Genomic DNA, 72089 nt, shown 5'->3' with positions numbered 1-72089 from the left:
AATGTTACACTCCCTTCCTGAACACACTGCACTTCTAGAAGTGAATAATATCCACTATCACACCTCTGAAGAAGGACTTCAATACAATAGTCCGAAACATATCAGGTGTTTCTGCATAATTTATGGCATTTAATCGGATGGTTCACTACTGATGGCCATGTCTATGCCATATTTCTATTATGTAAAGGGTATTCTGCCCCCCTTAATGTTACACCCCCTTCCTGAACACACTGCCCCCCTTAATGTTACACCCCCTTCCTGCACACATTTCCCCCTTTAACTCTACAACCCCCTTCCTGTGCACACTGCCCCCCCCCCCCCTTTAACCCTACAGCGTACTGAGGTTAAGCTCTATTTGCAAACTTGCTTGACTTACATGAGTTGCATTCCGTTCTGACCTTCAGATCTGCACACATGTTTAAGGTCAGAGACTCAAACTATTGAAGCCTCTGGATCAGCAAGGGAACCAGGAAACTCTTATTTTTGGAATTTGGTTAAAAATGGCAGCCTGCAAATTGCCCTTCGTACCACTTTAAGATAAGATAACTGATGTATTTTCTGAGGAAATAAAGATACATTTATCAGTGACCTCTTTTCAACACCTCACTTCAATATTAATGTTAACATTTATTTAATGATACCGTTGAGTATGATTGGTCATGCTGCTTTCTCCTGTCCTGACCACAAGGGTCCATGTACACATCTGTTCTCTATTTTAGGGTTTCTGGATTCTGTATACCTATTCAAGAACGTTTCCCATCTCTTCTGTGCTTGTGCTGCTTTGAACTCTTCTTGCAGAAAAATAATTTGAATGTTTTCATGTTAACATCTTTTTGTTTTTACTACTTGGAGTAGTGAACCGAGAACACTGGGTGATGGTTATCTCCCTGTACAGATTATCTGTGGATCATGATCTTTGCTTGTTTGTGTTCTCAGAAATTCATTTATAAGACTGGAGAGAGTCAGAGAGCCGTGTGATAAACGAATGTTATGGCTCTTGTAAGCTGCCCTGATGCACAAACACACCAAGGTTAAAAAGATGTATTTATAGAAAACTATCTGCTGATAATGAAAAACATTAGGCTCCACACTGATCTATCTCTAGAATACGGGACATAACAGTGAGATCAGAAGACTGCTTATAAATAAATATTCAAACAATGTTGGCTCAACGATAGTAAAGAAAATACCTTAGGAAGATCTGGAAAAGAAGAGATGGTACAACTCCTCAGGAAACAAAAGAATTTATATTAAAAAAAAGTACACAGACATTTTTATGTAACTTTAGCTAATTCTGATCGGTGAATGATCAATCATTCTTTATTACCATAAGTACTATATTACCATAAGTATTGGGAAGCCTGCCTTTATACGCACATGAACTTTAGTGGCATCCCAGTCTTAGTCCGTAGGGTTCAATATTTAGTTGGCCCACCCTTTGCAGCTAGAACAGCTTCAACTCTTCTGGGATGGCTGTCAACAAGGTTTAGGAGTGTGTCTATGGGAATGGTTGACCATTCTTCCAAAAGCACATTTGTGAGGTCAGGCACTGATATTGGAGACAAGGCCTGGCTCGCGGTCTCCGCTCTAATTCATCCCAAACGTGTTCTATCGGGTTGAGGTCAGAACTCTGTGCAGGCCAGTCAAGTTGCTTCACCCTAAACTCACTCATCCATGTCTTTTTGGATCTTGCTTCGTGCACTGGTCCAAATGATTTGGTGGAGGGGGGATAATGGTGTGGGGTTGTTTTTCAGGGGTTGGGCTTGGCCCCTTAGTCCAAGTGAATGGAACTCTTAAGGCGTCAGCATATCAAGACATTATGGACAATTTCATGCTCCCAACTTTGCGGGAACCGTTTGGGGATGGTCCCTTCCTGTTCCAACATGACTGCGCTGTAGGTACGTATATTTAACCACTTTACCACCGGAGGATTTTGCTGTCTTACGTCCAGGCCACTTTTTGCGATTCGGCACTGTGCGATTTTAACAGAAAATTGCGCGGTCGTGCGACGCTGTACCCAAACAAAATTTTTTTCCACAAACAGAGCTTTCTTTTGGTGGTATTTGATCACCTGTGCGATTTTTACTTTTTGCACTATAAACAAAACACTATATGAAATTCCCCCCAAAAAAATGTAAAAATCTAAATTTTTTTTAATTTTTGGCCAATTTGTTTTCTGCAATCTATGTTTGGTAAAAAAAAATCACAATAAGCGTATTTTGATTGGTTTGCGCAAAAGTTATTGCGTTTACTAACTAAGGGAAAGATTTCTGTCATTTTTGGTGTTTTTTTTTAACGAGTAATGGCGGCGATCTGCGATTTTTTTGCGGGACTGCGACATTGCGGCGGACAGATCGGACCCTTGACTGACATTTTTGACACTTTTGGGGGTACCAGTGACATTACTACAGTAATCAGTACTATAAATATGCACTGTTACTGTAAAAATGACACTGGTAGGGAAGGGGTTAATTTTATTGGAGAGGAAGGGGTTAATGTATGCCTGGTGCTTACTAACGTGTGGGGGGGGAGGTGACTGAGTGACACAGTGACAGATCGCAGGTTCAGCTATGCTGAACCCTGCAATCTGTCACTGTCTGTCACTTAGGAGATCCGCCCGCTTTGTTTACACAAGCGGGCGGATCTCCAAACTCGATTCCCCGACGGTCGGGGAAGAGCCGCTCCTCCCCTGGCCCGACTTCCGCTGTGACTGAATACAGCGGGAGCAAGCCTCCGGCGGCGCGCGTGCGCCGCCCACAAGGGGAGGAGTCCAGCGACATAGGTCTACGTCGCTGGACGGGAACTAACCACTTTGCCGCAGTAGAGCTCGAGTGAGCGGTCTGCAAGTGGTTAAGATAGCCCTGTATGCAAGCTTTATATTACCATTCCCCAGCATGATGTCCTGTGGTTAGGATATGTACAGTGGTTGTCAACTTATGAGCTAAAGAGAGCCTCAGATGCAGCCCCTGACATTACCAAAGGGCCGAGCATGATGTTCAGTATAAGTAATGTCTGAGAGAACTGTCACAGACTGCAGACCTAATAGAGGAAATGATGGTCAGAGAGTGTAGACATGCTATGTTTTTGGCTGGCGATATGCTACAGAAAACAATACGAAACTGGTGACATGCTACATGGGGTTAGTAGAGATCAATGCTAATACCCTAATCACCATAGGCGGCTCTCTAATTAGGCAAATTAGGCGGCCACCTAAGGCCTCGCACCTACAGGGGCCTCGCGGCCAGTGGCGGGGCGACAACATTTAGAAGGGCGCAGTCAGGGAAATCTCCCAAGTAAAAGATTGCTTTAAATCCTCGGATATAAAAGTTGCAGCAGTGTGAGAAGGAGATGGCCCCTGGGTGGCTGGAGGAGAAGGAGATGGCCCCATGGGTGGCTGGGGGAGAAGAAGATGGCCCCTGGGTGGCTGAGGGAGAAGGAGAGGGCCTCTGGGTGGCTGAGGGAGAAGGAGAGGGCCCCTGGGTGGTTGGAGAAGGATCGAGCCCCTGGGTGGCTGGGGGAGAGGGCCCCTGGGTGGCTGGGGGAGAGGAAGAGGTCCCTGGGTGGCTGGGGGAGAAGGTGAGGCCCCCTGGGTGGCTGGGGGAGAGGGACCCTGGGTGGCTGAGGGAGAAGGAAAGGGCCTCTGGGTGGCTGAGGGAGAAGAAGAGGGTCCCTGAGTGGCTGAGGGAGAAGAAGAGGGTCCCTGGGTGGCTAGGGGAAAAGGAGAGGGTCCTTGGGTGGCTAGGGGAAAATGAGATGGCCCCTGGGTGGCTGGAGGAGAAGGATAGAGCCCCTGAGTGGCTGGGGGGAGGGCCCCTGGGTGGCTGGGGGAGAAGGTGAGGGCCCCTGGGTGGCTGGGGGAGAAGGAGAGGGCACCTAGGTGGCTGGGGGAGAAGGAAAGGGCCCATGGGTGGCTTAGGAGAAGAAAAGGGCCCCTGGGTGGCTGAGGGAGAAGGAAAGGGCCCCTGGGTGGCTTAGAGAGAAGGAAAGGGCCCCTGGGTGGCAGAGGGAGATGGATAGGGCCCCTGGGTGGCCGAGGGAGATGGATAGGGCCCCTGGGTGGCCGAGGGAGAAGGAGAGGGCCCCTGGGTGGCTGGGGGAGAAGGAGAGGGCCCCTGGGTGGCTGGAGATAAAGGAGAGGGCCCCTGGGTGGCTGGGGGAGAAGGAAAGGGTCCCTGGGTAGCTGAGGGAGAAGGAGAGGGCCCCTGGGTGACTGGGGGAGGAGAGGGCCCCTAGGTGGCTGGGGGGAAGGAGAGGGCCCCTGGGTGGCTGGAGGAGAAGGAGAGGGACCCAGGGTGGCTGGAGAAGGAGAGGGATCCTGGGTGGCTGGAGAAGGAGAGGGATCCTGGGTGGCTGGAGGAGGAGAAGGAAAGGGACCCTGGGTGGATGGAGGAGAAGAAGGAGAGGGCCCCTGGGTGTCTGGAGGAGAAGGAGAGGGCCCCTGGGTGGCTAGGGAAGAAGGAGAGGGCTCCTGGGTGGCTGGAGGAGGCGAGGGCCCCCATGACGCCAGAGTCAGTTGCCAGGGAAGAAAGTGGAGCTGAGCCAGTCCTGCATATCTGACATCAAAGCCAAACATGGTGGAGCTGGAGCCCTTTGCCCTACACAATGACAACACCCGAGGTGGAAGGTGAGGGGTAGTGGGGCTGTGACATTATATAGCAGGGGTCTCCAAACTGTGGCCCGAGGGCCAGATGTGGCCCTTTGCTAGTCTTTATCTGGCCCTTGGGGCACTATTCCTCCCACTGATATGAGGCACTATTCTTATAATTCTTTCACCGATACCAATGATTGGATACTATTCCCCCTACTAATAGGGGCACTGTTCCTTTCTCCTATTGACCACCAAACCTGAGGCCATATTTATTCTCATTGATGCTGAGCCCAGGACATTTACTGCCCCTGCGGGCCACAATCCGGTCCTCCTAAAGTCTGAAGGATAATAAACTGGCCCTTTGTTTAACATTTTGGGAGACCCCTGTTATATAGCATATTGGTAGTTTTGTTTGGAGTTGTCCTTTAGATGTTTAACTCTGTGTTGTTTTTCCCCCCAGCTGTGAGGGACTGAGGAATGACAGCCCACTATGCTGGGAGTTCCAGAATAGCAGGCTGCCATGCCTTAGTCCCCACAGAGGGAACTACAAGTCTTAGCATAGCAGGCAGTAGTTCCTCAGTCCCCTACAGAGAGCAGTACAAGTCCAAGCATAGCAGGCTTCCATGAATGGCAGTGCACTATACTGGAATTTACAGTGCCCTCTGTGGGGTCTCAGGTACGGCAGCCTTCTGCAGTGGGACTTGTCATGCCCTAGACTGTGGCGGACTGAGGAAGGTAAGTGTAAGGGGGACTCTGGAAACTCTGATGCAAGGGGGAGCTTTGATGACCACAGAGTTCCCTTTTACACCAGAGTCCCCAGCTTTCCCCCTTAAATCAGGGTTCCCAGAACTCCCCTTACTTCAGAGTCCCCAAAATTCCCCCTAAATCAGGGTTCCCAAAACTCCTCTTAGATCAGAGTCTTCAGAGTTCCCTCTTACAGTGTGAGGGGGAAACTCTGGAGACTCTGATGTAAAGGGGGCTCTGTAAAATTTTATTTAAGAGGGGGACTCTAATGTAAATAGGAATTCTGTGGACTCTGATGTAAGGAGGAGATGCTGGGGGGGGGGGGGGGGATCTGATTTAAAGGAGAACTCTTATGTAAGGGGGGACACTGAACTCTGATGTAAGAAGGGACTCATGGCCTATAGGGAAATGCTGGGGACTGTGATGTAAGAGCAGACATATATATATATATATATATATATATATATATATATATATATATATATATATATACATACCTACATACATACCCAATGTGTAATGATCTTTGATTAAAGAAGAGTTGGTTAGAGAAAATTTTAGCAACTGTGAATTCATAGTAAAAAGGTTCTTAATATATGCAATTTATACAGTTGATTTTTAAATTTTTATCGCTTGAATTATTTTTCCCATTATGGGCATGAGTGGGGCCTCATGTCCAAGTTTTGCCTTAGGCCTCACAAAGCCTAGAGCCGCCTCTGCTAATCACTATTCGCACTACAGACTGCTGAGGTCTAAAGGCATGATATCACGTCATACATGGAAAAAGAAGGTGCACACAATCCTTAATCTCAGGAAAAAGCTACAGCATACTACATGATATCTACAAAAAATAAAAATAAAAAAGTTGCGCTAATATGCCAACATATGAACAAAATCAAAATGTAAATATAAAGAAGTGTTCATTAAGGCAAAGTCCTAAGTGTAAAAAAAGTATGAAGGTGCAATCCAGATGTGATAGGTGGACAGATGGATGTGAAACTCAAATCACTGGTGTAAAAGACAATATTAGGTGTGCAGCTGACAAAATCCTCCACCAGGTGACACCCTATGAGGCTTTTAGAGCAATTTGCAATGGCGTCAAAGCAGGCTCCGCCCACATATCACATCATATACCGAAGGGCCGCAGATTGGGTACTAAGGTCCTAATGGATCCATCACAGGGATGGAGGCGCATTGCTTTACCCAGCTTGTGTCTCATTTAAAGTCCCAAACTGCCTTTAATTTACAGGGTCCGAATGGATTGCCCAATATGTCTCCATATTCCCTTCACCAGAAGTTCTATTTGGTACCAGTGTGACTTCAAAAACGTTGCAAGCTTGGTTTTGCTAACTACATAGCGAGCTAGAAACAGAAGAGCTGAAACAAAAAGCACAAATACCAAACCCACAACTGTCTACAACTAATGAGATTTATAATGTTATTATTGTGAAATCAACAGATGGAATCAACGTTCAGTTACCAACAATGTTACTCACACGTCATCGAGTTGATTTCTCAACTACGATTTCAGGTTATAATTATGTAGAGAATTTTTTTAATTATTCAGAGATGCAGTCCAAACATTCATCATTTTGTTCCTATACCCCAAAAGTGGATGGATATTCCCAATTAAGTATTGAAACCCTAAACATTGCCAGTTAAAGGCTGATAACATTAAACCCAAAGCGAAAAAGATAATACATTGCATCTTACCAATTAGATGTTTTTTTCTTAAGCTTTTTCCCCCTCTGTTTTCACCAGGTGATCTGGACAGTAACACACCTCTGTATTAAAGTGCCCCCCCCCCCATTCTGGATGAAGGAGCACAGGAGCATTTTTGAACCTGGATCTTTGCCAGTCTGGGGGAAGGGGAGTGCTAGTTTGACTGGGAGATTTTGATATACTAACAAACTGAAACCAAACTCCAGCTAACCCCTTATACTCAGTTACAGCAGTTAAATCATTTTCCTTCCATTTTTTTCTTTTGAGATAAAGGTTTTACTTAAATAAATAAATAAAGCTGATCATCGTAAGCACCTCTGTCAGTGGTAAACTGTTTGCCTCATCACTGTAACTGATACATTCCGCTGGAGAGCTTGTTCTTTAAAAAAAAAAAAAAGATTTACTGGCTGGATCACCAGGTGAAAATAGAGGAAATAGATGAATGCAGCCATCACATCTAAGAAATTTAAAGCTGCAATATAATAAATATTTTCCTTTGGGTTTAATACCACTTTAAGCCACTCAAATAGCAGCAGCACTGTCAGCCTGCAACAGGCAAAGCTGGTACTGACACGATCTCCAAATAAGGAACTTTGTAATGGATTTAAAAAAATTAATAACTTAAAGCACAAATATAATATCCTTGTAATGGGGGCCACCCGCACCATAAGTGTTAGGCTGGCCATACACTATACAATTTTCTTATTTAACCCCCTCCCATCCGCGCTACAGCCTATATACGGCTGCAGCGCGGACTCGAATTTTCGGGAGGCCGTTTTTAAACGGCCTCCAGTGACACGCCCCCCGCGCGCTCCCGCGAGCGCGCATCGGGGAGAATCTGTGTCGGCCGTGTCCCTTGGACACGGCCGATCACAGATCGTGGTGAATGGCCAATCACAGCGGCCATTCACCACGTGATCAAGCCATCCAATGAGAGATGACCTCATATGTAAACATATGAGATCATCTCTCATCGCCGGCGCTCCTTCCTCACACAGAGACTGCAGTGTGAGGAAGGAGGGGGAGCCGACAGCCGCTGGGGACACACAGGAATGTAATCAGGGCACTGATCACCAGTGCCCTGATTACTAAAGGTAAAAAAAACCACACACATTGCCCCCCCATCAGTGCCCACAGTGCCCGCCATCAGTGCCCCCATCAATGCCCACAATCAGTGCCCATAGTGCTGCCAGTCAGTGCCCATCAGTGCCTGCTCATCTAGGCACTGATGAGCACTGACTGGCAGCACTATGGGCACTGAGTGTGGGCACTGATGGTGCTGCCCATCAGTGCCGCCCATCAGTGCTCATCAGTGCCACCCGTCAGTGTCCATCAGTGCCATCCGCCAGTGCCCATCAGTGCCGCCTATCAGTGCCCATCAGTGCCACCCATCAGTGCCGCCTCTCAGTACCCAGCAGTGCCACCTCTCAGTGCCAAGCAGTGCCACCTCTCAGTGCCCAGCAGTGCCACCTCTCAGTGCCCAGCAGTGCCGCCTATCAGTGCCGCCTATCAGTGCCGCCTATCAATGCCGCCTATCAGTGCTCATCAGTGCGGCATATTAGTACCTCCTCATCAGTGCCCATAAGTGCCACCTCATCAGTGCCCATAAGTGCCACCTCATCAGTGCCCATCAGTGCAGCCTATCAGTGCCCATCAGTGCCGCCTCATCAGCGCACATCAGTGAGGGAGAAAAATTTATTTTCAAAATTTACTCGCAGAAAATAAGAAAAACTTTTTTTTTTTTCAAAATTTTCTGTCTTTTTTCTTTTTTTTTGTAAAAAATAAAAAACCCAGAGGTGATTACATACCACCAAAAGAAAGCTCTATTTGTGTGAAAAAAATGATAAAAATTTCATATGGGTGCAGTGTAGCATGACCGCGCAATTGTCATTCAAAGTGTGACAGCGCTGAAAGCTGAAAATTGGCCTGGATGGGAAGGGTGTTTAAGTGCACAGAAGGCAAGTGGTTAATTTCCTTTAGATTTACCTTCAACTGTGTAGTACAAGGGCCTGGCCTGATTTCATACATATTGAAAGTGTTTGGGTTTGACCTCATATTATATGGTTTTGGTAAATCCAAAAGAAAATTGATTAAGAAAACTGTATAGTGTATGACCAGCCTTAAATGCTCATTAAAGTGGAGTTCCACTCATTTTAGTAACTTTAGATGTAAGTAATCCCCTTTAAAACGACTTTTACCAATGGAAACTTTTTTTTTTTTTGCTAGTAAATACCGTATTTTCTTCTTTATTCATCCTCTCCTTGCTTCCGGGTCCGATCGTCGATTACGTCATTCGGCGATTCGCAGGGGGTGCTGGGATGTATTCCATGGCATGAAATCTTGCATTATTACACAGGAGCTGAGCTGTACTGTATGTATTGAATCCGTACTCTGCCCCGCCTCTGCCCCGCCTCCTCTCAGTGAGCTCAGTGAGGATATAATGCATTCAGTCCTCGCTCACTGAGAGGAGGCGGGGCAGAGCACGGCCTCAATACAATACATACAGTACAGCTCACTGAGAGGAGGCAGGGCAGAGTAAGGCCTCAATACATACAGTACAGCTCAGCTCCTGTGTAATAATGCAAGATTTCATGCCATGGAATACATCCCAGCACCCCCTGCGAATTGCCGAATGACGTAATCGCCGATCGGACCCGGAAGTGAGCAGAGGATGAATAAAGAAGAAAATACGGTATTTACTAGAAAAAGAAAAAAAAGTCGTTTTAAAGGGGATTACATACATCTATGTAATCCAAGTTATTAAAAAAGGGTGGAACTCCACTTTAAATCTAGGTGTGATACATTATCTCTCACTTCAACAGCCTCCCTCCATCTGTGCCAAATTGCCAATCCTGTTTTATTTATTCATAAACAACCTAGAGGATGGGATATCCAGCACAAGCTTGGTATTTGCGGACGATGCAAAGCTAAGCAGGCCATTATCATCTGTATAACCTTACAAGCGGACCTGAACAAAATAATGGGGTGGGAAACTACATGGCAGATGAGGTTTAATGTTGAAAAATGTAAGGTAATGCACTTGGGTGTCAGAAATACAAACGCAAGTTACTCGCTATTGGGGGAACCTCTGGGTGAATCTAAGATGGAAAAGGACCTGAGGGTCCTAGTGGACAACAAGCTTGGCAGTGGCATGCAATGCCAAGCCGCTGCAAGCAGAGACAACAGAATACTGGGATGTATAAAAAAGGGGATTCACTCCAGAGATAAAATGATTATTCTCCCACTCTACAAGACTCTGGTCTGACCACATCTTGAATATGCCATCCAGTTCTGGGCATCAGTCCTCAGAACAGATGTGCTGGAACTGGAGAGAGTCCAGAGAAGGGCAACAAAGATAATTAGGGGAATGGAGGAAATCAGCTATGAGGAAAGACTACAAGCATTGAACTTATTCTCTCTGGAGAAGAGACGATTGAGAGGGGATATGATATCAATGTACAAATACTGTACAGGTGACCATAGCAAGAGAAACAAACTTTTCAGAGAAAGGGAATACAATAAGACACGTGGCCACTCACTAAAACTAGAAGAAAAGGGGTTTAACCTTAAATTACGTAAGGGGTTCTTTACTGTCAGAGCGGTAAGGATGTGGAATTCTCTTTCACAAGCAGTGGTATCAGAAGGGAGCATCGATAGTTTCAAAAAACTATTAGATGGGCACCTTAAAGACCACAACATACAGGGATATACAATGTACGGTTAACAGTATACACACACACATTATGGGTTGAACTGGATGGACTGATGTCTTTTTTCAACCTCACCAACCATGTAACTATGTAACTATTTGCAACTGGTCCTCAAAGCCTTTTAATCTAAGATGCCCTGGATGAGGCTCACACGCTGACATCATCAAGTACAATGCATAACCAATAGCCCTACATTACAAGTGAGGACAGTGAGGGCCGACCCACAACCCTGAATGCCAGAAAGAAGAGGGGAGCACCAGAACCTGTCAAGGCTATTTATAGGGCAATTATTAGGACCTATTCTTCCACCTCCTAGACCTAAGGAGCATTTAACCAACCCCACTATTATGGCTATTACATAGCTTTTAGATTGTAATTGCAGGTGATGTTGCAATATACACTGAAGGCCAGTTATGATGGGGGCAGGGGCCACTTAGGGGAGGTTTGGGCTACCTCCAGGCCCACCTGTCCCTCATCTATCCATTAGCTTACATGTGCTCCCACCGTGGAGAAACTTATAAATTAGTGGTGTTAGGACTGCAAGTAAAACAGGGTGCAGTGAAGGGGCCTTGAAGCTTACACATGCATTTGCAAATGTATGTTAACTAAATCCCTGTTTTTAACGTACATTATTAGACAGGTCAATTCAGTTTGTAGGCAGACTGGTCGGTGAGTATATTTACTAAGGGACGGTTGTTCTCACGCACCTCATTTAAAGTCCCAAACCTTTTTCCTAATTTTTCAACCCTACTATAAGGAAAGCCTTTTTTTTTTTTTTGATACTTGGAGGCTTACAAGTGGAACAATACTCACCTCAGCTCCAGTGATGCAGTGTTCTCAAGCTCCCTGCTAGGCCGCCGAGATCTTCGGGCGGCCGGCTTCCAGGTCCAGGGGATGACATCACTCCCAAGTTCAGTCAGATTCAGCATTACCAAATTTGTAGATTGAGCTGCGCTGTAGAAGGGCGGAGAGGCAGGTAAGTAGCTTTAATGCAGCAGAGACAAAGCATGTCTCTTCTGCATTAAAAATTTTGGCTGTTCGCTAATTACGTTTAATTTAATTTAAAGTTCCACTTTAAGAAAACTGTATACAGTGAGGCATGATACCAAACAAAAAAAAAACATTTGGGATTTACATACTGTACACTTTAGGAACCCCTGGCCTCTTCCACTGACTAATATAACGCATGACATTTTATTTTACCAAATCAAATCCAGAGAAATGTGTAAGAAAGCTTTTAGGACTAAGTAGTGGGGCATTGAAAGCAAAATAAATATGCCGTTTCATAATGTAAATTGTTGAGGGGATTTAAAGATAACTCTATAAGCATAAACCGGAGTCTTTCAGGCAATAGAAAATTCTTTAGCTGCCGGAAAACAATAAATTCTACTCTTGTGAAGACAAGATTTATTTAATAGCCGTCATTGTTTTTTATCAAATCTGTCATGCTGCTTGTCGGTTGTTCCGGTTCTGGAAACACCTCTCGATCGGTTTTCGTATCGGAATGCGTGGAATATTTCCAACCATGGAATCACCTCAATGACTTCTCTGAGGACTCATCCCGTCTTGAAGTTCAAACATATGATACGACAATAGTTTCCATTACATCAATTTAAAAAATTCTTTGAAACAAAAGTAGGGTCCATCTGACCTTCTTTGTATAATCATATTTTCCATACTTACTCTGGGGGTTTGAACATATTTTTCATGCCATGTTTGACACACGTGCGAACAACCGAGACCTGAAAGATTGAACTGTTTTGTGTTAAACCTCTTTTTTTTCCGATAAATGCGATCCCAAGATGTTTGGATTTTTCCAATTTTGAGCTTCTATAATGTATTGCTTCTTAATGGTATGCTGGCATGAGGAATTCCATAAACGTGAACCTGAATAAAGTCAAGATTTTTAGTCCTATAAGGAACATCTAGATTTGTTAAAGGATATGTAATTCCTAATGATGAAGTACTCATATCTGGTCCCTTTTTGTCTGATAAACATACAAATAAAAGTGTTTTGTTATATCTCTTCAATAAGTGCAAAAAATATCTATTAACCACTTCTCGTTTTACCCCCTTAACCCCTTAAGCCCCGGAAGATTTTACCCCCTTCCTGACCAGGGGGTATTTTGCGATTCGGCACTGCGTGACTTTAACGGACAATTGCGCGGTCGTGCGACGCTGTACCTAAACGAATTTGACGTCCTTTTTTATACAAACAGAGCTTTCTTTTGGTGGTATTTGATCACCTGTGCGATTTTTTGATCACGCGCTATAAACAAAAAAAGAGCGTCAATTTTGCAAAAATAACAATATTTTTCACATTGTTTTATATGAAATTCCCCCAAAAAAAAAGTAAAAATCAAAATTTTTTAAAATTTTCGGCCAATTTGTTTTATGCTACATATGTTTGGTAAAAAAAATTGCGAAAAGCGTATTTTGATTGGTTTGCGCAAAAGTTATCGCGTTTACTAACAAAGGGAAAGATTTTTGTCATTTTTGTTGTTTTTTTTTTTTAACGCGTAATGGCGGCGATCTGCGATTTTTTTTGCGGTACTGCGACATTGGGGCGGACAAATCGGACCCTTGACTGACATTTGTGACACTTTTGGGGTTACCAGTGACATTTCTACAGTAATCAGTGCTATACATATGCACTGTTACTGTAAAAATACACTGGTTGTGAAGGGGTTAACTTTATTTGGGAGGGAGGGGCTGTGTGTATCCCTAGGGGCGTGCTTTCTACTGTGATTGGCTGGGGCTTGAGCTGTAAGGACACTGATCAATGGATCTACATACTAGATCCGTTTGATCAGTGTCTTTACAGCGAGGAGAATGACAGGTGGCTTGTTTACACAAGCTGCCTGACATTCTCCCTCTCCCCCGCCGATCGCCGAGTGACCGGCGGACATCGGGTCCGCTGGTCACACGCGCGGGGGGGTCCGTGACCACGCGGGAGCGGGAGCGTGCCTCCGGGGGCGCGCGCGCGCTCGCTCCCTAGACCCTCACAAGCTAGTGACGTAGCCCTACGTCACTTTGCCTGTGAGGGGCTGACTGCCGACGTAGATCGGCGTTAGGCAGTCGGCAAGTGGTTAATGACCAGGCCATTTTTTTGCGATTCGGCACTGCGTTACTTTGACAGAAAATTGCACGATCGTGCGACGCTGTACCCAAATAAAATTGATGTCCTTTTTTTCCCACAAATAGAGCTTTCTTTTGGGGGTATTTGATCACCTCTGCGATTTTTTTTTTTTTTGCGCTATAAACAAAAAAAGAGCGACAATTCTGAAAAAAAAAAACAATATTTCTCACATTCTGCTATATAACATTCCCAATAAAAAAAATAAAATATAAAAATCTAATTTTTTTTCATCATTTCATCATTTTAGGCCAATTTGTATTCTGCTACATATTTTTGGTAAAAAAAAATCCCAATCAGCGTATTTTGATTGGTTTGCGCAAAAGTTATCGCGTCTACAAACTAGGGAAAATATTTATGTCCTTTTTATTTTTTTACTAGTAATGGCGGCGATCTGCGATTTTTAGCGGGACTGCGACATTGCAGCGGACAGATCGGTCCCCTGACATTTTTGACACTTTTGGGGGGACCAGTGACATTACTATAGTAATCAGTGCTAAAAATATGCACTGTTACTGTAATATTGACAATGGGCAGGGAAGGGACCTGTGATCCTAACTAGCAGGATCACAAGCGCTCTGTGTTCTTCCAGAGAGAACAACGGACTGCTGTGTTTACAACAGCAAACTGTTGCTCTCTCTCCATGGGGAGTGATTGCGGGTGCCCAGCGGCATGAGTCCGCTTCCCCCAGGAGCGCTACCGCGAACCGCTCTACAGGTACGACGGTTCACACAGCTGAGTCAGCCTGCCTGCATTATATCTGCAGCACATGCCTGACGAAGGGGTCCTGCACGGCTCCAAAACGTTGCACTATATTTTTTTGATGTGATCTTCTCTGGAATAAAGTTTTTGGACTGCTTTTGCAAAATCCTTGGTGTGCTGGCGAATATGTATCTACTTATATCTGCGGTGGGCGGTCGGCAAGTAGTTAAAGCTGAGCTTAACCCAAAAGGGGAAGCTCCGCTTGTTTGCTTCCTCCCTCCCTCCACTACCATATTTGGCACCTTTTGGGTACCTGTTTTTGACAGGTACCCATCCCCAAATCCTGAATGCCACTTCTCCCGGAAGTTTGGCCCCCCTCCTCCTTCCACTGCCCCCGGTCCATTCAGAAAGCAGAGCGTGCTTCGCTTATGCGCAGTAGGGAACCGTCTTCACTGCCGGTTTCTCTTAGAAGGAATGGTGGCGGCAGCACTCAAGAGCTGATTGAACAATCGACAGGAGTGCTGACATTGCGGGATCCCTGGACAGGTAAGTGCCCTAATATTAACAGTAAGTAGGTACAGTATTTGTAGCTGCTGACTTTGAATTGTTGGATGGGGAGGGGGGGGCTGTAGCTAATGCTTCCAAACATCCAAACAGAGAATAATTTTCTATGTTCTCAGACTGTACTGCATTCTCATGTTACATTGTTCCAAGCTATCTCTGAGGACTACAGAATCCCTTCCCTCTATGTTATGGAAAAGAGGAGGTGGGGAAATGTTCTGTAGTCCTGTCCTAGGGTGACAATGCTGTTCCTTGAAAAATACAATACAGTAAGTGAGTGTTGTCACCAGTGGCGACCCGTCCATTGGGGGCGCAGGGGCACCGCGTCCGGCCCCCTAATCTACATGCAGGGCACTGGATGCATAGATTCCAATGGGGTATTTTTTTTTAAGCACATGATTAGAGCCAGAGGCTCTAATAGGCTTCAAAAAAAGGGTGGGCTCGGGGCGCAGAGCACTGCGCCCCGAGCCCATCCTGTTGTGTGACAATAGCGAATGAATAGGCGCTATTGTCTCATGGATCCTCCTCCTGGCCAATCAGGAGACCCGTTTCCCGATTGGCCAAAAGGAGAAGCCATGCCATTGGCCAAGGAGGAGGAGGGGGAGGAGACCCAGAAGACTGAGGTGGAAGCTGCCACTGCCACCGCCTGCCTGCCCGCCTGCCTGCCTGCCCTCCACATGTCCAGGGTGAGTAAGCCGGCGACCGGGGGGGTATGGAGGTATGGTGTGCAGGCTCGTGTGGTCCGGGGGGTGTTATCCATCTGCCCCCCCCCCGGCCCATTGAGCACCAGTTGTCACTAGTTGTCACCCAAGGATAGAAAGTGTGTTGCTGGCAGGATCACCAAGTGAAAAAAAAAAAAGCCTGATGAGAAAATTAACACCGCCATAACATCTAAGGACTGCTAAGCTGCACAATATATATATATTTTTTTGGGGGGGTGGGGGGTTAGATTACTTTAATTAGTACCCTGAAATATTTGCCTTTTGTCTTTAAGTGATTCTAAAGGCTAAAGTTAAAGGCATTTTATGCATAAAGGTAAAAAACCTTCAGTATGCAGCTCCCCCTAACACTCACCCAAGCCCGATCTCTGCCCCCCTGTCCTTCTCTGCCCCCACTTCAGCCCCCATAGCACTGTCCTTCACTGTCCCCTGCCTTTAGCCCCCCCCACAGCACTGTCCTTCTCTGCCCCCACTTCAGCCCCCACAGCACTGTCCGTCTCTGCCCCCACTTCAGCCCCCACAGCACTGTCCTTCTATGCCCCCACTTCAGCCCCCACAGCACTGTCCTTCTCTGCCCCCTGCCTTTAGCCCCCCACAGCACTGTCCTTCTCTGCCCCAACTTCAGCCCCCACAGCACTGTCCTTCTCTGTCCCCACTTCAGCCCCCACAACACTGTCCTTCTCTGCCCCCACTTCAGCCCCCACAGCACTGTGCTTCTCTGCTCCCTGCCTTTAGTCCCCCACAGCACTGTCCTTCTCTGCCCCTGCCTTTAGCCTCTTGCTATGGGGGCACTCAGAGAAGAGGAGCCAGGAGCACCTGTGGCGGCGGCAGTGGACCCAAGAAGAGAAGGACAGGGGCTGCTGTGTGAAAAACAAGAGCAGGTAAGTATAACATGTTTGTTATTTAACCATTTCAATATGGGCACTTTCACCCTCTTCCTGCCCAGGCCAATTTCCAGCTTTCAGAACTGTCGCACTTTGAATGACAATTGTGTGGCCATGCAACACCGTACCCATATTAAATTTTTATCATTTTTTTGAGACAGATAGAGCTTTATTTTGCTGGTATTTAATCACCACTGGGTCTTTTTTTTTTCTCAACAAATGAAAAAAAAACCTTCTTTCTTAGTTTGTGTTATAAAATTTTGCAAATAAATAATTTTTCTTCTTCACTGATGTGCGTTGATAAGGCTACACTTATGGCCACTGATGAGGCTGCACTGATGGGCACTTATAGACTGCAACTGATGGGCACTGATGAGGCGACACTGATGTGTTGGCACTGATGGGCACTGATAGGCGGCACTGATGATCAGTGCCCTGATTATCAGTGTAAACGGTGTGCTGACAGGTTTGCCGGTTAACGGCTCTCCAAACCTAGCGTGGGAGGAAAAGACTGTCAATAACTGGTAAGTGCCAGAGGTAGCGTAGCTGTGCTGCTGAATTTGTTCACTGTCCTAGTGATATACATAGAACAGGTACGTAGGTGCAGCCCATACCTGTAATGAATATTAGTCCATTATAGTGTTGCCAACCGCCTGTAAATTTTCGGGCAGCCCGTAAACTTTAGCCCATTTTCGGGCTGCACGTAAATGCACTTTTACGGGCAGCGGCGCCCGTAAAAAAGATGGCAAAATGGCCGCCGTGAAACTGCACATGCACCATTCCGAAGCCTGTTGGGCTCGGGAAAGCTCGCCTATTTCCGGCTGGGTGGGCACATGCGCAGTGACAAACTGGCGACGGTTGGCGCCATTTTTAAAAGAAAGACAGTGACGCTGGCGCCGCGGCTAGAGAAGAGGAGGACATTCATGTGAGAACTGGGGGCAGAGAAGATCAGTGCTGTGGGGGCTGAAGTGGGGGAAGAAAAGGACAGTGCTGTGGGGGCTAAAGGCAGGGGGCAGAGAAGGACAGTGCTGTGGGGGCTGAAGTGGGGGCAGAAAAGGACAGTGTTCAGTGTTGTGGGGGTTAAAGGCAGGGGGCCGAGAAGGACAGTGCTGTGGGGGCTGAAGTGGGGGCAGAAAAGGACAGTGCTGTAGGGGCAGAGAAGGACAGTGCTGTGGGGGGGCTAAAGTAAGGGGGTAGAGAAGGACAGTGCTGTGGGGGGCTAAAGGCAGGGGGCAGAGAAGGACAGTGCTGTGGGCGCTGAAGTGGGGGCAGAGAAGGACAGTGCTGTGGGGGCTTAAGTGGGGGCAAAGAAGGACAGTGCTGTGGGGGGCTAAAGGCAGGGGCAGAGAAGGACAGTGCTCTGGGGGGCTAAAGGCAGGGAGCAGAGAAGCACAGTGCTGTGGGGGCTGAAGTGGGAGCAGAGAAGGACAGTGCTGTGGGGGCTGAGGTTGGGGCAGAGAAGGACAGTGCTGTGGGGGCCTAAAGGCAAGGGGCAGAGAAGGACAATGCTGTGGGGGCTGAAGTGGGGGCAGAGAAGGACAGTGCTGTGGGGGGGCTAAAGGCAGGGGGCAGTGAAGGACAGTGCTGTGGGGGCTGAAGTGGGGGCAGAGAAGGACAGTGCTTTGGGGGCTTAAGTGGGGGCAGGGAAGGACAGTGCTGTGGGGGCTAAAGGCAGGGGGAAGAGAAGGACAGTGCTGTGGGGGCTGAAGTGGGGGCAGAAAAGGACAGTGCTGTGGGCGCAGAGAAGGACAGTGCTGTGGGGGCAGAAAAGGACAGCGCTGTGTGGGGCTAAAGGCAGGGGGCAGAGAAGGACAGTGCTGTGGGGGGCTAAAGGCAGGGGGCAGAGAAGGACAGTGCTGTAGGGCCTGAAGTGGGGGAAGAGAAGGACAGTGCTGTGGGGGCTGAAGTGGGGGCAGAGAAGGACAGTGCTGTGGGGCCTGAAGTGGGGGCAGAGAAGGACAGTGCTGTGGGGGCTAAAGGCAGGGGGCAGAGAAGGACAGTGCTGTAGGGGCTGAATTGGAGGGTTGAGAAGGACAGTGCTGTTGGGGCAGAGAAGGACAGTGCTGTGGGGGCAGAGAAGGACAGTGCTGTGGGGGCAAAAGGCAGGGGGCAGAGAAGGACAGTGCTGTGGGGGGCTAAAGGCAGGGGGCAGAGAAGAACAGTGCTTTGGGGGGCTAAAGGCATGGGGCAGAGAAGAAAAGTGCTGTGGGGGCTAAAGGCAGGGGGCAGAGAAGGACAGTGCTGTGGGGGGCTAAAGGGGGCAGAGAAGGACAGTGCTGTGGGGGCTGAAGGGGGCAGAGAAGGACTGTGCTGTGGGGGGCTAAAGGGGGCAGAGAAGGACAGTGCAGTGGTGGCTGAAGGCAGGGGCAGAGAAGGACAGTGCTGTGTGGGCTGAAGGGGGCAGAGAAGGACATTGCTGTGGGGGCTGAAGAGGGCAGAGAAGGACAGTGCTGTGGGGGCTGAAGGGGGCAGAGAAGCACAGTGCTGTGGGGGCTGAAGGCAGGGGGCAGAGAAGGACAGTGCTGTGTGGGCTGAAGGGGGCAGAGAAGGACATTGCTGTGGTGGGCTGAAGGGGCATAGAAGGACAGTGCTGTGGGGGCTGAAAGGGGCAGAGAAAGACAGTGCTGTGGGGCTGAAGGGGACAGGAAAGGACAGTGCTGTGGGGGCTAAAGGGGACAGGGAAGGACAGCCCTGTGGGGTCTGAAGGGGACAGGGAAGGACAGTGCTGTGGGGGCTGAAGGGGACAGGGAAGGACAGTGCTGTGGGGGCTAAAGGGGACAGGGAAGGACAGCCCTGTGGGGTCTGAAGGGGACAGGGAAGGACAGTGCTGTGGGGGCTGAAGGGGACAGGGAAGGACAGTGCTGGGGGGCTTAAGGGGACAGGGAAGGACAGTGCTGTGGGGGCTTAAGGGGACAGGGAATGACAGTGCTGTGGGGACTGAAGGGGCAGAGAAGGACAGCGCTGTAGAGGGTATATGAAGGTGGGCAGAGGAAGACTCTGCTGTGGGAGGGTGATGTAAAGGGTGACAGAGGTGGACACTGATGTGGAGGGTGAAGGGGGGCAGATTAGGACATTACTGCTGGGGGGGAATGGGAGTGTCTGCAGCCTCTGACCACCTCCTGTACCATGTCCGCATCCTCTGACCACCTCCTGTAGTATATCTGCAGTCTCTGGCCACCTCCTGTATCATGTCCGTAGCCTCTAACCACCTTCTGTATGATGTCTGCAGCATCTGACCGCCTCCCATATCATGTCTGCAGCCTCTAACCACCCTCAGGTAAGTGACAGCGCCGCCAGGCCAGTCTAAGGGGGGTCACTAATGTAAGGGCTGGGTGAATACAATAATGTAAGGGGGAACTGATATAAAGGTTTCCCCCTTATAGCAGGGAATCCCCCCCCCCCTTACCTTAGTGTAATTAATCTGCGAAAGGTGGACTCCCCCCCCCCCCCACATCAGAGTTCCTGATATTTCTCTCTACATCAGAGTCTGCAGGATTCTCTCCTTACAGTGCAAGGGGGAACTCTGTGGACCCTGATGTAATAGGGAACTCTGATGTAAAGGGCAATGCTGCATATCCTGATGTAAGTGGGAACTCTGATGTAAAAGGGAATGCAGTGGACTCTGATATAAGGTGGTTTCTGGTCACCGGAGCACCTGCTTTCATTAGAGTTTCCCCTTAAATCAAGATCTGCAGCATTCCTCTTTATGTCAGAGTTACACTGTAAGGGGGAATCCTGCACACTCTGATATATCACTCTGATATATGGGGGAACTCTGTGCTGGCTGGCTTATATTAATCTGACCTTCATGTAAATGGAGAAATATGGTTTTTGACTTTTGTTTAACTTAAACATATTGCTAAAAGCTACATCTTTATAGTTTAAGTATTGATATTTGCACAGTTTAGCACTGAAAACAGCCATTTTATGAACATTTTTGCAGTGCCAATAAAAAATTGGTGCCGTTTGTAAATTTTGGCGTTCTGCCAGTAAATTTTACTCCGGGGGGTTGGCAATACTAGTCCATTAGCAGTAAATTCCATGAGGATTAGGCCCCCTGCGAACAGGCCCATTGAAGAAGAATATAAATCACATCACAGCTCCTTACAGATCTACTACCCATTAGACTCTTTCTTCGGGGTCCACTGTAGATGTTTATATAATTGAACACAGGATTTGACACAGCTGTAAAGGAAGAAGTCACACACGACCCGACCCCTGCAATCATCAGCCCGAATATTTATCGACACATTGCCCTAGAATCACAATACCGGAGATGATCACAATAAAATAGCAGAAAACAATCGGCGTCAGCTTAAACACTGCTCTCCTACCAAACTGGCTGCCTCCGCATGGAGACACAGCATGGAGCAGGACATGGTAAGGCAGGAGTCTACAGGCAATACTGGTAACTAGCATGGAGCAGAACAGCATGGAGCAAGACATGGTAAGGCAGGAGTCTACAGGCAATACTGGTAACTAGTGTTTTGTCTTCTGCTTCCAGAACGAGGGATAGACCTAGGGCTTTTGGTGGGTTTTTTTTGTGTGCCTAAAGGATTAGTCAGGATCAATGGTAGAGATTTGGCGGGGCTAGCTTATATACTGGGGGCGTATTCACTAATGATTGGCCTCTGGACCCCCTAGTCACTCCAATCACATTCCTAGCATTCTCCTGCCCCCTCAATTGGCTTTTACTGATGGCTCTGGTCCAATCACGGGCTTTTAATGCCCAGTTCCTGTCCCATTGCATTTTGGTCAGTTCTGGTTGCCGAATTCCGAACTTTTTCAGCAAAAAGTTCGGAATTCGGCCGAATTTTGAACAGTCAATGTTCGGGTCGAACCGATGGTTGACCCGAACCGTTTGATCATCCCTAATTACAAATGCAAGTAAACGTACATGCAAACCTGCACACTGAACACTGGGATTGTGGTGTAAAGGTGCCCTTTGGCCTTGTTTATACTTGCAGTGGGGGGGGGGGGCAGTAAATAATACAAGTTAGTCCTGTTTTTTTTGCCCTCCCCCAAACACTCCCCCTTAACCACTTTAAGACTGGAAGGATTTGCCCCCTTAATGACCAGGCCCTATTTTGCGATTCGGCACTGCGTTACTTTAACGGACAAATGCACGGTTGTGCGTCGCTGTACCCAAATAAAATCGATGTCCTTTTTTTTCCCACAAATAGAGCTGTCTTTTGGTGGTATTTGATCACCTGTGCGATTTTTTTTTTTTTTTTTTGCGCTATAAACAAAAAAAAGAGCGATAATTTTGAGAAAAAAAAACAATATTTTTCAAATTCTGCTATATGACATTCTCAAAAAAAATTTAAAATCAAAATTTTTTAACATTTTAGGCCAATTTGTTTTCTGCTACTTATTTTTGGTAAAAAAAAATCGCAATAAACGTATTTTGATTGGTTTGCGCAAAAGTTGTCGCGTCTACTAACTACGGGAAAGATTTGTCTTTTTTTTTTTACTAGTAATGGAGGCGATCTGTGATTTTTTGAGGGACTGCGACATTGCGGGGGACAAATCGGATCCCTAACTGACATTTTTGACACTTTTGGGGGGACCAGTGACATTACTACAGTAATCAGTGCTAAAAATATGCACTGTTACTGTAATAATGACACTGGCAGGGAAGGGGTTAACCCTGTCAGTGCTCAATGGGTTAAATGTGAGCCTAGGGGAGTGATTCTAACTGTGGGGGGGGCGTGGCTTGTGCAATGACCATAGAGAAATGTCCTATATAGAAAGATCACATGAGCTCTGTGATCATTTCAGGGAGAAGAGCGGTTGGCTGTGTTTACAACAGCTGACCGTTCTTCTCTCTCAGCGGGGAGTGATCGCGGGTGTCAGATGGCAATCAGAGCTGCCTGACCTGAGCATGATGAGTGGGGGCGGTCTGCGGCCCCCTAGCTTCCTGCGCGCGGCTGACGTAGACCTATGTCGGTTTGCGCAGGAGAGCCACCCTGCCACAGTAAATAGGCGGCGGGTGGTCGGGAAGTGGTTAAGCTGCAAAGGTAGCAGACAGGTGTGTACATATGGCATGGCAAAATTGACATCCACTGTCATGCTCGGTGGGCAGTACCACCTGCTGTATGTGACCCATTCAGCTGATTGGGAGTGTGTTTAAATTAATAAAATTAGGAATATGAAGATACTTGCCTATTTAGGTTACAGTGTTGTTAGGAAAAATGTAGACAGCTGATAGGAAGGAAGTACCAAAGGAAGGAAGGAAGGAAGGAAGGAAGGAAGGAAGGAAGGAAGGAAGGAGGGAAGAAAGGAAGGAAGAAAGGAAGGAAGGAAGGAAGGAAGGAAGGAAGGAAGGAAGGAGGGAAGAAAGGAGGGAAGGAAGGAAGGAAGGAAGGAAGGAAGGAAGGAAGGAAGGAAGGAAGGAAGGAAGGAAGGAAGAAGGGAAGGAAGGAAGGAAGGAAGGAAGGAAGGAAGGAAGGAAGGAAGGAAGGAAGGAAGGAAGGAAGGAAGGAAGGAAAGAAGGAAGAAAGAAAGGAAGGAAGGAAGGAAGGAAGGAAGGAAGGAAGGAAGGAAGGAAGGAAGGAAGGAAGGAAGAAGGGAAGGAAGGAAGGAAGGAAGGAAGGAAGGAAGGAAGGAAGAAGGGAAGGAAGGAAGGAAGGAAGGAAGGAAGGAAGGAAGGAAGGAAGGAAGGAAGGAAGGAAGGAAGGAAGGAAGGAAGGAAGGAAGGAAGGAAGGAAGGAAGGAAGGAAGGAAGGAAGGAAGGAAGGAAGGAAGGGAAGGAAGGAAGGAAGGAAGGAAGGAAGGAAGGAAGGAAGGAAGGAAGGAAGGAAGGAAGGAAGGAAGGAAAGAAGGATTTTTTAAAGCGTGTTTGAAGTACAATTACTGCACTGAAGCTAGTACTGTAGAAATGAATTTTCTTCATCAGTAAAACACATAAGAGGGCTAATCAAGCTTAGAGATCAGTTTATTGACCAAAATCACCTTCACATCCTGCCTTGGCTAAGAAATTTCCCATAGGATCTATTTTCATTTATGAAGGGTAATTGTATGAACATTACAGATTATTCTGCTGAAGAATAACTTCTCAAGAATGGAAACATGATAGAGCAGCATCACACAACGTATACTGGCAGACAAAGCAAACACACAGAAAAGAATGTCATTACTTAGAAGTGACAAACGATGAAGAATAAATTACTGGTCACAAAGGAAAAAAAAAAAAAAATGAAAATATGTGAAAGTTCCCAAAAGAGAGCAATGGTGGATAGAATGGATTGCTTTACCTAAGACCCTAATCACAAAATGACCTCCAGGCGTATGACATACACACATATTTTTAGGCTGGTTTTTGGTATATGTTACATCATTGCTTGTTAAAAATCAGTAGTTATTTTTTAGACTAAAAGCCGTTTATCTTCTAAGTGGCTGCAGGCTACATATCCTAAATATTTTAATACACTAATTCATGTTTGGTTTCCTTAACTGTGATTCTCTACAGATCAGGCAAATCTACACGCAAAAAAAAAAACCTATAAAAAGGCAATTGTCCTGATTCAATAACCCCTACATTTGACCTTAAAGTGGTTCTAAAGGCTGAAGGGTTTTTTTTTACCTTCATTCATTCTATGTGTAGCACTGCCCCCGCAGGAACTGCTGAGTATTTTATTGATGGGCTTCCCTGGTTACCTGCACTCAATTACCTTTGGAATAAGTCCCACCTTGTTCCCAATGGCTCGTCACACGAATGAACAGTCTAGGGGTGTTGGTTTTTTGTTGTTTATTGGTAATTATTGCTCTGTGTTCCAGTAGGAAGATGGGAAAGATCTCCCGCTTACCAACTTTGCCATAAGATAAGAGAAGTGTTTACATACTTCTCTTTCAGTGTGCCGGCATGGAGATCTATGTGCCAAGATCATATATATATGTAGACACACACTCACGTGTGTTTGAGCTTTAGGGTGCACACCCTAATACAAAAGGCTGCGCACACCTATGCCACTGACACCCATCCACTGACTATCCTAGGAGCAGGGGTGGCCCCCCTCAGGTTAGGCCCCTTCACATGAGTTTCTGTACTTACTGAACTGCAGAGACAGATCCTCCAATGTCCCCCCTCTCAGTCAGCTTTGCTGGACCTCTGGGTTCAGCTCCTCACTGCTACTCGTTTGGCCCTCAAGACGACCCCCTGAGGCCGCATGGCACCTCTACAGAGGAAGAGGCAGCCTCCCCCTCCCTCCGGGACTCCACTATCCAGCTGAAAGACCTCAAGCACATGTGCTCCTGGCTTTTATACAGTATCCCAGCATGCACTGAGGCGACTTTCCCTCTGCCAATCATCAGGATTGTATCAAAAGTCCATGCACCCATTCATCAGGTTTCCTCCCACTGTAAAACATGCCTCCGTATTGGACCAGTGTGAAACACTCTCTAAACAGAATGAGTTGCATCCTGAGCACAATGAGCAGACCTCACTAACAGACCCTGCTCTCTGGTAGGCAGAGAACAATATAGATTTACCTGCAGCTCTTCTGGTAAGCAGACAGAGATCAAACTATACTTTCTCACTAGCACCTACCTAGGAGGGTGCTACATATGCATGAATGTAAAAACCTTCAGTGTGCAGCTCCCCCTTCAACCCCCACGAATGCCTACTTAAGCCCAATCTCGATCCAGTGATGTGCACGAGAACCAAAGCTCTTTCGGGTCTCTCACTCCTCATTGGCTGAGATGCTGCTGTCAATCACAGCCAGTGAAGAGGGAGTATAGCTTACAGACACAGAGAGCCGGCTCAGGAGCAAACACGCATGAATGCCCCCATAGCAAACGGCTTTCAATGGGGGAACTCGGCAAGGGGAAGAGACCCAGAGCACCGGCGGGGAACTCAAGAAGAGGAGGATCGAGGCTGCTCTTTGGAAAACCATTGCACAAAGCAGGTAAGTATAACATGTTTGTTATTAAAAAAAAATTCCTTTACACACTCTTTAAAGTCAAAGCCCAAATGGTTTGTTGTGCATCAACTACTTTACTTCAGTCTTGATTCCAAACATCTCTTCCTAAGTCATTCTGCAGTGTAATGGATTAAAGTTACAGTTTCCTCTATAAGCCAAACTAATTTCCTGCCTGAGGACCAGGCATTCTTGCCTGCTTGTTTTTTTTTTTGAACACCAGTCCACTCATCACCCCAGTGAGTTCTCCTGCCTCTGGAGCCTAGGAGAGAGGACCTGGCCACTGGAATACGAGGTGTCTACATCATGCAGCCAGTGATGTAGACATCCATTGAAGGACCCCAGGAAGTCCTGGGTTTTCTAATTATAACATTTTGTAAACAGGTAATTTTTCTCTTTCACTGATGTGCACTGATGAGGCATCACTGATGGGCACTGAATGGCACTGATGAGGCAGGACTGATGGGCACTGATAGGTGACACTGATGAGGCAGGACTGATGGGCACTGATAGGTGACACTGGTGGGCCCTAAAAAGGCTGCACTGATAGGCAGCACTGATGGGCTCTGATAGGTGGCACTAATAGATACTGATAGGCGGCACTGATGGGTGGAAATGAAGGGCACTGATAGGTGGCACTGATGAGCATTGATTGGTGGTACTGATAGGCACTGATAGTCAGCATTGAAAGGCACTGATAGGCATTGATAGGTGGCACTGATGGGCACTGATGGGCACTGATAGTCATCACTAATGGGCACTAATAGTCAGCACTGATAGGTGACACTGATGAGAAGGCACTGATTGGCAGCACTGATGGGCATTAATTGGCAGCACTGAGGAGAACTGATTGGCAGCACTAGTGGGCATCGATTGGCAGCACTGGTGGGCACTGTTGGGACTGCAATGATAATCAGGACACTGATCGAACGGTTCGGGTCGACCATCGGTTCGACCCGAACATTGACTGTTCGAGGTTCGGCCGAATTCCGAACTTTTTGCTGAAAAAGTTCGGAATTCGGCAACCAGAAGCGACCAAAATGCAATGGGACAGGAACTGGGCTTTAAAAGCCCGTGATTGGACCAGAACCATCAGTAAAAGCCAATTGAGGGGGCAGGAGAATGCTAGGAATGTGATTGGAGTGACTAGGGGATCCAGAGGCCAATCATTAGTGAATACACCCCCCAGTATATAAGATAGCCCCGCCAAATCTCTACCATTTTAATACAGGGCTGTGGAAGAGAGTGGAAGCAGTTCTGTTACTTCTGCTTCAAAGTGTCATTTAGCACGTATTAGTGTGAGGAAAGGGATATCTAGTGTAATTAGGGTACTATTTTCCACTATAGGTAGATTTAATAATCTAGTTTCTGTAGGGAAAGTGTTAAGTGTAAGGGGACCGTAGTGTAGTGTAGGGTTAACTGACTCCGACTGCTATGGCAGGGTGACAAAACCCTTCCATGTCAGGGTGACCGCTATAGAGAAAAGATCGTTTCTCTTAGAACAATTATAGAACCGGATAGTGGCTTCGCCCCTGTCACCCGGCTTTTTGCTGCAGGCGTTTATAGGGCTTTTTTGAGGACATGTTTGGAGTCAGGCATGACATCTGAACTTCTGTGTAGGGGTATATATACACACACACATGTATGTATATATACACATACACACATATAGGTGTGAAAGTAGCAGAAACCTATGCTTGCGCTAATGAAATAATTAACAGGCATATGTCTCCGCTCCTATAACACCTATATGTGTGTATGTGTATAAATACATATGTGTGTGTATATATACCCCTATACAGAATTTCAGATGTTTTGCCTGCCTCCAAAGACCCCCAAAAAATGCCCAAAAAAAACGCCTGCTGCAAAAACACACCTGGGCGTTTTTTTTTTTTTTTGGCGCAGGCGTTTTTTGGGCATTTTTTGGGCGTCTTTGGAGGCAGGCATAGGTTTCTGCTACTTTCACACCTATATATGTGTATGTGCATATATACATACATGTGTGTGTGTGTGTGTGTATATATACCCCTACACAGAAGTTCAGATGTCATGCCTGACTCCAAACATGTCCTCAAAAAAGCCCAATAAAACGCCTGCAACAAAAAGCCGGGTGTAAAAGTAGCGAAACTACTAACCTGTTCTGTATTAATTCTAATACAAACTTACTTTTTTTTCTGGTTCTGGGCATGCTACAGAGCTGAAACTTCACAGGTACAGTTTTTAGACCCCCCCAGACACTAAATCCAAAGAAATCTCTTTTTTTTTTTTTCAATAATTTTTTCAATAATTGGCTCTCTATCAAAAATGACAATTTTTAAGAACTTTTTTTGTGTGATTAATAGTCACTGGGGCATGACCCAGAACCCTAGGCACTTTTTAGGGGTATTTATTGGGTTTTAGGGCTTCAAAATTGTGTTTTTTGATTACCGATGTTCGGGTCCCATTGATTTCAATGGGGTTCTGAAATCCGGGCCGAACTTTCGGGAAGTTCGGGTGTTCTGGTCGAACCGAACTTTTGAAAAGTTCGATCATCCCTAGTTAGCAGCTCTCTTCTCCCCTCCTCATGCTGTCACCACGATGAAAGGAAAGCCAATACCCAGCTTGTGTTTATATCGTGATCAGCTGTCATTGGACACAGCTGATCACATAGTAAAGGGCCGCTGTGATTGGCCTTTTACCCCAATTCAGGATCAGCTGACAACCTCCTGGCAGATAAGCCTACGCTGTGGCTGTCTTTCGGCTGTAGCCCCAGCAGGAAGTAGTAATTGTTTATGGTTATGCTGCCACCTGGTGGTCATTATTTTAATTACTTTCAAATTGTTGCAATCTTTCCTTTTTTATGATATAACGTCTTTCCTTCTTCGCTGAGAGTTCCTGTATTATTCCAGCAAGATGCACACTGAGGTCTGGAAAGAAACAATTATTTTGACCACCAAACACTGCAAATACCAACATCTGGTGTATCATATTGTTTGTTTCGATTCTTCTGCACGTAATAAAGATATTCATGGATACCAAGTGTTTGGAGAGTTTAGCAATCAGATGAAGATTTTCAGCAGTGGTTTTCTCTGCTACATTCAAACAAGGCACAGAGGTCTAAGGAAGGGTAAGTCACTATTGCAACAACTGGAGTCAGAATAAATGAAGACATCCTTCTTAGCTACACACTATGGTCTGTGGAAGTCTTTGGGTCTCACACATAAAATGTACCTAAAAGATAACTGCTATAGGTGAAGTGCACTGCAGCTGTGGTCATAATGTCTGAGTTGGCGTACAATCCTTACATATTCTACATTTTAGTATTATGACATGTTTCTGCAGCATTCCATCTAAATTACAGCACCAACTAGCAATTTTCACTAATTCAATTAATCAGATCGTATTCATTACTGGCCTGAAAAACAAAATGTTCCCTGAAATGCCATGACTTTTATGCTTTACTAATGTACGATATTAGTGGAAGGGAAAAGAAAAGAAAAGTCCCTCGGAGAGATGGTTATCATATTTTTGCTGGCATAAACTGATTTAATTGTGCTTGTTTTTATACGTGTTAGCCTCAGTTGTAGAAGGGGACCAAGAAGGAACAGCAAAATATAAACAGGACCCAGAAGAATAATAAGCCCTCAGGATATTAAACTATTCACACAAAATTGTGTTTAAGCTGATACATTAGCCCCTAACAATTAACTTTGTTCTCTGCCGTGGTGAACGATCTGGAACTTTGTCTTTTGCCTTGACAATGCGTTTTGTGTCCATTGGTTTCATGTTCCCAGGTTTGATGCTTTTCCATAATCTGATGTTTTTCAGACCTTACTATTTAGAATATTTGGTGTTAGGATCTTGGTAGCTGAATGTTCCCACCATTCTTTACCCATGCAACACAATAGAGTTGAAGGTGACACTTTCCTGTTCACTTATCTCAAGTCCTGGACAATGTAATATGAAGAAGAAGAAACATTTTTTAAATATCAACTACAATTCAAATACAAGGAAATTACCAAAAATCCAAATTTGAAACAGACATTTATATTTGAGACACTTCACTGGGAAAAAATATTTTTGAGGCTTTAACCGCTTCCATACAGAGCAGTTATTTTTTTTTTTAATTTATATCTTTATTGGTGATTTTTTATATATACATACATTTCAAACAAACATTGTCATATTCTGACCAAACCCCACCCCCCTTACCTCCCCCCAATTAAACCAATGACCAAAAAAAAAAGAAAAAAAAGAAAATTTTTACACTTTTATGCACACGTTCCCAACATTTCTTCGTATGAAGATGTATTCCATACTATATTACCATACACCAGGAGGGGTATGGGGACCGTCCCCCCACAGCCTGGACCCGGCTCCGCCCAGGGTAATTCTCTCTTAAACTCCCTTTAAGAAGAATTGGCTTCCAAGTATTGCACCCAGGGTCTCCATCTCAACTTAACTTGATCCTCTGAATTTCCCAATATGGCGGACAGCTCTTCCATCTTAAAGATCTCGTTGACCTTCCCACACCACAACTCGTAAGTTGGGATCACTGTCTGTTTCCAGAAAATAGGTATGCACGCCCTTGCTGCATTCAACAGACGCAGAGTCAGGGACTTTCTGTAGCTCCGCACTGAGCTTCCCGTCAAATGCAGCAAGCACAACGCGGGGTCCTCTAGTATATCCACATTAGTTATATGTTTTATAGCCACTGCTATCTTATTCCAAAATGGCCGCACTCTTTTACATCCCCAAAAAATATGGACCATGTTTCCATCCTCCAATGCACACCGCCAGCATTTTCCTGAGACCGCCTCTTTTATTCTGTGTAATAGTGATGGGACTCTATACCATCTGGTTAGAATTTTATACCCTGTCTCTTGGATCTTACAATCTAGTGACAATTGATGAACTAATCTCAGGATCTTATTTATCTGCTCTTTTGACCACACGGTATTTAACTCCTGCTCCCATTTTTGGATAAACGGCAATTGTTGGTCTCCCTCATCTTCTGACAGTTGTGTATAGAACCTTGAACCGCCGAACTGATCTAATATAATTATACAGCTGATAAAGGCTCAAATAATCTAATGATTCTCCTGCACCTGTCCTAAGTTCTTCTAGGGAGGGCATAGGCCCATTTTGCCATATGTCACATAGGCGCCGTTTACCATCTTGAGCCCACCTACGAATTCTGGCATTTATACACCCCGGGGGAAATTCCGGGTTCCCCAAAATCGGTGTCATCGGAGATAGACCCGGAGCTACCCTCCAATGCGACTGAATTCTCTTAGTTTCTTTTATAGTCGCTCCCACTGTAGGATGTTTGAGAATAGCGTCTTTAGATTCGAACACCGACCATGGGGCTGGGGGGGTTAACTGTCCTGTTTCCTCATTCTCTAAATCCACCCATCGTTTGGTACGTTTATTGCAGTGCCAGTCTACCACCCTTACTAAATGGACTGCCCTGTAATATCTCAGGATATCTGGGAATCCAATCCCACCTCCCAAAAAATTCTTTTGGAACTGCTATTGGAATTGTCTGCATTAAATACAAGATACGGGGTAACACATTCATTTTAATAACGCTACTGTGCCCAAACCACGTCACTGCCAACAGCTGCCATATTCTGAGATCTGCTTTAATCTTTCCTACAAGCGGAAGGTAATTCTTTCTATAGAGATCCTCGGGATCTGCCGTTAACTGTATCCCTAAGTATTTGAGCGTATCTGAGGCCCATTGAAACGGAAACGCTATTCGAAGTGCTCTCTCTTCTTGGTCAGATAACGATACGTTGAGTGCCGCTGATTTAGTTACATAAATTTTATAGTTAGAGAACCCACTATATGTTTTCAGGGCGTCTAGAATATTTGGTAGTGAAAGAGAAGGGTTAGTAGCAAAAAACAGCAGGTCGTCCGCAAACGCGGCCACCTTGTGTTGTTCCCCCCCGCTTTGGATTCCCGCTATATCCAGAGAACTCCGAATTCTACACAGTAGGGGTTCCAGGCACAACACGAATATAAGCAGAGATAAAGGGCACCCCTGCCGTATGCCATTAGAGATAGGGAAGTAGCTTGACCTCCATTCATTTACCCTAACCGCCGCCGTAGGGACCGTATAAAGTGCCAGTATAAATTGCAGCATTTGCGGTCCCAGGCCTATATATGATAGGGTGGCCCGGATAAAATCCCACGCCACCCTGTCAAAGGCCTTTTCCGCATCTGCTGCGAAAAGAACCATCTTCTTCGGTGATGTACGTGCCAAATGTATTAGATCTATGGCTCGAATTGTATTATCCCGGGCCTCCCGGGTAGGAATAAAGCCCACTTGGTCAAAATGGACCAGGTCTGCCATATATGGTAAGAGCCGATTTGCTAATATTCTTGCGTATAGTTTCGTGTCTACATTTATCAGAGATATCGGGCGATAGCTACCACAACACAGGGGGTCCTTCTCTTCTTTAAGTAATAAAGTAATATGCGCCAGTAGAGAATCCAACGGGAACGCCGCTCTTCTTCCCACTTCATTGAAATGTGATAGTAGGGGGTTCTTTAAACGCTCCCCAAATTTCTTGTAGTAACTTAAAGTAAAGCCATCTGGGCCAGGTGCCTTATGTGCCTTGGTCTGTGAGATCGCAGCGGCCAGCTCTTCCCCCGATATCTCGCCTTCCAATATCAATACTTGGTCTTCTGAAAGAGTACGCATGCCCGAGTCTCGTAAATACTCCTCTATCTGCTTCCCCTTTTCTGGACTTTTCTTACTCCCCATTTCCGGTAGGTTATATAGTGACCGATAGAAAGAGCAGAACTCTTCTGCTATGTCAGCTGAAGTGTGAACCTCCCCACCTTTTGTATTTCTAAGACGTAAAATTTGAGTTCGTCTTTTTGGGCCCCTCAATGCTCGTGCCAGCATCGCCCCTGGTTTATTTGCATATTCATACAGGTGTCTTTTCAACCATAACATATTTCGTACTGTCTTTTGAAAAAGTATCTGATTCAATTCCTCTCTTACCCGCATGAGAGGGATCAAGTGGGCTTCCGCAAGCGTTCTCTTATGCTGCCTACTCAGCTGTTCAATTTTAGTTAGATATTCTTTAATTTTCGCCTCCAGCTCTCTTTTACGCTGTGCACCCAACTGTATCAGTACCCCTCTTATCACGCACTCGTGCGCTTCCCAGACCGTGGAAGGTGAGAGCGACTCCGATGTATTTTCTATAAAGTAGTTGTGTAACGCCTCATCTATCTTCCCCTCCGCTTCCGGGGATTGTAATAAGGCCTCATTTATACGCCATGATCTTGGACTACAGTTTTTCGATTCCCATTCTATACTCACATACACCGGGAAATGGTCAGAGATTGAAAAATCTACGATATCTGAGTCTGTCACTAACGGCAGGTCTGCCTGGGTAACCAGAATTCTGTCTATCCTACTATATGCCTTGTGGATTGGAGAATAGAAAGTGTAATTTCTCTCTCCCGGGTGCATCAACCTCCATGGATCGATGAGGCCCAGGAGGGAGATCTCTTTTTGCAGCCTTCGTAATTTAGCAAATGACATATATGAGCTTCTTTTGGAGGTATCTAACAGAGGTTCTGGGGCATAGTTAAAGTCACCTCCCATCACTAAGTGCCCTTCCCGGAATTCCAAGACAACCGGAATAATTTTCTGTAAAAACATTACATGCTCATAGTTGGGAAAATAGACATTTACGAGGGTTTCCTCGACCCGTCCTATCCACCCCTTTACCAACACTAACCTACCCATTGGGTCAGCCAATTCTTCTTTTAGGGTCCACTTCATAGCACTTGATATTAAGATGCTCACACCCTTTGATTTGGCAATAGGGGATGTAGCGTGGTAAACCCATGGAAAGTCTTTATTGTACAATTTTGGTACTGCATCTTTGCGGAAGTAGGTCTCCTGAATGAAAGCTATTTGTGTAGCATCTCGTTTTAGATCCCCTATAAGTCTCCTACGCTTCTGTGGGGTTGATAGTCCCCTCACTTTATAGGTTGTGATTTTACAACCTGCTGTCCCCCCCTGGGTCGCTCCACCTCCAGCCACCATTGTGGACGGTCCCCCGCCCCCAACGGCCACACAAGCTATGCAAGGCAAGAAAAAGCAGGACACAGAAAGAAAAAAAAATTTTTTTAGCAAGAAAAGAAAAGAAACCCCCCTAAACCCACACAAGTATGTATATACTATTTAATTTCCACTACCCCTACCCCCCTCTAATGGTTATCTAAACCAGCGCAACCAGGCGCTATCTACTGAGGGGGCCTTGGTTCCCAAAACCCCGCGAGCAAGCCACTGTACCTGGACACTCTCCTTCAAGAACAAGAGAAGATAAAAAAAAAGAAAAAACTAAGCTCCAAAAATTGGAGCTAAGAAAATGGGCTCTACTCCCTCTCACCCCTACCGTTGTGTAAGGATGTAGTCCCTATCCTCTCACTGACGGACAGTAAAATTATAGGTTTTAAGTGTCCAGCTAGAGGAGCTCTGCCTCGGTGGGCGATTGCCTCCTTTCACATAATGTCAATGTCCTACTCCCCCCCCCGCCCCAGAGACCCCCTCTTACACCTCCCAATCTAACGGACCCTAAGTATGATAATGAACACACTCTAGGTTTGACTTTCTCAGCCTTTCCTCCTACAAAAGGTGGCGCTGCCCTGTACGGCCAAGACTTCACCCCTCTCCCCTAGGGGAGCGGTTCTCTCGAGGCCCATATGCTCCCCTGAGTTGGAGTCAAACTACCCCGAGCCAGGTCGCAGATGAAGGGGACTTGATTGCTACATAGTCAGATCTCCTGCTTGTACCTTCTACTCCTATCCCTCTATGGGTTCCCCTCCCCCTCCCCCCAACTCCCCTCCTGAGGGCCCCGGGGCCCACTCACCCCCCCTTCTACAAAACATTTACCCTCGCCTCTACTCCATCTTAACCCTTCGGACTTGAGCTAGGTCCTGGGAAGATCTCTCTTACTCACTTCTAGTTGCTGTTAACCATAGCTATTCTCTGAGTCACTATACCCTCTGTATACACCCTAATAGTGATTTAAATTCGGTATTATTAGGTCTCACATATCTTCTTTGTGTTTTAAGCGTGTCCCGCACAAAGTGAGGGAACACTCTCAAGTTACCTCTACCTCAGTGCCCCTTTCCCTCGTGACCCTTAAGATCGTGCCCCGGCCCTCCGTGGCTGGCGGGGGCACGAACACAAGCATAAAAAGAGAAAAAAGAAAAAACCCTTGTGAAATTATACTTGATCTCTACGGATACAAATATATAATATCTAATTTTCCTGTGAAGCAAAAAATCCAAAAAACACACACCACAGTTCCCCCATAAGAAAAACACGATAAAATAAAACACATCACACAAAGAGTAACCCCCCCCCCCCCCATCCCCTACGAGGGTGACTTAGATGGTAAGGACATATAAAAAATAACACAGAAAGAAATACAGAAAAAAAAAAAAAAACGCCCATTTCTCAACACAGCAAATGTTCGGGGCGGGTGTGGGGATACCAGGGACCTCCACACATCTTAACTTTCCCCCCTCCCAAAAAAAGAGGGAGAGGAGGAGATAGGGAGAACCCCAAAAACGAAACAAGGCATGGGAAAAACCGGGAAGAAAAAAAAAACAGAAAAAGACCATGGAATAGGCCAGGAACCTGTATGCAACACTTTTAGGTTCGTTATATTATTGTCTCCTTGTCCTGAGCGTCTGTTTTGCTCCCACACCTATCTGCTCCAAATTTCACCCATGTTGTGTGGTTCAATTCATGCGGTAGTTCACGGAGTTTCCTAGGACATCCATCCAGTCACTCACATGGATTGGGGCACACCCCAAAAATGTAAAGAGTGTGGGAAGCTGGTCTGGCCATTTCAATAAGAACGTTTCTCTGTCTTTCACCACTTTCAAATGGAAGGGGTGTCCCCAAAAATAGGTTGTTCCCACTTTTCATATGACCTCTAGGAGGGGTTTAATTGCGGCTCTCATCTTTAGGGTCCCCCGTGAGAGATCTGGCAACAATTTCAACTGAGAACCTTCATACTCGATCTGCCCTTTTGCCCATGCTTGTCTCATTATGTCTTCTTTAAGTGAAAACAGGTGAATCCTAATCAAGACATCTGGGATTAGATCTGTTCCCGTCCTTCGGGGTGCTTTAACCCTGTGCACTCTGTCAATTTCCATTTTTTCCATTTGGGGTCTCTCCAACAGACCATTGAAAATACCCACTACCGTGGTTCTGAGCTCTGGGCCCTTTACGGATTCCGGCAAGCCCCGCAGCCGAATATTACTCCTCCGGCAGCGGTTCTCACCATCATCCTGCTGCAGCCGCAACCAGGTGACTTGTTTTTGCAGCTGTGCTCGTGAACTTTCTAATATAGAGATTCTGACTTCAAAATCACATTGTACTGACTCTGTATTCACCAGTCTGCCTTCAATTTGATCAACTTTTTGTTTTAAACCACATATTTCCATTTTAATGTCACTCACGATTGCTGCAGCCATATCTTGGATATCCTGTTTCGTCGGGATCAGCTTTACAAACTCACCCCACTCCGCTGTTGATGGTATTTGGGGCTGTTGCGGCATAGTCAGGGACTCTTTGGGCTCTTCGTTCCTTTGTTCCTGCGATATATCCATTACTAAAGGCTTCTTCCCACCAGAAGAGACCCCAGTAGATTGAGTGTTTGTAACTTTGGGCCCTTTCTGCTGAACTGCCATTCCTGAGTTTGTTTGGCGTTTCTGTGATGCCTTGATCCCACCAGTACTTCGTGATGCCACTGTGTGTCTCAGAAAATAAGAGGTAATGTCTGTCCTTCTCTCTAGGGCTTGCTTCGGGTCCGGGCTGGCTGCTTGAGTCATATATACGGGGGAGACCAGCGACCTCCGCATCTACTGTCCCAGCTGGCACTCAACCCCGGCTCTCCTCCTCCTCAGCCCTTCAGCTCACACCGACCCGCACGGTCCTTCACCCTATGCTGTACCTCTCTCACTCTGAGGCAGGGTCCCGCACTTTCAGCGTATGACCGCCTATTTCCTTGCCACCACCGCTGCTTTATGGCTCCCCGAGCCTGGATTTCCCCATTACCGTCCTCCGTGAGCCTCGGGCCCCGCTCTGCACCTAGCGGGGGAGGGGGGGAGAGCTGACTTACTCACTGCACGGCGCTCTCCTCCACCACGCAGAGCTCCTCACTGCTCGGCCTCTCACGGCGCCATTGACGAACCACGCCCTTTCCCATACAGAGCAGTTAGACCCCCTTCCTGCCCAGACCAATTTTCAGCTTTCAGCACTCTCACACTTTGAATGACAATTGCTCGGTCATGCTACACTGTAACCAAACAACATTTTTATCATTTTTTTCACACAAATAGAGCTTTCTTTTGGTGGTATTTGATCACAACTGGGTTTTTTTTTTTTTTCGTGATATAAGCAAAAAAAGAGCAAAAATTTTGAAAAAAAAAAACACTTTTTTTTAGTTTCTATTATAAAATTTTGCAAAAAATAAATTTTTCTTCATACATTTGGGCCAAAATTTATACTGCTACATATCTCTGGTAAAATTAACCCAAATTAGTGTATATTATTTAGTCTGTGTGAAAGTTATTGAGTCTAGAAGCTATTGTACCAATTACTGAAAATTGATCACACCAGATGTACTGACGGCCTATCTCCTTTCTTGAGGCCCTGAAATGTCAGGACAGAACAAATACCCCCCAAATTACCCCTTTTTGTAAAGTAGACAGTCCAAGGTATTTAGTAAGAAGCATGGTGAGTTTTTTGAAGTTATCATTTTTTCCCACAATTCTTGGGAAAATGAAGAAAACATTTTTTTTTCTTTTTTCCCCACAAAGTTGTAAATTTATAAGCTATTTCTAACACATAGCATGTACACAGCAAAAATGACACCCCAAAATACATTCTACTACTCCTCCTGAGTATGGTGATACCACATGTGTGAGACTTTTACACAGCCTGGCCACAAAAAGAGACTCCACATCCAAGTAGCACCTTCAGGCGTTCTAGGAGCATAAATACACATAAAACTTTCTTACTACCTATCACACTTTTGAAGGCCCTAGAGCACCAATACAATGGAAAAGTCCACAAAATGACCCCATTTTGGAAAGCAAACACTCCAACGTATATTCTATGAGGCATTATGGGTCGTTTGAACATGTCATTTTTTTCCACAAGTTTTTGGAAAATGTGGGAAAAAACTTTTACACAAAGTTGTCAATTTATAGGATATTCCTAACACATAGCATGTACACAGCAAAAATGACACCCCAAAATACATTCTGCCACTCCTCCTGAGTATGGCAATACCACATGTGTGAGACTTTTTCACAGCCTAGCCATATAGAGGGGCACAACATCCAAGGAGCACCATCATGCATCCTAGCCACTTGACCCACTTGACATTTGGTGTTTACAAGTTAAAATCAGTTGTTTTTGCTAGAAGAATAATAGCATCACAATCTCTACCTCATCCAATCAGAGAACACTTTGCATTCCTTGAGAAAATGCAAAGTGTTCTCTGAATGGTGCCCATGCCGAGCAACAACCCTCTGTGCTAACCAGAACAGCTGACAACAAAGAGAGAGCCGCTCAGGTGTCAGTTCAATGGGTGGTGCTGGTCAGATCCGCCGTCCAAGCTATGAAGAATCCAAAAAAGTAGACCGCACTCAGGAAAGTAAGATGAAAACAATCAAAACTCCTTTATTCTTCTTCGGTGTAGCAGACAGACAGTACACGTCTGTTATGTGCACGGCACGGCACGTCTGTTATGTCTGTTATGTGCATTGTACTGTCTGTCTGCTACACCGAAGAAGAATAAAGGAGTTTTGATTGTTTTCATCTTACTTTCCTGAGTGCGGCCTAACCAGAACAGCAACATGGAAACCAGCACTCATCAGTGATCTCCAGCTTCTAGAGGTATGGCATATACATGCTTACATTGGTCTAAGCTGGACCAACGGAACTATGTAAAAGTTGCCATACCTGGAATTCAGCTTTAATGACTTAAATTGCCATTATATAAGTTCACAAGTGTTACTTTTTTCTTCACTCACTTTTTTGCAGCATTCAAAACATTTTGTTTTATTCCTTCAAATTATGCCTTTGAAAGGTATCACAGCATTATGAGTCATAAAAGTTAACACATCTTTATGTAAATAATAATTTTGATTATGACTTCACTTTTCCCATTTGTGCCATGTAATGACATTGAATTGTTAAGTTATTATAATTAATGAACAATATTAGATCTTCAAAATTGTAAATTATAGTGTATTCTTTCCAACTAGACTACTCCCATGTTGTGGCTGTTTATCCGCAATGGATGGGGTTTGGGTCTTTCTTTCCTACTTTTAGTTAATTCTGGTTAGAATTTGGATCGCTAAAGAACATAGTATGGTATGTCAATAGGTTGTCGTTCAACCCAGGAAAATGAGGATAGAATTTAATGACTACAGGGGACAGCATTTTTTGAAATACATAGCACCTGGAAAGTATTCACAGCGCTTCACTTTTTCCACATTTTGTTATGTTACAGCCTTATTACAAAATGGAATAAATTCATTATTTTTCTCAGAATTCTACAAAAAAATACCCACATTGACAACGTAAAAGAAGTTTCTTTGAAATCTTTTCAAATTTATTAAAAATAAAAAATGAAAAGAAATCCTAAGTACGTAAGTACTCACAGCCTTTGCCATTACACTCAAAATTGAGCTCAGGTGCATCCTGTTTCCACTAATCATCCTTGAAATGTTTCTACAACTTGATTGGTGTCCATCTGTGGTAAATTCAGTTTATTGGACATGATTTGGAAAGGCAAACACCTGTCTTTATAAGGTCCCACAGTTAACAGTGTATGTCAGAGGACAAACCAATCCATGAAGTACAAGGAATTGTCTGTAGACCTCCAAGACAGGATGTTATCAAGGCACAGATCTGGGGAAGGGTACGGAAAAATTTCTGCAGCATTGAAGGTCCCAATGAGCACAGTGACCTCCATCCCCCGTAAATGAAAGAAGTTTGGATCCACCAGGACTCTTCCTAGAGTGGGCCGCCTGGCAAAACTGAACGATTGGGGGAGAAGGACCTTAGTCAGGGAGGTGACCGAGACCCCGATGGTAACTCTGACAGAGCTCCAGCGTTTTCCTGTGGAGAGAGGTGAACCTTCCAGAAGAACAACCTTCTGCAGCACTCCACCAATCAGGCCTTTATGGTGGATTGGCCAGACAGAAGCCACTCCTCAGTAAAAGGCACATGGCAGAACACCTGGATTTTTCCAAAAGGCACCTGAAGGACTCTCAGACTATGAGAAACAAAATTCTCTGGTTTGATGAAACAAAGATTGAACTCTTTGGCCTGAATGGCAAGCATCATGTCTGGAGGAAACAAGGCTCCGCTCATCACCTGGCCAATACCATTCCTACAGTAAAGCATGGTGGTGGCAGCATAATGCTATGGGGATGTTTTTTAGCGACAGGAACTAGGAGACTAGTCAGGATCGAGGTAAAGATAAATGCAGCAATGTACAGAGACATCCTTGATGAAAACCTGCTCCAGAGCGCCCTGGACCTCAGACAGGGCGAAGGTTCATCTTCCAACGACAACGACCCTAAGCTATGTATATCCTTATGAGTTAAGTCTATGGGACAACTCTGTGAATATCCTTGAGTTGCCCAGCCAGAGCCCAGACTTGAACCCGATTAAACATCCCTGGAGAGATCTGAAAATGGCTGTGCACCGACGCTCCCCATCCAACCTGATGGAGCTTGAGAGGTCCTGCAAAAACAATGGGAAAAAATGCACAAAAAAAGGTGTGTCAAGTTTGTAATATCATACTCAAAAAGACTTGAAGCTGTAATTGATGCCAAAGGAGTTTCAACAAAGTATTGAGCAAAGGCTGTGAATACTTACAGTATATACATGCGATTTTCTTTCCTTCTTTATTTTTAATAAATTTGCAAAAATTTCAAACAAACTTCTTTCACCTTGTCATTAATTAATTAATCCATTTTGGAATAAGGCTGTAACATAACAAAATGTGGAAAAAGTGAAGTGCTGTGAATACTTTCTGGAAGTACTGCAGCCATAACTGTTTTTCTTCTCTTTCAAATAATTTTTTGGGTTTTTAAAAAAAGGTAACAGTGAAATGCATGCCCACACAGGGACTATGGAATCAGAGAAAATTGTCTGCGGATAACAAAGCTGTAGCCAGTAAACAACCAACATGTAAACAGTAGCCAGTTCTCAGGGAGGAGCTCCTAATAAGTACCCCAGGACAGAACACGTTGAAAGAACTTTGAAAGGAACTGGCTCGGTTAAAGCCTAATAAAGCCGTGGGTACTGATGGTATTCATCCCAGAGTACTAAGAGAACTTTGAGATATAGTTTTTAGACCATTAACAGATCTTTTTAATCACTTTTTAATTGCTTCTAACATGAGAAGTTCCCCATGACTGGGGGACAGTTAATATTGTACCTAGAAGGGCTGCAAGGTAGAAGCTGGTAATTACAGGCTAGTGAGTTTTATATCTGTTGTAGTCAAGGTAATGGAATCCCTCCTGGAAAGAAGGATCATTGATCACTTAAAAATACACAACTTACTGGACCCAAAGTATCATGGCTTTACTGAGGCCAGATCATGTCAGACTAATCTGATTTTTTTCTTTCCTATATTACCAATGTTTTGGACCAGCATATCTTGATTTCAGCAAGGCATTTAATACATTTCCACATAATGATCTAATACAAAAGTTTTACAAGCTAGGACTTAACCCTTGGGTGGTGCAGTGGATATGCAGTTGGCTATAGGATAGAGTGTGGTTGTAAATGGGGTTCACTCGGAACAGAGACCAGTCACTAGTGGTGTACCACAAGGCTCTGTACTAGGTCCTGTTCTATTTAATCTACATATATGTAAGTGATATGACAAAGGTTTGCTGGCAAAGTATGTCTTTTGCTGATGATGTGTAATAGGGTTGATACCCCTGGAGGTGTCTGTAACATGGAACATGATTTGGCAATGCCAGAAGATTGGTCAAAACATTGGAAACTGCAGTTCAATGATTTTAAGCATAAAAAAATTGCACCTAGGGAAAAATAATCCCCGGAGAGAGTACAGCATTGGGGGTACAGCGTTAGCCAGCACTATAGAAAAAAAGATTTGGGGGTACCTTTTTCAGATGATAGCAAAACGAGCAAACAGCGTGATCAGGCAGTGGAAAAAGCCAATAGAATTCTAGGATGCATCTCTAGAGGGATCACCAGCAGAAGGAAGGAGGTCCTGATTCCTCTATATAGATCGTTATATCGCTAGAGGGATCCCCATCAGAAAGAAGAAGGTTCTAATTCCCCTATATAGATCTTTGGTGAGACCTCATTTAGAATACCATATCCAGTTCTGGAGACCTCACCTACAGAAAGATATTGATAAAATAGAGGGGGTTTAATACCACTTTAACATTTTTAAATGTACAGTTTTTATTAAAATAACAACTGCTGTGAAGGTGTTTGTTCAAACATTTCCTGTTATAGACTGATAATGCTCTGACCCTGTTTCCCATGTGCTGTATTGTGATATCACTCTTTCAGTGGAGACTATGATATTGATTTACCAATGGAAAAAAGGCTGTTAACTTTGCAAGAGAATTTTCGCTTAGCTTAGTGAATGAGGTTAAGCTCTGCTGACGTTCATCATCTAAAAATTTCAAAGCAAAGTACTGTTTTTTGTTTTTTTTTTTTTGCAGGTGATTGTATATTTTTTGATAAGTGAATTTCACCACATTTACTACTAAGCTAAGGGAAAAATGAACAGCCTGTTTGCCTTTAGTAAACCAATCGCTACAGTGTATGTAGCAAGAGGAATTCACACTGCACAGGCATGGTCTCCTGTTTTCAGGAAGCTGTTCCAGTGCAATGACGTGCACCAAATGCTAAACATGGCTGAAAAAAGGCTGGGTGAGCAGCATTGAGAAGCAAAAAAGGATAAAAAAAAGTGAACCATTATTTTATAAAATAAAAAATGGTAACTGGTTTTGATACCCAGTGTTTTAACAAACCAAATGGCATTGGGGTCACTTTAATTACACGTAGGTCAATTTAAACTTACAGCCCTCCAGGCAAGACAAAAAGAAGCTCTATCGCTCACCTCCGGCAGGCTCCCGGGTACTGCCCAGAGTTTCAAGGCTGTAAAACATTGTGTGGTGTGTAATTTAACCAGAGATGCTGTCCCAAAACAGAGATGCTGTCCCTGCTCGAGAATTAAGTTTAGTCTTGGACCAGACTCTGTGCAGCTGAGCTCCTGGTACCAGCCAAGTCAGCAGTCCATTTCCTGCCTGCTAGCAGCCTCTACCTTCCTGGCCTGCCTTTGCACCACAGATTGTCTCCAGTCCAGGTTGCCACCGGTCCAGCCAATGAACCTGTACTGTTACTACCCTCCAGTCTGCTGCAGTTCTACCACTTTTGTACAGTCTGCTACAGTTCACTCTTCACTGTACAGTCTGCCACTGCCCAGCCTATTATGGTCCAGTCTGCCACAATCTAGTCTACTATGATCCAACCTGCCACAGTCCAGTCTACTATGTTCCAACCTGCCATAGTCCAGTCTACTATGGTCCAACATGCCACAGTCCATCTACTATGGTCCAACCTGCCACAGTCCAGTCTACTATGGTCCAACCTGCCACAGTCCAGTCTACCATGGTCCAACCTGCCACAGTCCAGTCTACCATGGTCCAACCTGCCACAGTCCAGTCTACTATGTTCCAACCTGCCATAGTCCAGTCTACTATGATTCAACCTGCCACAGTCCAGTCTACTATAGTCCAATCTGCCACAGTCCAATCTATTATGGTCAAACCTGCCACAGTCCAGTCTACTATGGTCAAACCTGCCACAGTCCAGTCTACTATGGTTTAACCAGCCACAGTCCAGTCTACTGTGGTTTAAACTGCCACAGTCCAGTCTACTATGGTTTAACCAGCCACAGTCCAGTCTACTATGGTTTAACCAGCCACAGTCTAGTCTACTATTGTTTAACCTGCCACAGTCCAGTCTACTATGGTTCAACCTGCCATAGTCCAGTTTACGATGGTCCAACCTGCCACAATCCGGTCTGCCAAAGACCAGTCTACTATAGTCTAGTCTGCCACGCTCCAGTCTACCATGTTCTAGTCTGCCACAGTCCTGTCTACTATGGTCTAGTCTGCCATATTCCAGTCTCTACTGTCCAGTCTGCTGCAGCCCTGTTACTCTGGTTATGTCTGCTATAGTCACTATTGTCCAGTCTGCTACTGTCCAGTCTTTAGGGACCAGTTTGCTACTGTCCACTTTATTACTGTCAAGTCAGCTACACTTCAGTCCAGCTTCCAGTGCAGTGTCACTGATTGTCTCAACACTACTGGCTCGACCTGATCTCTTATACTTCACCTTCAAAGAAAGTGGTCCTGAAGAGGAGAAAGGCTCTTCTTCCATGCTTTACATCAGCTCAAGAATATGTTTACCTAAAACTCATAATACCTGATTAAAAACTTCTATTCCACCGCAAATATTATATGAATTAAATCTACTACAAATAAAATGATAAGATATGTACAGTATACTGATGTTTTTGATCTGGAAATAGTGAAAGTGCTGTACATTATTACTTCTTCTGAAAACTCATTGCACACAAAAAGACACATTTGCAAATAACACTACTTTAAAGTGGTTGACATGACATATGAACAAAACATAACCCTCTAAAGTGTGTACAGGCATACCCCGCTTTAAGTACACTCACTTTAAGTACACTCGCGAGTAAGGACACAGCTTGTTCAGCTTGGCATGACACTGCTCCCAGTTTTTACCTTGGCGTCCATAGGAAATCTTGGTCAGCTTGACATGGCACTGCTCCCAAACCATAAGTGACAGGGATACCAAACTTAAGGAGCACCGAGAGGGGACCCAGGACTACAACATATCCTGTTTGTGGCTGGCCAGCTTGCCTAGGTAATCTACTATGTCATAGTCCTGGATCCCCTTAACATGCTCCCCAAGCTTGGTGTCCTTGTCACATGGTTTGGGAGCAATGCCATGTCAAGCTGACCAATATTTCCTATGGAGCTAGTGTATTTACATGCATTGAGAAATTAAAAGGTATTGCTTCACTTTAAGTACATTTTCGTTTTACATACATGCTCTGGTCCCATTGTGTACTTAAACGTGGGGTATGCCTGTACTTGTCTCAATCCAGAGCAGTGGCGGAGCCAGAGGGCTAACTGGGGTGGCAATTGCCACCCCAGACAAAATCCTTGCCACCCCTGTTGCCACCCCGCTCGCGCTCGCTTATGGAGTCATAACATTACATGGCTGAGAGGGCGCCTGTGCAGCAAGTTCTCTGTGACTGTGACTGAGCGATGTGAGCAGCTGCGGCGCTGTGAGCCGCTGCACAGCTAACCAATCACGTGTGCCTGCACACCTGATTGGTTCGCTGTGCCGCTACTCACGGAGAGTAGCGGCACAGCGAACCAATCAGGTGTGCAGGCACGCGTGATTGGTTAGCTGTGCAGCAGCTCACGGCGCCGCTGCTGCTCACCGCGCTCAGTCACAGAGAACTAGCTGCACAGGCACCCACTCGTTCACTTCTTCTTCTTCTACCTGTAATCTTAGGTAAGTCTCTCTGGTCTCTGCACGATTGAAGGGGACACGGCATGCTGGTCACTACATTGATGGGTTGGCATGCTGGTCACTACAATAATGGGTTGGTACGCTGGTCACTACATTGATGGGTTGGTACGCTGGTCACTACATTGATGGGTTGGTACGCTGGTCACTACATTGATGGGTTGGTACGCTGTTGGTCACTACATTGATGGGTTGGTATGCTGGTCACTACATTGATGGGTTGGTACGCTGGTCACTACATTGATGGGTTGGCACGCTGGTCACTACATTGATGGGTTGGCACGCTGGTCACTACATTGATGGGTTGGTATGCTGGTTACTACATTGTCAATTGATGGGGGTGCATGCTGGTCACTACATTGATGGGGGGCAATATTGTGCAGCCCTACTCATAGGCGTGCGCACGGGGTGTGCCGGGTGTGCCTAGGCACACCCTAATCACCCTCGTACAGTGCTTCTGCCATGGCCGCCACCGCTGTGTCTGCTGCTCTCTGCACCTGGCTGCTCAGCTCCCGAACCCAATCCTGTCGGTGCGGAGACTGAGAGGGACTGTCTGGGGGAGGACCCTGGCCTGCTGTAAGGGGGGATCTATATAGGGGACCTCACCTCACCCTGGCCTGCTGTAAAGGAGGATCTATGGGGGATCTTCCCTAGCCTGCTCTAAAGGGGGATATATGGGGATCCTGCTCTAAAGGGGATCTATGCCATAGATCCCCCTTTAGAGCAGGGTCCCCATAGATCCCCTTTAGAGCAGAGCCCTGTGATCGGTGTGCGGCCTTAAAAGAATAATGTTTACTTTGATAATTGTTTATTTAATTAAAAATGTTTTAATACCGCTTAGAATGTTTGTTTACATTTATTTATAAAAGTGTGTGTATATGTATATGTATATATATATATATATATACACACACGCATGTATATTGACCCCCCAAAATAATACCTTGCCACCCCTGGTTTAAAAGTCTAGCTCCGCCACTGATCCAGAGCACTATGTGTCATATCTGTCTGCTGCCTTGTTCCTGTGCTACACTGTAACTATGAATCACTTCTGACAAATTTTACTAACACCAAAAGAAAAATGGTGACAGGGGAGGAAGCTCTAGCTAGCTGATTGACAACCTCAGCTCTGTTCCCCTCTGCTGTGTGAAGGCGGGTATGTCCCTTCGCTCCAGTTAGCTCTATCCTCGCTGATGTATCTTCAGCTCTCTACCCCCTGCTTTTCGGAGCTCAGAGATGCTGTGTAAATTCTGCACTTTGAATGGCAGTAGGGGAAAGATTGCTGTAGGTAAACAGGTACAACTTATGTAGGAACGTTTGTTTCATCTCTGTGTATGACCTGAGTCCAGTCACTTCATTGGGTATATGTGAGTGTTTACAAACACTTTAAGAATCACTTGCAATCCTCTGGTCCTTTTTGACTTTCTTAGAGTGAGATAACACCCTTCATTCACGAGGAACTAAATAAAAAGTTAGCACTAGTATCAGAGAAGCAAACCTCAATGACAGAAGACAAGACAGATCAATCTTGATCATGGATGTGTTCAATGTTCATAGAGGTGTATAGGTTCTATGGTGCAAATAAGGTGCCCCTTCATCAGGGTTAAAAATGTTTCCATATACAATAGACAAATAAAATAAACACATTCATATTCAAGATTAATCAGCTTGCCTTTTGTCATTAAGATTCTCCCTTCCAAAATGGAGTTGAACGCTCACTATATTGAAGTATTATCTAGTAATTTCTCACTTGCCCAGTAAATATACTGGTGTTCCAGTATGTAAATGGGGCTACCTGGTTTCTTTTCACTAACAGATGGACCTTTGTTATACATAAAGATATGTCTATTTTTACTTCTACTTCCAATCATGTTTTATTTTTGTTCTACTGCAATCATGTTCTACTTGAGAAAAATAAATGTGACTGGGTACACAATCCTTCCCTCTTAAATGGTATAGAAGGAAGAAGAGTATTACCGTTCATGGGTCCTGGTGTTCTGGAGACAAGAATGGGCAAATGTCTCCTTACCTACCATGTTGTTGTAATGTATTATTAAAGAAATTATGGAAATAATATTTCAAATGTGAAAATTTTATGTAACTAGCAAGGTTTTGGTTCATCAAGTGGTTGTATGTATTGCCAACACTTTGGCTCTCTTCAACTGCGGTGGGTCTGAATTTTCTATGTGGTAGGCCTTTTTCTTACTCATTGAGAAAGCAGAAGATGAAAAACAAGTTTACAAGGCAATGCACGGTAGTTTTCCATTAAAAGTGGTGCACAGAGCAAGATTAAAAATCAGCTATTAATAGCTTATTTCTGGCCACCAGTGAAAAACCAAAATGTGTGAATGAAGCCAAGGGGCATTTGTTCATTTTCAACAGAGCACAAAGCTGTCAGCACATCATTGACTCCAACAACATCAATATGTAACACAACTGAAACTCAACAGATATCACCGCCAACATATCTTTGTAAGTCCTTGAGTCCAAACCTACTTTGTCTCCAATTTACTGTAAAAAAGATAATGGGAATCTCCTTATTTTTATATGGGAGGAATGTCTTTATCATAAGGCCAGCAAACTTCCATTACAGTCTGGCTTGTATTAAGGAACTATTGAAGGAGTTTTCTACTTTCTTTTGAGAAATTGACATTTCTCTATTCAGCCTGATCTTATTTAAAACAAAATGGTGCCAGGTCTTGCAAGATATTGGTACCCATGCCATGGTCACCCTAAGTAAGGGGTCTCCAAACTTTTAAAAGAAAGGGCCAGTTTACTGCTCTTTAAACCTTAGGGGGGCCAGACTTTGGCCAATAGGAGTGGAAAATGCCCTGGCATCAGTGAGAGTAAACAATGCTGTAGGCTTGGTGGTCAGTGGGAGCAAAAAATATTGCATCATTGGTGTCAGTGGGAGGAATGGTGCCCCATCATTGGTGGCAGTGGAAGAAATAGTGCCCCGCCTTTGGTGTCAGTGGGAAGAATAGTGCCCCAAGGGCCACATAAAAGCAAGCAAAGGGCCACATTCTTGGTGCATCCAAATGGTATGTTCAACATCTAAGGAAACAAAAATGGCTCCAGTGCTACATACCGCAACAACAAAGTTCATGCTTGTGTCCATTCTGGTGTGATGTTAAATTGTGTTTACCACAGTATACATTTCTATTAAGGAAACATACAAGTTAGATAGTAACACAAAGAAAAATATTATATAATTATGTACGACAGATTAGTACATATACAGTCAAAAACTTAAACCTAGCAACAAAGGACAATACATGGTTCAAACTACAAAAGTGAGTACACCCCTCACATTTTTGTAAATATTTTGTTATATCTTTTCATGGGACAACACTGAAGAAATTACACTTTGCTACAATGTAAAGTAGTGAGTGTACAGCTTGTATAACTGTGTACATTTGCTGTCCCCTCAAAATAACTCAACACACAGCCATTAACGTCTAAACCGCTGGCAACAAAAGTGAGTTCACCCCTAAGTGACAATGTCTAAATAGGGCCCAAAGTGTCACTATGTTGTGTGGCCACCATTATTTTCCAGCACTGCCTTAACCTCCCTGGCGGTATGATTATGTCAGGAATTACATAACAAAAGCGGTACAATTGTTTTCATGGAAATTTGGCGTTATGTATTATAGGCCTACAATTCTTAGTAATTACTGACTTAAACCTGACCAAAACAAGACTCTAGTAGACATCCCAGATGTGATAAATTTGAAACACAAACACGTGAATTATAATCGAATCAATAATATTATTTTATTATTTAATATATAATATATATAATAAAATTATATTATTGATTAGATTATAATTCATGCATTATATATTATAGATATATGTGTGTATATATATATATATATATATATATATATATATATATATATATATATATATATATATATATATATATATAATATATAACGCATGAATTATAATTGAATCAATAATATAATTTTATATATATATATATATATATGTGTGTATATATATATATATAATACAAAATGTGTTTTGTGTTTTGTGCAACGTTTTTTTTTTAATTTCCCTCCCTAGTTCCGCTCCCATGCAGCATTGCTGCTGCAGGGAACGGAACTAGGAAGTGATCAGACCGACGAAGGACGGAGGAGCGGCTGGACTCTCGGCTGGCGATCTCAGCAATGAGAGATCATCGCTGGATCGCCAGGATAAGGTAAGAGAACACCGCTGCGCTCTCTGCAATCCACCCCGAGCGTGACTCGGGGTTACCGCTCCTGATATGAAAAACCAACCCCGAGTCACGCTCGGGATTACCGCCTAGGAGGTTAACCCTCTTGGGCATGGAGTTCACCAGAGCTTCACAGGTTACCACTGGAGTCCTCTTCTGGTTCTGAGTGGAATCTGCCCTGTTAAACCGCCGTATGGTCTTGGTCATCGTGCTGCAGCTCAGTTTCAAGGTCTTGGCAATCTAATCTTCTTATAGCCTAGGTCATCTTTATGAAGTGCAACAATTATTTTTTTTAGATCCTCAGAGATCTTTGCCATGAGGTGCCATGTTGAACTTCCAGTGACCAGTATAAGAGAGTGAGAGCGATAACGCTAAATTTAACACACCTGCTCCCCATTCACACTTGAGACCTTGTAACACTAACAAGTCACATGAGACCGGGGAGGGAAAATGGCTAATTTGGCCCAATTTGGACTTTTACATTTAGGGGTGTACTCACTTTTGTTGCCAGCGGTTTAGACATTAATGGCTGTGTGTTGAGTTATTTTGAGGGGACAGCAAATTTACACTGTTATGCAAGTTGAACACTAACTAATTTTCATTGTAGCAAAGTGTCATTTCTTCAGTGTTGTCACATGAAAAGATATAATAAAATATTTACAAAAATGTGAGTGGTGTACTCACTTTTATAAGATACCGTATAAGTTTTGCATGAAAATTACACTTCAGATAAAGCAATTCCAGAAGTTGAGTTTCATGGTTGAACTTTTCCAAGATCCATATTAAAGTGATACTAAACTTTAAAAAAAACAAACATGTTATACTTACCTGCTCTGTGCAGTGGTTTTGCACATAGCAGCCCAAATCCTCCTTTTTTCGGGTCCCTCACGGGTGCTCTTGGACCCTCCCTCCTGCCAAGTGCCCCCACATCAAGCAGCTTGCTATTGGGGCACCTGAGCCGAGCCGCTGCTCCGAGTGTCCATAGAGACACAGAGCCACAGCCCGGGCCCGCCCCCACTCTCTCCTCATTGGCTTACTGACTTTAGCTCCTGCTGCTGCCTCAGCCAATGGGGAGGGTGAGTCTGGGACAGCCGAGGCTGTCGTGCACATCGCTGGATCGAGATGGGATCAGTTAAGTATTAGAGGGCTAAGGGGAGCTGTTGCACACAGAAGGTTTTTTATATTAATGCATAGGATGCATTAAGACAAAACAAAACTTCTGCCTTTAGAACCACTTTAAATGAACCTATCACTGTCAAGAAATTGACCCACCAGATTTTAAAAGATCATAAGTGCCCACTTCTGCAATTACACAACTCATGCCCTTAAATTTACATCACAATAAAATCACAGACAGAGGCGCACTAGCCTAGCGTATTACCTTTGTATACATTCTAATAATAAATAAAATCAAGTAATATACTCACAAACGCATAGTGTCAACAGGCATGTCAAAAAGTCAAGATGTGACTGTTACCAGATCCGCAAAACTTGGCTTTTAACACAGGAAGACCCTTCAGCGTCTAATATGGCTAACGCATTTCAAGAGACAGCCTCTCTTCCTGAAGGTTCTGAGGAAGAGGGCAGCCCCTCGAAACTCATTAGCCATATTGGATGCTAACGTGTCTTCCCATGTAAAGCCAAGTGTTGCAGATCTGGTGACATCTTGACTATTTATTTGATATGCCTGTTGACACTATGGGGTTGATTTAGTAAAACCGGAGCGTGCAAAATCTGCTGTAGTTATGCATGGTAGCCAATCCGCTTCTAACTACAGCTTGTTCTATTAAGCTTTGACAATAAAATCTGGTGGCTGATTGGTTTCTATGCAGAGTTGCACCGGATTTTGAATTCTCCAGTTTTAGTAAATTAAGCCCTTTGCATGTGTGAGTATATTACTTGCTTTTATGTATTAATAAATTGCATACAAAGGTGATGTGCTAGGCTGGTGCGGCCTCTGTCTGCTGTTTTATAGTTCTGTATTTGAAGGGACATCCACAGTCCTAGGAGGGTTGTAAGGCATCACAACACCAGACCACAGGTCGAAGGAGTGGAAAACATACTATACTCTAAGCACCACATTTGAACCCAGGAGGCTGCTTTTGCTCTCCGAATTTACATAACAAGTACGCCTAGTGGTAGGTAAGGCTGAAGGAAAGTTCAAGACATGTTATAAAATTTACAGTCAGGTCCATAAATATTGGGACAGCAATACAATTCTTGGCTCTATAATGGATTTAAAATGAAACAAACAAGATGTGCTTTAACTGCAGACTTTCAGCTTTAAATTGAGGGTATTTACATCCAAATCAGGTGAAAGGTGTAGGAATTACAACAGTTTTTTTATATGCGCCTCCCACTTTTTAAGGGACCAAAAGTAATGGGACAATTGGCTGCTCAGCTGTTCCATGGCCAGGTGTGTTTTTCCCACATTATCCCATTTACAAGGAGCAGATAAAAGGTCCAGAGTTAATTTCAAGCATGCTATTTGCATTTGGAATCTGTTGCTGTCAACTCTCAATATGAGATCCAAAGAGCTGTCACTATCAGTGAAGCAAGCCATCATTAGGCTGAAAAAAACAAAACAAACTCATCAGAGAGATAGAAAAATATAAGGTGTGGCCAAATCAACAGTTTGGAATATACTTAAAAAGAAAGAAGGCACCAGTGAGCTCAGCAACACCAAAAGACCTGGAAGACCACGGAAAACAACTGTGGTGGATGACCGAAGAATTCTTTCCCTGGTGAAGAAAACACCCTTCACAACAGTTGGCCAGATCAAGAACACTCTCCAGGAGGTAGGTGTATGTGTGTCAAAGTCAACAATCAAGAGAAGACTTCACCAGAGTGAATACAGAGGGTTCACCACAAGATGTAAACCATTGGTGAGCCTCAAAAACAGGAAGGCCAGATTAGAGTTTGCCAAACAACATCTAAAAAAGCCTTCACAGTTCTGGAACAACATCCTATGGAGAAATGAGACCAAGATCAACTTGTACCAGAGTGATGGGAAGAGAAGAGTATGGAGAAGGAAAGGAACTGCTCATGATCCAAAGCATACCACCTCATCAGTGAAGCATGGTGGTGGTAGTGCCGTGGCGTTGGCATGTATGGCTGCCAATGGAACTGGTTCTCTTGCATTTATTGATGATGTGACTGCTGACAAAAGCAGCAGGATGAATTCTGAATTGTTTCGGGCAATATTATCTGCTCATATTCAGCCAAATGCTTCAGAACTCATTGGACGGCACTTACAAGTGCAGATGGACAATGACCCGAAGCATACTGCAAAAGCAACCAAAGATTTTTTTAAGGGAAAGAAGTGGAATGTTATGCAATGGCCAAGTCAATCACCTGACCTGAATCCAATTTCACTTGCTGAAGACAAAACTGAAGGGAAAATGCCCCAAGAACAAGCAGGAACTGAAGACAGTTGCAGTAGAGGCCTGGCAGAGCATCACCAGGGATGAAACACATCGTCTGGTGATGTCTATGCATTCCAGACTTCAGGCTGTAATTGACTGAAAAGGATTTGAAACCAAGTATTAAAAAAGTGAAAGTTTGATTTATGATTGTTAATCTGTCCCATTACTTTTGGTCCCTTAAAAAGTGGGAGGCACATATATAAACCGTTGTAATTCCTACACTGTTCACCTGATTTGGATGTAAATACCCTCAAATTAAAGCTGAAAGTCTGCAGTTAAAGCACATCTTGTTTATTTCATTTCAAATCCATTGTGGTGGTGTATAGAGCCAAAAAGATTAGAATTGTGTCGATGTCCCAATATTTATGGACCTGACTGTATATATATATATATATATATATATATATATATATATATATATACATACATACAGTATCTCACAAAAGTGAGTACACCCCTCACATTTTTGTAAATATTTTATTATATCTTTTCATGTGCCAACACTAGAGTTGAGCGGATACCTGGATGTTCGGGTTCGACGGGTTTGGCCGAACTTCGCAAAAAAGTTCGAGTTCGGGACCTGAACTTGACCCGAACTTGACCCCGAACCCCATTGAAGTCAATGGGGACCCGAACTTTTGAGCACTAAAATGGCACTAAAAAAGTAATGGAAAGGGCTAGAGGGCTGCAAATGGCAGCAAAATGTTGTTAAGAGCATGGTAAGTGTTCTGCAAACAAATGTGGATAGGGAAATAACTTAAAATAACATAAAATACATAAAAATAAAAAATAATAATCTTGATGTAGGAGGACGAGGTCCATGTGGAGTAGGAGGTTGAGGTGGCGGTGGATGTGACGGTGTAGGTGGAAGCTGCGGCGGTGAAGGAAGACGAGGTAGCCAACACTGGTTTTGGTTTTTCATTTTATTTTATTTTAAATTAGGGTACACCCCAAAAGAGTGAGAAAGATCAAAACTACAACAATGGCTGGGTAAGGCCGGTATACATGTCTATTCTGCACAAGGTACGGACAAGTCCTGTGGGATCCATGCCTGGTTCATTTTAATGAACGTGAGCTTGTCCACATTGGCTCTGGACAGGCAGCTGCGCTTGTCTGTGATAACGACCCCTGCCGTGCTAAATACACGTTCAGATAATACACTGGCTGCAGGGCAGGCCAGCACCTCCAAGGCGTAAAGGGCAAGCTCAGGCCATATGCCCAATTTGGAGACCCAGAAGTTGAAGGGCGCAGACCCGTCATTCAGTATGTCTAGGCGTATGCACACATACTGCTCCACCATGTTGGTGAAATGTTGCCTCGTGCTAAGACGTTCCATATGAGCTGGTGGTGCTGGTTCTTGCGGCATGTTGACAAAGCTTTTCCACATTTCAGCCATGCTAACCCTGCCTTCTGAGGTGCTGGCGGTGCCCTGGCTGCGTTGGCTACCTCTTCCTCCTCCTCTGCTTTCGCCTTGTGCTTCCAGTGTGCCCCCGCTGTCAAGTGGGAATGCCACCAGCATCGCTTCTCGACCTTTTGCCTAAGATCAAGTGTAGTATCTGTTGTTACCAGTTATCTGGGTTCAACGCTGCTGGGAACATGGTTCCTCCTCCTCCATCTCCTCATCCTCCATCTCGGCATCCTCCAGAACTGTGCTCTTGCTGGACAATTGTGTACCTGGCATTTGTGGGTGCAGGAATCCACCCTCGGAGCCACTTGTGAATGACTGCCCTGAAAGCCTTGAAAATGATCCCTCCTCCTCCTCCTCCTCCTGTGCCACATCCTCTTCCATCATCGCCCGAATCGTTTTTTCAAGGAGGCATAGAAGTGGGATAGTAATGCTGAGAATGGCGTCATCGACACTAGCCATGTTGGTGGAGTACTCGAAACAGCGCAACAAGGCACACAGGTCTCGCATGGAGGCCCAGTTATCGGTGGTGAAATGGTGCGTGCTGCAGCTGAAACTCCACTATCGCCTGCTGCCAGCATGTGCAAGGTGGATTTCCACCTTGTGGGCACGTCTCATATGAGGCGGTAAGCAGGAAGGCCGAAGTTACGCTGCAGCGCTGACAGGCAAACAGCAGCCGGGTGAGAACGCCGAAAGTGAGCACAGACGGCCCACACTTTCTGCAGCAGCTCTGGCATATCGGGGTAATTTTTAAGGAACCTCTGCACCACCAAATTCAGCACATGCGCCAGGCAAGGGATGTGTGTCAAACCGGCTATGCTCAGAGCTACTACGAGATTTCGCCCATTATCGCACACCACCAGGCCAGGCTTGAGGCTCACTGGCACCAACCACTCATTGGTCTGTTGTTCAATGCCCCTCCACAACTCCTACGTGGTGTGGGGTTTTCCCCCAAACAGGCAAGTTTTAAAACTGCTTGCTGTAATTTACCCCTGGCTGTGCTGAAGTTGGTGGTGAAGGTGTTACGCTGATCGGATGAGGAGGCGGTAGAGGATGAGGAAGCGGAGCAGGAGTTAGCAACAGGAAGTAAACTGAAGCGCCCTGCAATCCTCGGTGGTGGAAGGACATGCGCCAAACTGCTATCCGCCTAAGGCCCACCCGCCACTGCATTTACCCAGTGTGCTGTTAGGGAGATATAATGTCCCTCACCGTGCTTACTGGTCCACGTATCCATAATTAGGTGGACCTTGCCACAGATGGAGTTGCGCAGTGCACACCTGATTTTGTCCCCCACTTGGTTGTGCAGGGAAGGGATGGCTCGCCTGGAAAAGTAGTGGCGGCTGGGCACGACGTACTGTGGGACAGCCACCGCCATAAGGCTTTTAAAACTCTGCGTCTCCACCAGACGGAATGACAGCATTTCAAAGGCCAGGAATTTTGAAATGCTGGCATTCAGGGCCAGGTTTCGTGGGTGGATAGTTGGGTACTTCCTCTTCCGCTACAGTGATTGGGAGATAGAGAGCTGAACGCTTCCATGGGACATTGTGGAGATGGTTGGTGACCCAGGTGGTGGTGTTGCTGGCTGACCCTCTGTTTGCAGGGTGGCAGGTGCCACTGTCACTACAGAGGTGGATGAAGAGGCCGAGACTGCAGCAGAAGAGGAAGCAGGAGGAGTCGGAGACCTTTCTTGGTTTTTGAGGTGTCTACTCTACTGCAGCTCGTGCTTTGCACTTAGATGCCTGGTCATGCAGGTTGTGCTCAGGTTGAGAACGTTTATGCCTCGCTTCAGGCTCTGATTGCACAGCGTGCAAACCCCTCGTGTCTTGTCATCAGCACATTGTCTGAAGAACTGCCACGCTGGGGAACTCCTTGGAGCTGGCTTTGGTGTGCTTGGTCCCTTGCTGCGTTGGACAGTAGCAGGCGTACTGTCTAGGGGACGGCCGCTCTGCTTTTGCACCCTGCTCCCTCTTTTGCTGTGCTGGTGGCTCTGTGCGACCACCGCCTCTTCCTCTGAACTACACAGGTCACCTGCTTGACGTTGATTCCATGTGGGGTCGAGGACTTCATCGTCCTCCACATCATCTTCCACCCAGTCTTCAGACCTGCCCTCCATGTCAGTCTGCACAATTCCAAAAGCCGCAGCAGTTGGCACCTGTGTTTCGTCATCATCCGAGATGTGCTGCGATGGTCCTCCCATGTACTCATCTTCAAACATAAGTGGTTGGGCATCGGTGCACTCAATCTCTTCCACTTCTGGGGCAGGGCTAGGTGGATGGCCCTGGGAAACCATGCTAACAGAGTCATCAAAAAGCAGAAGAGACTGCTGCATGACTTGGGCCTCAGACTGCTTGGCTGATTTGCAAGGGGGTGAGGTGAAAGACTGATGGACATCGGCTGCAGGTGTCAACTCTGATCTTTCAGCAGGAGACTGGGTGGGAGACAATGTGATGGCACTGGAGGCACTGTCAGCAACCCAATCTACTATCGCCTGTACTTGTTCTGGCCTCAACATTCGTAGAGCCGCATTAGGCCCGACAAAATACTGCTGCGGGTTCTGTCGCCTACTCGCACCTGAGGAAGGTGTTTCACTTGTGCGTGTAGCTGGCACAGATCGACCACGTCCTCTCCTTGCAACAGGAGCTCCACCAGCAGCCCCACGACCGGGGCCATGTCCCTTTTTTGACGTTTTCCTCATATTTCTCAAATTTAAGATCTTGCCCTAAATGGGTGTTTTTTGAGTAGCAAAATAGAACAACAGTATCTAAAGGGTGTATCTCACAGTAACATATGCAGAAAACGCTTTTTTTTGCCCTAAATTGGTGTTTTTTGAAAAGCAGAATAGAACAACAGTATGTTGTGTATTTTGCCCAAAAAGGGTGTTTTTTGACTAACACAGTAGGACAGCAGCTTGAATTCTACACGTACTGATGCAGCAAGCAAGGGCTATAAAATTGTGGATTTTAGCCCAAAAAGGGTGTTTTTAAAAACCCAGAAAAGTATAGCTATATATAGCTTTAAATGCGCACTGAATAATGTGACAGGGCCCCAAGATGGAGGGTGATGCCAAAAATAGGTGTTTTTTCAAACCCTGAAAATTATTGCAGTATTTCAAGCTTGTTTTTATCACACATGCAGCAAGCAAGGGCTTTAAAACTGTGTATTTAGCGTTAGTATTTAGTATATATAGCTTTAAATGCACACTGAATATGCTGGTGCACTGAGCTTGCATAAAATGCCCCCCCCCCCACCTAACTAACAGACGGATAAAAGTATTTTTTTTTTGTCATTGGGATAAGGGCAGGGTAAAAAGATTGTGCACTGCACCCACACAACAAAATCTATGTAGATCGCTGAGTCGAAGTTCTGATTAAAGAATAAAGATTCTGTCCTCCTATATTCTCTCCCTCAAAGCAGCAGCAGTTCCCTAGTACACAAAAAAATCTATGTAGAATGATCGCTGAGTTGAAGTTCTGATTAAAGGTTCTGTCCTACTCCTATTCTCTCCCTCAAAGCAGCAGCTGCACACTTTCCCTACACTAGACAGAGCTTATATAGAGGCTGGGTCACATGCTGTACTGGCCAATCACAGCCATGCCATTAGTAGGCATGGCTGTGATGGCTTCTAAGGGCACACCAGTTAAACGTTTGTGGATTGGCTGCCCTGCATCTTTTTTACGCGCTATTAAATTGCCGGACACCGAGCTCGATAACAAACATACAGTACGATGTTCGGGTTCGGGTCTGGTACTCAAAACCCTAAAGTCCGGTACGAACCCAAACTTTACAGTTCGGGTTCGCTCAACCCTAGACAACACTGAAGAAATGACAGTTTGCTACAATGTAAATTTCTCAGGCAAAACACACTTGTCTTTGTACTCCTCAACTGGTTGCTGCCACACACGCTTGACACCATGTGAACCAAATACATTTATTTTGGTCTCATCAGACCACAGGACATGGCTCCAATAATCCATATCCTTAGTTTGCTTGTCTTCAGCAAACTGTATGCAGACTTTCATGTGCATCATCTTTAGAAGAGGCTTCCTTCTGGGACGACAGCCATGCAGACCAATTTGATGCAGTGTCAGCATATGGTCTGAACACTGACAGGCTGACCCCCACCCCTTCTACCTCTGCAGCAATGCTGGCAGCACTCATACGTCTATTTCCCAAAGACAGCCTCTGGATATGACGCTGAGCACGTGCGCTCAACTTCTTTGGTCAACCATGGCAAAGGCCTGTTCTGAGTGGAATCTGCATGTGTGGCAGCAACCAGGTGAGGAGTACAAAGACAAGTGTGTCCTGCCTACACTCTATATGGTGGTGGGAGTGTCATGGTCTGGGGCTGCATGAGTGCTGCCAGCACTGGAGAGCTACAGTTAATTGAGGTAACCATGAATGCCAACATGTACTGTGACATACTGAAGCAGAGCATGATCCCCTCCCTTCTGAGAGGATGCAGGGCAGTATTCCAACATGATAACTACCCCAAACACACCTCCAAGACTACCACTGCTTTGCTAAAGAAGCTGAGGGCTTTATATTACAGGGCTTTACATTGTTGCTAGAGAAGCTGGGGGTAAAGGTGATGGACTGGCCAAGCATGTCTCCAGACCTAAACCCTATTGAGCATCTGTGGGGCATCCTCAAACGGAAGGTGGAGAATGCAAGGTCTCTAACATCCACCAGCTCTGTGATGTCATCATGGAGGAGTGGAAGAGGACTCCAGTGGCAACCTGTGAAGCTCTGGTGAACTCCATGCCCAAGAGGGTTAAGGCAGTGCTGAAAAATAATGGTGGCCACACAAAATATGGACACTTTCAGCCCAATTTGGACATTTCCATTTAGGGGTGTACTCACTTTTGTTGCCAGTGATTTACAGTGCCTCGCGAAAGTATTCGGCCCCCTTGAACTTTTCGACCTTTTGCCACATTTCAGACTTCAAACATAAAGATATAAAACTGTAATTTTTTGTGAAGAATCAACAACAAGTGGGACACAATCATGAAGTGGAACAAAATTTATTGGATATTTCAAACTTTTTTAACAAATAAAAAACTGAAAAATTGGGCGTGCAAAATTATTTAGCCCCCTTAAGTTAACCACTTAAGCCCCGGAAGATTTTACCCCCATTCCGACCAGGGGGTATTTTGCGATTCGGCACTGCGTGACTTTAACGGACAATTGCGCGGTCGTGCGACGCTGTACCTAAACGAATTTGGCGTCCTTTTTTTCCCACAAACAGAGCTTTCTTTTGGTGGTATTTGATCACCTGTGCAATTTTTTGATCACGCGCTATAAACAAAAAAAGAGCGTCAATTTTGCAAAAATAGCAATATTTTTCACATTTTTTTATATGAAATTCCCCAAAAAAAAATTTAAAAATCAAAATTTTTTTACTTTTTCGGCCAATTTGTTTTATGCTACCTATGTTTGGTAAAAAAAATCGCAAAAAGCGTATTTTGATTGGTTTGCGCAAAAGTTATCGCGTTTACTAACAAAGGGAAAGATTTCTGTCATTTTTGTTGTTTTTTTTTTAACGTGCAATGGCGGCGATCTGCAATTTTTTTTGCGGTACTGCGACATTGGGGCGGACAGATCGGACCCTTGACTGACATTTTTGACACTTTTGGGGTTACCAGTGACATTTCTACAGTAATCAGTGCTATATATATGCACTGTTACTGTAAAAATACACTGGTAGTGAAGGGGTTAACTTTATTTGGGAGGGAGGGGCTGTGTGTATCCCTAGGGGCGTGCTTTCTACTGTGATTGGCTGGGGCTTGAGCTGTATGGACACTGATCAACGGATCTACATACTAGATCCGAGTGATCAGTATCCTAACAGCAAGGAGAATGACAGGTGGCTTGTTTACACAAGCTGCCTGACATTCTCCCTCTCCCCCGCCGATCGCCGAGTGACCGGCGGACATCGGGTCCGCCGGTCACACGCGCGGGGGGGTCCGTGACCACGCGGGAGCGGGAGCGCGCCTCCGGGGGCGCGCGCTCGCTCCCTAGACCCTCACAAGCTAGTGACGTAGCCCTACGTCACTTTGCCTGTGAGGGGCTGACTGCCGACGTAGATCGGCGTTAGGCAGTCGGCAAGTGGTTAATACTTTGTAGCGCCACCTTTTGCTCCGATTACAGCTGTAAGTCGCTTGGGGTATGTCTCTATCAGTTTTGCACATCGAGAGACTGAAATTTTTGCCCATTCCTCCTTGCAAAACAGCTCAAGCTCAGTGAGGTTGGATGGAGAGCGTTTGTGAACAGCAGTTTTCAGTTCTTTCCACAGATTCTCAATTGGATTCAGGTCTGGACTTTGACTTGGCCATTCTAACACCTGGATATGTTTATTTGTGAACCATTCCATTGTAGATTTTGCTTTATGTTTTGGATCATTGTCTTGTTGGAAGACAAATCTCCGTCCCAGTCTCAGGTCTTTTGTAGACTCCATCAGGTTTTCTTCCAGAATGGTCCTGTATTTGGCTCCATCCATCTTCCCATCAATTAACCCTCTTCCCTGTCCCTGCTGAAGAAAAGCAGGCCCAAACCATGATGCTGCCACCTCCATGTTTGACAGTGGGGATGGTGTGTTCAGGGTGATGAGCTGTGTTGCTTTTATGCCAAACATAACATTTTGCATTGTTGCCAAAAAGTTTGATTTTGGTTTCATCTGACCAGAGCACCCTCATGTTTGGTGTGTTTGGTGTGTCTCCCAGGTGGCGTGTGGTAAACTTTAAACGACACTTCTTATGGATATCTTTAAGAAATGGCTTTCTTCTTGCCACTCTTCCATAAAGACCAGATTTGTGCAGTATACGACTGATTGTTGTCCTATGGACAGAGTCTCCCACCTCAGCTGTAGATCTCTGCAGTTCATCCAGAGTGATCATGGGCCTCTTGGCTGCATCTCTGATCAGTCTTCTCCTTGTATGAGCTGAAAGTTTAGAGGGACGGCCAGGTCTTCGTAGATTTGCAGTGGTCTGATACTCCTTCCATTTCAATATTATCACTTACGCAGTGCTCCTTGGGATGTTTAAAGCTTGGGAAATCTTTTTGTATCCAAATCCGGCTTTAAACTTCTCCACAACAGTATCTCGGACCTGCCTGGTGTGTTCCTTGTTCTTCATGATGCTCTCTGCGCTTTAAACGGACCTCTGAGACTATCACAGTGCAGGTGCATTAATAAGGAGACTTGATTACACACAGGTGGATTCTATTTATCATCATTAGTCATTTAGGTCAACATTGGATCATTCAGAGATCCTCACTGAACTTCTGGAGAGAGTTTGCTGCACTGAAAGTAAAGGGGCTGAATAATTTTGCACGCCCAATTTTTCAGTTTTTTATTTGTTAACAAAGTTTCAAATATCCAATAAATTTCGTTCCACTTCATAATTGTGTCCCACTTGTTGTTGATTCTTCACAAAAAATTACAGTTTTATATCTTTATGTTTGAAGCCTGAAATGTGGCAAAAGGTCGAAAAGTTCAAGGGGGCCGAATCCTTTCGCAAGGCACTGTAGACATTATTGGCTGTGTGTTGAGTTATTTTGAGGGGACAGCAAATTTTACACTATTAAGGTCCATTCACACTAGCGCGACTTGTCAGTCGCGGTCGGTCGCCTGCCATTGATTAGCACGGGACCCATTCTAATAGGAGTGACACAAGTCGCTCCGACTTAGAAAAAGGGTCCTGTACTACTTTGGGGCAACCTGGAGGCGACTTGCATTGACTTCAATTATATGAAGTCCGTGCAAGTCGCGCCAAGGTCCCCCCAGCAAGTCGTGTCGCCCCTGTCTGAATGGGCTCTTATGCAAGCTGTACACTCACTACTTTACATTGTAGCAAAGTGTCATTTCTTCAGTGTTGTCACATGAAAAGATATAATAAAATATTTACAAAAATGTGAGGGGTGTACTCACTTTTGTGGGATACTGTCAGTGGCAGTGTTGCCAACCGTCCGTATATTTACGGACAGCCCGCAAAAACAGGGCACTTTTCTCCTGCCCGTAAATGCCCATAGCAGGAGAAAAGTGCCAGTAAAAATAGCTGTGACCGGCTCACCTCGGAACTGCGCATGCACAGTTCCGGAGATGCCCGAGATGATCATCTCATTATCCGACTGATTCCGATGCTGCACAGCACGGGGGGGGCGGGACTGGCAGAGGCTGTGCGGCGCGCTTACTGGTCGGGACTCAGCAGGACAGGAGGCAAATGATGATGTCATGGCGCCACGCCAGGAGGCAGGACTCGTAGCCGAGCCGGAGTTGAAGCAATGGAGAAGCTGGACTTTGGAGCCCTGTGAGTGCTGTGGAAGGAGTCAGAGACTCAGAGTGGTCCGGACAGTGTTGCCATTGCCAAATCCCAGTGCTTGTGTTGTGTTATTGTCCTCTAGTCTCCACTGCTGTGTGCCAGTCAGATTCGGTACTTTTAAATGTGAGTCTGTCTGACCATCTGATCGTGGGACTGGGACAAGCACTTTACTCTTAATTGTGATCCCAGGGGGCTATCCAGTGCTAACATTCCATCCCCAATGAGGCTATCTCAGTATTAATAGAGTAAGCTCGGTCCCGCAGTCTCTGACCACCCCCCCTGTACCATGTCCGCAGTCTCTGACCACCCCCCCTGTACTATATCCGCAGTCTCTGACCACCCCCCCTGTACCATGTCCGCAGTCTCTGACCACCCCCCCTGTACCATGTCCGCAGTCTCTGACCACCCCCCTGTACCATGTCCGCAGTCTCTGACCACCCCCCTGTACCATGTCCGCAGTCTCTGACCACCCCCCTGTACCATGTCCGCAGTCTCTGACCACCTCCTGTTCCATGTCCGCAGTCTCTGGCCACCTCCTGTACCATGTCCGCAGTCTCTGACCACCCCCCCCTGTACCATGTCCGCAGTCTCTGACCACCTCCTGTTCCATGTCTGCAGTCTCTGACCACCCCCCTGTACCATGTCCGCAGTCTCTGACCACCTCCTGTACCATGTCCGCAGTCTCTGACCACCTCCTGTTCCATGTCTGCAGTCTCTGACCACCCCCCTGTACCATGTCCGCAGTCTCTGACCACCTCCTGTTCCATGTCCGCAGTCTCTGACCACCCCCCTGTACCATGTCCGCAGTCTCTGACCACCTCCTGTTCCATGTCCGCAGTCTCTGACTACCTCCTGTTCCATGTCCGCAGTCTCTGACCACCTCCTGTTCCATGTCCGCAGCCTCTGACCACCTCCTGTACCATATCCACAGTCTCTGACCACCTCCTGTTCCATGTCCGCAGTCTCTGACCACCTCCTGTACCATATCCGCAGTCTCTGACCTCCTCCTGTTCCATGTCCGCAGTCTCTGACCACCCCCCTGTTCCATGTCCACAGTCTCTGACCACCCCCCTGTTCCATGTCCGCAGTCTCTGACTACCTCCTGTTCCATGTCCGCAGTCTCTGACCACCTCCTGTTCCATGTCCGCAGTCTCTGACTACCTCCTGTTCCATGTCCGCAGTCTCTGACCACCTCCTGTTCCATGTCCGCAGTCTCTGATCACCTCCTGTACCATGTCCGCAGTCTCTGACCACCTCCTGTACCATGTCCGCAGTCTCTGACCACCTCCTGTACCATGTCCGCAGTCTCTGACCACCTCCTGTACCATGTCCGCAGTCTCTGACCACCTCCTGTACCATGTCCGCAGTCTCTAACCATCTCTTGTCTTTTATCATGTCTGCAGGGGAGTCTGGACTCTGGAGAGGAGTCAAGAGTGAGAGCGCTGCTGGGATGGGGTCACGGGAGAAGTCAGATGTGTGGGTCCTGCGGAGTGGAGACCAGAGCCGTCTGACTGAGCCCTGCACAGTGCACCTGAGAGGAGGTCAGTGACAGCGCCGCCAGACCAGTCTGATGGGGGGGGTCACTGATGTAAGGGGGCACTGATATAAAGAACCCTCTATATTAGTAACCCCCCATATCTTAATGTATTCACTCTGTGGAAGGTGGTCTCTGGTCACCAGATTGCCCCCCACATCAGAGTTCCTGGCGTTCCCCTTTACATCAGAGTCTGCAGGATTCTCCCCTTACAGTGCGAAGGAGGAACTCTGCGGACCCTGATATAAAAGGGAACTCTGATGTAAAGGGCAATGCAGTGCACTCTGATATAAGGCGGTTTCTGGTCACCAGAGCACCCACTTAAATCAGAGTTCCCCCTTAAATCAAGATCTGCAGCATTCCTCTTTATGTCACTGTAAGGGAAATCCTGCACACTCTGATATATGGGGGAACGCTGTGCTGGCTGGGTTAGATTAACCTGATATTCATGTAAATGGAGAAATATGTTTTTTGACTTTTGTTTAACCTAAACACATTGCTAATAGCACTATCTACATGTTTATAGTTTAAGTATTAATATTTGCACGGTTTAGCACTGAAAATAGCCTGTTTATGTACATTTTTGCCATGTCAGTAAAAAATTGGTGCCGTTCGTAAATTTTGGACGTTCTGCCAGTAAATTTCCCTCCGGGGGGTTGGCAACACTGGTCAGTGGTGGGATTCAGCCGGTTCGCACCGGTTCTATGGAACCGGTTGCAAACTTTCTGCAAGTTCGCAGAACCGGTTGATCCCTCTAAGCCCCGTGCTCGCCCATTCTGTGACAATAGCGAATGAAAATTCGATATTGTCACAAGGAACCTCCTCCTGGCCAATCAGGGAGCGGGTTCTCCCACTTCCTGATTGGCCGAAAGGCAAACGTCGTGCCATTGGCCGAGGAGGCGGGAGGACTGAGGAGACGTGGGGAGCCGGAACTGAAGAGAAGCTGCCGTGATGACCGTCCGTGAGGTAAGTAAACGGGTCTCGCGGGGGGAACGCTGGCACTCTGCAATAATTCCGGGCAATGCTGTGGGCACTCTGCAATGATTCCGGCAATGCTGTGGGCACTCTGCAATGATTCCGGGCAATGCTGTGGGCACTCTGCAATGATTGGGGGCAATGCTGTGGGCACTCTGCAATGATCATTGGGGGCAATGCTGTGGGCACTCTGCAATGATTGGGGGCAATGCTGTGGGCACTCTGCAATGATCATTGGGGGCAATGTTGTGGGCACTCTGCAATGATTGGGGGCAATGCTGTGGCGCTCTGCAATGATTGGGGGCAATGCTGTGGCACTCTGCAATGATCATTGGGGGCAATGCTGTGGCACTCTGCAATTATTGGGGGCAATGCTATGGCGCTCTGCAATTATTGGGGGCAATGCTGTGGCGCTCTGCAATGATTGGGGGCAATGCTGTGACACTCTGCAATGATCATTGGGGGCAATGCTGTGGCGCTCTGCAATGATTGGGGGCAATGCTGTGGCGCTCTGCAATTATTGGGGGCAATGCTGTGGCGCTCTGCAATGATTGGGGGCAATGCTGTGACACTCTGCAATGATCATTGGCGGGCAATGCTGTGGCACTCTGCAATGATTGGGGGCAATGCTGTGGCACTCTGCAATTATTGGGGGCAATGCTGTGGGCACTCTGCAATGATTGGGGGCAATGCTGTGGCACTCTGCAATGATCATTGGGGGCAATGCTGTGGCACTCTGCAATGATTGGGGGTAATGCTGTGGGCACTCTGCAATGATTGAGGGCAATGCTGTGGCACTCTGCAATGATTGGGGGCAATGCTGTGGCACTCTGCAATGATTGGGGGCAATGCTGTGGTCACTGTACATTGAAAGGGGGGAACGCTGGTCTCTCTGCATTGTAAGGGGGGCACGCTGGTCACTGTGCATTGAAATGGGGGCACGCTGGTCACTGTGCCTTGAAAGGGGGGCATGCAGCGCTGGTCACTGTGCATTGAAAGTGGGACATGCTGGTCACTGTGCATTGAAAGGGGGCACGCTGGTCTCTCTGCATCGAAAGGGGGGCAAGCTGGTCACTGTGCATTGAAAGGGGGGCACGCTGGTCACTTTGCATTGAAAGGGGGCACGCTGGTCACTGTGCATTGAAAGGGGGGCACACTGGTCACTGTGCATTGAAAGGGGGGCACACTGGTCACTGTGCATTGAAAGGGGGGCACGCTGGTCACTGTGCATTGAAAGGGGGCATGCTGATCACTGTGCATTGAAAGGGGGCACGCTGGTCATTCTGCATTAAAAGGGGGCACACTGGTCACTGTGCATTGAAAGGGGGTACGCTGGTCACTGTGCATTGAAAGGGGGCACGCTGGTCACTGTGCATTGAAAGGGGGCACGCTGGTCATTCTGCTGGGAAAGTCGGAACTGGTTACTAAAATTTTTGAATCCCACCACTGGATACTGTATATACAGAGACACACACACACACACACATATATACAGAGACACACACACACATACACATATATACAGACACACATATAGTACATGATACAGCCAGCACACAACAGGAATATGAAATGTTGGGGTAACATACACTTTAACCTTGCACCCAATTCCATAAACGGAATATAATAGTGTATAACTCTTGAGCTACCACTTGTGCTCTAATCCAAACAAAACAACAATATAAATAGTGTACCATCAGAAATGGGTTGCTGTTTGCATCAAATGGTGCTCAGCCATTCATAAAAAACAAATATAAGTAACAATGCAGCACTACCAATTCACATAAGTATTTGCATATAGTGAAAAGTGTATCACCATTAATATATCAGTGTAACAATTAGTAATAAATCAACAATCAATAGTCCAGCAAAGAAAATAATGTGACTGCTGTGACATGAAGTATCTTCCACCTCCAAATCTTCAACCTCTTCCCAATCACCTCAGTACTCACAGTGCCCTCACCTTAACAGTGGAATATACACGCATGTATAATACTATAGAGCTCGCTTCTCTCACGTCTGATTGGTATTTCAGGGTCCCAGGTAACTTTATAATATGGCTTCCCGTTCACTAGGGTGCTCTTATCAACTTAAAACACCCTCCTTGATAATGGGGTTGTGGTCCCTTTAAGAGCATATGGCCCATGTTCTAGAATGTACTCGTATACCATGTGGGGATAGAGAAGATAGTCCAATAGTGTAATATGTTTTAAAATCACTTTTTTAAACCTATAAGTGCTGTTTACATAGATAAAAAATTAAACAAGCATATCAGTGGTACTGTTCTTCCTAATATGAGGTCACATCCGGTCTATGCTCCTACAGGCTCTGCCCTACGTGTTACGCCACACGCCACGTGACTTCATTCAGTAAACAGAGTTGCTGGTTAGGTGAATCGTCTGGTCAGAATATTGGTGAACGAAAAGCAAGTGAAATCCAACAGTGTATGGAAACCTATATATAATATTCTGGGTCACAGGGAGTACCAAGGAAGGTACCAAGGCCAGTGATGGAGTTTTTGTTGGAGGGGTGGATTGGTGGCTGTATGGTCTACCTGTCTAAGTGGCAGGGGCCCAAAGTCAACGCCTGCTGCAGAGGAGAACCTTCCTATGAACTGAGCCTAGACCACAAGTGTATGAGGCCTTGTGAAGCAGAGTTTCCCTTCAGGCTAAAGCAAAGTGTAAGGTGTGTAAAGAACTGGTAGAGGAGGATCAGGGTTTTAAAGAGATACTAAAGTCTTGTTTTTTTTTCCTATTAAAAATAACAAACATGTTATATTTACCTTCTCTGGGCAGTTGGTTTTGCCTAGAGCAACCTGGTTCCTCCTCTTCTCAGGTCCTTGGATGGAGCTCCTGGCCCCTTCCCCCTGTTGAGTGCCCCCACAGCAAGCAGCTCTGTGTATCCATTCAGACACTGAGCTCCTGTTCGCCTCCACCCCCTCTCTCTCCTCATTAGCTAACTGAGTTTGATTGACAGAAGCAGGAGCCAATGACACCACTGCTGTGTTTCAGCCAATCAGGAAGGAAACCCCCAGAAACTGAGGAATTAATGGACATTGCTGGATCGAGATGAGGCTCAGATAAGTATTGGGGGTGCTGAGGGGGGCTGCCGCATACAGAAGGCTTTTTATCTTAATGCATAGAATGCATTAGAATAAAAAAACTTCTGACTTTACAACCACTTCAAGCTATTTCCCTCAAAAAAGCTTCATAGTCAATTCTGGGGAAGGTGTTAGATGTTAGCTTTCTGGTTTGAGGCCGGTGTAACAATTTAGCCTCCGACCATAAGGGATGCTATTTCACTCAATAAATTTTAGTAGTCTGCAGACATCAGAATAATTATTTCAACTACTGCATGTAGTTCCCCATGCAAACCAACATATGGAAAGACCTTTCAATGTCTACGCTGTCCCTCCTCACATACCTGCCAACTGTCCCGTTTTTCCCGGGACAATCCCGGCAAATAGGAGCCTGTCCCGGGTAATTTACGCTGTCCCTCCTCATCAGATAACTAAAATCTTGAGGGAAATATGTGTCCAAAAAGACAAAGGTTTTCCAGAGATGGCACCCAGATGACATGGCAGAGAACACACTGGTCCTATGCAAGGCTCCCATCCCAGTGCTAGTGGTAGACAATGATAACCTGACCGCTTTGTTTACTCCTGACAGCTAACCAGGAAGTGACTGAGCAATTACTGGATCGCCTCCTCACTTCCCATTCTGCCACATCATGGAGGGGAGGTATCACTCCTCGGGGGCAGCCTTAGCCACCCACCTGCCTATATATGTCTCTGTGTAGAGGTGACCATCTTGGTAGAGGCAGCGCTTTGCTTCCTCAAATCAGAGTCTCCAGCAAGGAGAACAGTGTGTAGCACAGTATTATACAATATGATACCCCGGCATCTTCTAATTCTAATATGTGTCTATTGTACCATGTACTTAAAAGTATCCTTCTTGTTGTATTGCTTTGTGTGAAATACCTGGTGATCCTGCCAGTCTCCCTGCCCTCATATTTCAAACTGACTATGTTTGGCATGAGAGAACATCTATCTAAGCACGATCGGTTTTCTGGCTTTGCTGGGTGAACAGCCTGCCTGTCCTCCATTGCTCAGACTTGTGCTGACATGCCCCCCTTGAAGAGCCATTCACTGGGAAGATCAGTGTATTGCTGTCTCTCCACCTCCATACCATTCTCCAAGACCATTATGCAGCTGAGAACAGAGGTTATGTGATCACTTATAAAAAAAAAAAAAAAAAACAGAAAAGAATGGTATCTATCTATTTTTTTTGCATCTGGAAAGTATTCACATCGTTTCACTTTTTACACATTTTGTTATGTTACAGCCTTATTCCAAAATGGATTAAATTCATTATTTGCCTCACAATTCTACAAACAATACCCCATAATGACAATGTGAAAGAAGTTTGTTTGAAACATTTGCAAAGTTATTAAAAATAAAAAGCGAAGAAAAAAATCACATGTACATAAGTCTTTACAGCCTTTGCTATGACACTCAAAATTGAGCTCAGGTGCATCCTGTTGCCACTAATCATCCTTGAGATGTTTCTACAACTTGATTGGAGTCCACCTGTGGTACATTCAGTTGATTGGACATGATTTGGAAAGGCACACACTTGTCTACATAAGGTCCTACAAGTAACAGTGCATGTCAGAGCACAAACCAAGCCATGAAGTCCAAGGAATTGTCTCTGAGACAGGATTGTTTCGAGCCACAGATTTGGAGGGTACAGAAAAATGTCTGCAGCATTGAAGGTCCCAATGAGCACAGTGGCCTCCATCATCCATAAATTGAAGAAGTTTGGAACCACCACAACTTTCCTAGAGTGGGCCACCTGGCCAAACTGAGCAGTCGGGGGAGAAGGGCCTTAGTCAGGGAGGTGACCAAGAACCCAATGGTCACTTTGACAGAGCTCCAGCATTTCTCTATGGAGAGAGGAGAACCTTCCAGAAGAACAACCATCTCTGCAGCACTATGATAGAGCAGCCAGACAGAAGCCAATCCTCAGTAAAAGGCACACGACAGCCTGCCTGGAGTTTGCCAAATGGCACCTGAAGGACTCTCAGACCATGAGAAACAAAGTTCTCTCGTCTAATGAAACAAAGATTGAACTTTTTGGCCTGAATGGCAAGCATCACGTCTGGAGGAAACCTGGCAATGCTCATCGCCTGGCCAATATCATCCCTACAGTGAAGCATGGTGGTGGCAGCATTATGCTGTGGAGATTTTTTTCAATGGCAGGAACTGGGAGACTAGTCAGGATCGAGGGAAAGATGAATGCAGCAATGTACAGAGACATATTTAATGAAAACCTGCTGCAGAGCGCTCTGCACCTCAGACTAGGCCAAAGGCTCATCTTCCAACAGGACAATGACCCTAAGCATTGTAATGTTCCGGTACCTTTGGTACCCTAAATTACACTTTCCACAAGTGTATGCGCCCCACCATTTACTTTTGGAAAGGTGCGCATACACCTTTAAGACTGGAGCTTTCATCACCCAGCGCCGGACTAGATGGCTATTTAAAGCGCCGGTTCTCACTCACATGTGTTCGTTCAAACACCTTTACCTGGATGCTATCCTTGCTTGAAGCTTCCATGCTTGCAAGCTTACCTCGCTGACGGAACCTCGCTGCGCTGATCCCTGTATCCCGCTACTGGATCATCCGCCTCTCCTGAACCACCCTTCGGCTGTATCGCTAATAGTGCTAAGTACCCCGCAGGGGAATTCTCTATAAACTTATACTAAGCTTACACTATCTAGCTCTGCATAGTAAAGACTGTTTATCACATCTGCATAACTAGATTGCTAGCTCTTGAGACTACTGCTACTTTTCTGCACTGGGTTGATCTCTTTTGTATGTCCACCTGCTATTCTATCATCTGCTATCATACAACATTGCTAAACCTTCCTGCATCCATCTACTACTGTCTCACCTTCAAGTCTCTATCACCTACCACCTCCACTCAACCTATCCCTCAACCTTCATCATTGTGTTATCACATATATAAAGTCACTCTAGGAACCAGCTTGCTAATTGTGTGTATTTACTGGCTGAAATAAGACCTTCCACACATGATGAGTCATTGAGGTTGGGAATGGTATCTCAGCATATCTCTTACATGACTACTGACGTGGAACTATTTCTGCAGCTGAAAATCCACACCATATAAGAAACGCAGGAGCGTTACAGATTGAACGAACCAAAAAATGGATTCAGCAGAAATAACCACTCAGGTGACACAATTAAAACAGCAAGTATCTGCGTTAATACACGCACTTGCTGAATTAAAAGAAGACAATCAGGCTCTGTCGCAGCAGGTAATTAGACTGACACAACTTACCTCTGCTCAGTCCCCTGAACCCAAGATAAATCCCCCTTTGGTATTTACAGGCGATCGCAAAAAATTTCGCGAATTTAAAAACGCATGTGAGTTACTTTTTTTGCTAAAACCTCGTACCTACCTTACTGATCACATTAAGGTTTGTACTATTATTTCTTACCTATCAAACGATCCTCGAGCCTGGGCAGATTCTCTTTTTGAGAAAAACGACCAGCTTCTCAACTCCTATGCCTTGTTCCTGGCAGAGCTCACTAGCCTATATGATGACCCCAATAGGCAGAGTACTGCTGATCTTCAGTTAAGATCCTTGAAACAAGGAAGGAGGCCTGTAGAAGACTTTGTCGCAGAGTTCAAGAGATGGACCCTTGATTCAGAATAGAATGATGCATCTCTGAAAACCCAATTTAGGCTTGGCCTATCAGAAGCCGTTAAGGACGAGCTCGCCCGAGCGGATCTGCCAAAAAGCCTGGATGCACTAATACAACTCAGTATTAC

This window comes from Pelophylax lessonae, assembly GCF_965119305.1.
Source record: "Pelophylax lessonae genome assembly, chromosome: 1".
NCBI classification, from domain to species: Eukaryota; Metazoa; Chordata; class Amphibia; order Anura; family Ranidae; genus Pelophylax; species Pelophylax lessonae.
The sequence above is the reverse complement of the archived record's forward strand: the minus strand, read 5'-3'. Positions refer to the sequence as shown.